This window comes from Carassius auratus, linkage group LG36F (assembly GCF_003368295.1).
Source record: "Carassius auratus strain Wakin linkage group LG36F, ASM336829v1, whole genome shotgun sequence".
NCBI classification, from domain to species: Eukaryota; Metazoa; Chordata; class Actinopteri; order Cypriniformes; family Cyprinidae; genus Carassius; species Carassius auratus.
The window spans coordinates 4,697-76,785 of record NC_039295.1 but is presented as its reverse complement, the minus strand read 5'-3'; the positions used below and the strand labels follow the sequence as shown (position 1 = coordinate 76,785).

Genomic DNA, 72,089 nt, shown 5'->3' with positions numbered 1-72,089 from the left:
GGTTTGGAACGACATAGTTTGATTTATTTTTGGCATAAAAAATAACTGTATAATTTTGAACCATACAATGTATTATTGTCTATTACTTCAAATGTACCTGTGATACTGACGACTGCTTTTGTGCTGCAGGGACACATATAGCATAGAGGCACATAAAAAGTGGGTAAATGTCTAATAACCTCAAAAACTCATTGACAGCTTCTGTAATTGGCCAGGTTTGATAAATAAGGTGAGAGTTTTGGGCAGATGAAGAAACGCTGCATTAAGGCTCTGTATAGTTCTAGTGCAGGATGATGATGATGATAATGATGAAGATGTACCTCTGATGATGGTCATAGCGCTGCTGACTGGGATCATATTCTCCTCCAACATCCACCACAACATCACACTGCTTCAGGAGCGAAGCGTCTCTGCTGCGGAGGATCTCTGCTTCCTGATGAAGAAGAGCACAGAGATGATGAAGAAAAAGAAGAGCACAGAGATGATGAAGAAGAGCACACAGATGATGAAGAAGAGGAAGAGCACACAGAGATGATGAAGATGAAGAAGAGCACAGAGATGATGAAGAAAAAGAAGAGCACAGAGATGATGATGAAGAAGAAGAGCACACAGATGATGATGAAGAAGAGCACACAGATGATGATGAAGAAGAAGAGCACACAGATGATGATGAAGAAGAGCACACAGATGATGAAGAAGAAGAGCACACAGATGATGAAGAAGAAGAGCACACAGATGATGATGAAGAAGAGCACACAGGTGATGATGAAGAAGAGCACACAGGTGATGGTGAAGAAGAGCACACAGATGATGAAGAAGAAGAGCACACAGATGATGAAGAATAAGAGCACACAGATGATGAAGAAGAAGAGCACACAGATGATGAAGAAGAAGAGCACACAGATGATGATGAAGAAGAGCACACAGATGATGATGAAGAAGAGCACACAGATGATGAAGAAGAAGAGCACACAGATGATGAAGAAGAAGAGCACACAGATGATGATGAAGAAGAGCACACAGATGATGATGAAGAAGAGCACACAGATGATGATGAAGAAGAGCACACAGATGATGAAGAAGAAGAGCACACAGATGATGGTGAAGAAGAGCACACAGATGATGATGAAGAAGAGCACACAGATGATGGTGAAGAAGAGCACACAGATGATGAAGAAGAAGAGCACACAGATGATGATGAAGAAGAGCACACAGATGATGATGAAGAAGAGCACACAGATGATGAAGAAGAAGAGCACACAGATGATGAAGAAGAAGAGCACACAGATGATGAAGAAGAAGAGCACACAGATGATGATGAAGAAGAGCACACAGATGATGAAGAAGAAGAGCACACAGATGATGGTGAAGAAGAGCACACAGATGATGATGAAGAAGAGCACACAGATGATGGTGAAGAAGAGCACACAGATGATGAAGAAGAAGAGCACACAGATGATGAAGAAGAAGAGCACACAGATGATGATGAAGAAGAGCACACAGATGATGATGAAGAAGAGCACACAGATGATGATGAAGAAGAGCACACAGATGATGATGAAGAAGAGCACACAGATGATGATGAAGAAGAGCACACAGATGATGATGAAGAAGAGCACACAGATGATGATGAAGAAGAGCACACAGATGATGAAGAAGAAGACAAACAGATGATGATGAAGAAGAGCACACAGATGATGATGAAGAAGAGCACACAGATGACGAAGAAGAAGACAAACAGATGATGATGAAGAAGAGCACACAGATGGCGATGAAGAAGAGCACACAGATGATGGTGAAGAAGAGCACACAGATGATGAAGAAGAAGAGCACACAGATGATGATGAAGAAGAGCACACAGGTGATGAAGAAGAAGAAGAGCACACAGATGGTGATGAAGAAGAAGAGCACACAGATGGTGATGAAGAAGAAGAGCACAGAGATGATGAAGAAAAGAAGAGCACAGAGATGATGATGAAGAAGAAGAGCACACAGATGATGATGAAGAAGAGCACACAGATGATGATGAAGAAGAAGAGCACACAGATGATGATGAAGAAGAGCACACAGATGACGAAGAAGAAGACAAACAGATGATGATGAAGAAGAGCACACAGATGGCGATGAAGAAGAGCACACAGATGATGAAGAAGAAGAGCACACAGATGATGATGAAGAAGAGCACACAGGTGATGAAGAAGAAGAAGAGCACACAGATGGTGATGAAGAAGAAGAGCACACAGATGGTGATGAAGAAGAAGAGCACAGAGATGATGAAGAAAAAGAAGAGCACAGAGATGATGATGAAGAAGAAGAGCACACAGATGATGATGAAGAAGAGCACACAGATGATGATGAAGAAGAAGAGCACACAGATGATGATGAAGAAGAGCACACAGATGATGATGAAGAAGAGCACACAGATGATGATGAAGAAGAGCACACAGATGATGAAGAAGAAGAGCACACAGATGATGATGAAGAAGAGCACACAGATGATGATGAAGAAGAGCACACAGGTGATGGTGAAGAAGAGCACACAGATGATCATTCTCCTGTAATTAACTCATCTATCGCAGCTCCTACAGTAAACAACACTTAAACCCTCAGATCAGGAGGAATAAGTAGAGCATACTACACGCTGACATAAGAGACACGGTGAACATGAGACTGTTTATGTTGATTCACTGTGTGATGAAGTGCTTCATCTGATGATGAAGTGAAATAACAGACTGTGAATGAATGATGAAGAGCACCTTGTATTCCGGCAGCTGTCGCAGCAGGAAACACGCCAGAACCTCATCGCAGTGAAAAGTGCCGTTATGAGTCCCGATCTTCATCTTCACCTTCCTCAGAACAGCGTTATTCAGAAACACGTGACTGACCGACCGGCGGAGCGCGCTCATGAATTCTTCTTCTCCTTCTTCCTCCGGAAGGGTGTTTCACGGCTGGCGAAGCAGCGTTAGCGCCTCCTGTCGGTCAGGAGTGTGAAGTGATCTCACGGTGTGTCTTATTTCATCAGTTGCTCTTAATAAAACACTGTTCACTGGGCATTCAGGAGACATTTTAATTCTGAGCTGTACAAATCCCAAGATTTGCTTACAAAGTAATTGCATCGTTATTAAAACATTAATTAAATAAAAAATTATAAATAATAAATGAATAAAAATGATAAGTGATAAAATAAATGTTTTAAAGAGCCAGTAAGATGAAAATTCTAAGCTTCCTATCACTGTTTATAAGTCCTGTACATTAGGTTGAAATCCATCCAAGGTTAAAAAACATTGTCATTTTATCAACATATCATTTTAAAATTACCTCAATTCTCAGAGATCCCCAAACGGTTCGCTCGAAGCTGTTCAAAAGATTCAGTTTCCTTAAACCCCACCTTTCTGTAGCATACTGTGTTCTGATTGGTCAACTGACATAGGTTTGATTGGTTGTTCCGCACACACCTCCACGGTAAACTATGCGTTAGCTTCTGTTTGGGGTGAATTATATCTTATTCCTCTCACCGCGAATCAAACAGTAAAATAAAAAACTTGAACAGTCTCGCTGCTTTTTCTTCTGTGTGTGTGTATTCAAGCCGTGCGCTTCAGTTTGAATCTGAATAGAGCGTTCAGTGCGGGGGTGTGGTCACATTAGATATAATGAAGGGAGACGTGAAAAACAGACATCGCGTTGTTTTCATATGGATTACTTTATCACAGAATATCTGTTAGCAGCACTTGTTTAGTTTTAAAGAAGACATGTCAAGCTTTCTATAGATATCTCTCTCATGTCTCTTCGTTGAGTATTCACGGAGTTACACTTCATTTTAATGACGTGTTTGTACATGACGATCAGCGCAGACAGGCTGCAGACAGCACACATACTGATAAGACGCTCGGGAGAAAACAAACACATAACTTCATAATCACACTTCGCGTTGTGATTCGGAGATGCTCGTTGGTCTAAATAAAGTTGGTAATGAACCCTGTTTTATGGCCAAACGCTTTGAAAATCCCGCTGTACTCACCGAGATTAGAAAAGCAGTCATCGGTGAAATGTTGTGAACACAAAAAGGGATTTGTTGTACTGCTCTGGTATTGTGGTAAAAATGAATTTTAGCCATTGGTTCTTCTGATCTTCATTCTTTGGCAGTGAAAATAAAACAAACTTGCCTTTACAATTAAAAACACACTGTCTCCTCGACATGATGCTCTCACACCAACCAGAGCGTCTGTGGGGGGGGGGGGGGGGGCAGGTCAGAGGTCAGTTTCTCTCAAGACGGTAGACGAAGATTGTTATGCAAAGTGTTCTAGTGACATACATAGAGATGGGCAAAAGATTTGAAATCTATAACAACTCGTTTCAGCGATTCAGAGTCGACTCCTTACTTTAGAAGCCAATAACTTTATAAATCGTGTTCTTTTTGGTTTAATTACTTTGCACATTGTTTACACTGATGGACAGCTACATCATACACTGTAATACAGGTAATTTTTGATTTCCCATCTGTGTGGCTCTTTAAATGATTACTCAACTGGGCCAGTGTGTGTTGTGATTGGATAACTGGGCCAGTGTGTGTTGTGATTGGTTAACTGGGCCAGTATGTGTTGTGATTGGTTAACTGGGCCAGTGTGTGCTGTGATTGGATAACTGGGCCAGTGTGTGTTGTGATTGGTTAACTGGGCCAGTATGTGTTGTGATTGGTTAAGTGGGCCAGTGTGTGTTGTGATTGGATAACTGGGCCAGTGTGTGTTGTGATTGGTTAACTGGGCCAGTATGTGTTGTGATTGGTTAAGTGGGCCAGTGTGTGTTGTGATTGGATAACTGGGCCAGTGTGTGTTGTGATTGGATAACTGGGCCAGTATGTGTTGTGATTGGTTAACTGGGCCAGTGTGTGCTGTGATTGGATAACTGGGCCAGTGTGTGCTGTGATTGGTCAGCTTGGCCATTATGTGCTGTGATTGGTTAAGTGGGCCAGTGTGTGTTGTGATTGGTCAGCTTGGCCAGTGTGTGCTGTGATTGGTTAACTGGGCCAGTGTGTGCTGTGATTGGTCAGCTTGGCCAGTGTGTGCTGTGATTGGTTAACTGGGCCAGTGTGTGCTGTGATTGGTTAACTGGGCCAGTGTGTGCTGTGATTGGTTAACTGGGCCAGTGTGTGCTGTGATTGGTCAGCTTGGCCAGTGTGTGCTGTGATTGGTTAACTGGGCCAGTGTGTGCTGTGATTGGTTAAGGGGGCCAGTGTGTGTTGTGATTGGTCAGCTTGGCCAGTGTGTGCTGTGATTGGTTAACTGGGCCAGTGTGTGCTGTGATTGGTTAAGGGGGCCAGTGTGTGTTGTGATTGGTCAGCTTGGCCAGTGTGTGCTGTGATTGGTTAACTGGGCCAGTGTGTGCTGTGATTGGTTAAGGGGGCCAGTGTGTGTTGTGATTGGTCAGCTTGGCCAGTGTGTGCTGTGATTGGTTAACTGGGCCAGTGTGTGCTGTGATTGGTTAAGGGGGCCAGTGTGTGTTGTGATTGGTCAGCTTGGCCAGTGTGTGCTGTGATTGATTCAATTCAATTCAATTCAAGTTTATTTGTATAGCGCTTTTTACAAAATAAATCGTTACAAAGCAACTTTACAGAAAATTATGTTTCTACAATATTTTGTAGTAGCTAGTAGTTTGTGCACATTTGACAGGATTTTAGAAAAAATAAAAATAATAATAATAATACAAGACGTAGTCAGCTAGACGATGAACTATCAATATTATTAATTAAGTTATTATATGATTCAGTCACACATTTAGCAATAATTGTTAGTTCGGTTTGTTGATTCAGGGTTAGCATCATCTGAGGTCCTCTGAGGGTCAGCATCATCTCTTCTCAGGTGTTCTGGATCCAGACTGGAGCTTGTTTAAATCCTTGTAAAGGCGAAACATAGAAACAAAATACAGACATCATTAGCATAGCTGCTGATCCAACAAAGTAAAATTAGTTTAACCCAAGCTAATGAATAAAAATGCACCTTTGATCAGATGCAACTACACTCACAATTAAAAAGATACATTATTCGAATGCTTGGCGAAAGAGATGTGTTTTTAATCTAGATTTAAACAGAGAGAGAGTGTGTCTGAACCCCGAACATTATCAGGAAGGCTATTCCAGAGTTGGGAGCCAAATGTGAAATAGCTCTACCTCCTTTAGTGGACTTTGCTATCCTAGGAACGATTGGTCAGCTTGGCCAGTGTGTGCTGTGATTGGTTAACTGGGCCAGTGTGTGCTGTGATTGGTTAACTGGGCCAGTGTGTGCTGTGATTGGTCAGCTTGGCCAGTGTGTGCTGTGATTGGTTAAGTGGGCCAGTGTGTGCTGTGATTGGTTAAGTGGGCCAGTGTGTGTTGTGATTGGTCAGCTTGGCCAGTGTGTGCTGTGATTGGTTAACTGGGCCAGTGTGTGCTGTGATTGGTTAACTGGGCCAGTGTGTGCAGTGATTGGTTAACTGGGCCAGTGTGTGCTGTGATTGGTTAACTGGGCCAGTGTGTGCAGTGATTGGTTAACTGGGCCAGTGTGTGCTGTGATTGGTTAAGTGGGCCAGTGTGTGCTGTGATTGGTTAAGTGGGCCAGTGTGTGTTGTGATTGGTTAAGTGGGCCAGTGTGTGCTGTGATTGGTTAAGTGGGCCAGTGTGTGCTGTGATTGGTCAGCTTGGCCAGTGTGTGCTGTGATTGGCTCCACTCGAAACCTGGTCAGGAAAGGTTATGCCCCTTACCATAGGTACCTGCAAGTTTCAGTGTAAATATTGTGTCAAAGTCAAATCAATTTGAGCATGATTCATTCAACCCGGATGATTGTAACCACTCTAGACTCGTCTGTCTTGGGAAAGCTAGCATGTCTGAAATAGAGATAACACTTGTTTCCTTCTCAAGTGATATCACAAATTCCAGAAAATATTAATTGTAGTCCAAACGAGTCATTCGTTGTAGTTTTTGAAAAGTGATTTCTGTTTTTGAATTGGACTTTGAGCTTTGTAACTTTGCATATATTTTTTATGCTCAAACACACTAATACTAGCACTTTTCCTTTTCTTGTCTATCACATTAAAAAAAATAAAAAATAAAAAAAAAAAACCTGTCTATGCGTTCCATACTAGACTAACTGAGACTTGTCATGGCACTTCTATACTGTTGTTGTTCTCTTGTTGGCCTGATTGTTTCTATTGTTCTCATTTGTAAGTCGCTTTGGATACAAGCATCTACTAAATGATTAAATGTAAATGTAAATAATGATCCAGAGTTTCTATGGTCACGTAGGTTTGTTTATGCATTAAACCCCTGGCCACGAGAAAAATATGTTGTTCTCTCAGCATAGTATCTAGAAGCTACAACATAATATCATGTTCCCACTAGTTATTATGTCGTTAGCCAGGACAAAACTAAGTGAACTGGACATGTCACCTCTTGGTCACCAAAGTATTTAGCTGCCTGGAGTCTATTTGTTTTTGTGACTTGTAGTGATCCATTTGATTCCCTTTTCTGTAACTTTCCGCAGTCTGTAAAAATATACCTCAGATTTCTTGACAAATTTATTTGTACGGTCAATCTTTCTCATTTTAGATGTGTTTTTGTATTCTTTCATAGCATTCATGCTGAAAACTCAATGCTGCCGCTCAGTGTTTTAGCCGCTCAGTGGGTAGAGCTCACAGTGATGTCGTGTGCAAATGATCTACTGCTGGAGCTTGAGCTCTTGAAGCTCTGCCCTCTTCAGAAAAGGGGACGGGAAGCACCAGCTCATTTGCATCTAAAGGGACAAACACGAAGCTATGAAAAATTATCTGTTTGGTATTTTGAGCTAAAACTTCACATACACACTCTGGGGACATCAGAGACCTATTTCACATTTGGTTTAAATGAACATAATAGGTCTCCTTTAACATTCTATGAATCTTTATTATAATTTTTAAGATGTCTTTGCTGAGGTTCTTTAGTATATTCCTTTATCTTTGTGGGGACATAAGGATGTGTGTGTGTGTGTGTGTGTGTGTGTGTGTGTGTGAGGGAGAAAAGACCTAAATTTTCTCAGTCCTGGTGTGATTCTAAAATTGCCTCCATGTTCCAAACAACAAAGAGACACATATTAACCACAAATGCTTAATGTTTGATTATTAAAAGTATGCATGTAAGAGATTAAATATCAGTTAGCACTCAATGAACGTCAGGACTGGTCAAAATGACACAAGCCTAACAGTTGCAGAGCTCCAAAGAAATAAAAAACACTGCGAGAATAAATCCTAGTTCAACTGAATCAACACAAAATAATGCAATTAAAATAGTGAAACTCAAAAGTTATCGGTTTCTTTTACAAAGGCTTAATTTTAGGCAAGCAGCTTACTTTACACAATCACAAAAATACATACATCAGCCTTGTTAGTAAAGTACTGTTTGTGTTAGGAGTGTTAGCAGCGAAGCTAGTTTTTGTATCTGTATCTGTATTCGGATAAAACCTTTGTATAGGGAGTACTTCGAAATGTAGTGCGGTTGTACTTTGGGGAACACAAGTCCCAGCTTGGGGACCTTTCGTTATCTGATAAATAAATATTTTTATATCTTCTCATTAGAACAGAAAGGGTTCCTACGCAGTTTAGACATATGGAAATTGATTTAAGTTATTTCCAGGAAATGCATGGAAAAAGGCAAGTACAACACTGCTGTTTTATTTGCACGTATTTCATGCATAGAGTTTACACTCATTTACTTCACACACTTGTTACTGCATTGCAATATAAGAGGTTTATGTAAAACAACATGATATCCTTTGTCTCACCGATTGCTGCACAGTTTAAAAAAGTATTTCACTTTGCAGTCCTGGAAAAGAATGGAAAAAAATGAGAACAGAGTAGGGATGTGCGATATGACAATTTCTTATTGTGGATTATAAAAATGTCTCCACGATCTGCTTTTGAAGAAATATCATAGTGTCTTGCTAAAGCACATTCTATCAGCTGCAGTTCTGGCACCTCCATTCTCAACAGACTGTACAACACAGGACACTGTACATACTCACAGTCACAAAAGTACATTATCTGCACGTACCCGAAGCCTGTGCGCTCAAAACGCTGTCAAACAGCAACTGATTACTGAACTAAGTTATCTTGTGTGCTAATACTGTCACAACACATGTTAAAAAGGCCCGCTGTAAACAAGCTTTTATTTTGAAGTTTTCTGGTGATCAGCCAGTGTTTTGAATGTGATGTCATCGCAGCAACCTAAAGACACTATGCTCCGCCCATTTCCAGCAGGTGGCAATGATTAGTGTTTGGTAGAAATAGCCTGCACCGAGTAGGTGAAAGCAAATGTACTCGAGGCTTTCTCAAGTGTTGGTGTTGTGTGCGTATGTTAGATGAACCAAGTAAGTTTATTTATGTACTTCAGCTTTGATAGCTGTGACCCTTCTGCATTTTAGTTGATACTCATTGTTTAAGGTACTTTAAATGCAATTACTGGTTGTCATCACACATTCTTATGTAGGTTGTTCATTTAAGTGTATATTGCTACCTTCTTTGTATGAATTTACCTACTTTATTGATTTGTTTATACTAATTTGTTGTTATATCTTTTGTTAAAGACCACACCCAAATGGAAACACCAATGTAATGTCTGCAACATTTGTGAATTGTTGGGAAGAAAATAAATGCATCAAAGACTTAACCTGCATCTTTATGTCTCTTACCGGACATCTGTGGTGAACTAGTCCCCCCACTGGCAACCCCAACTGGTCTAGTTATACCAGTTTTCTTTATGGTCCTTCGAGCCGGAGCTAGAGTTTTCCACAGTTATGGAGATGCAGCCATCAGATGATGTTCCTGTTGAGCGTCCCAGGAGACAATCATCTCTGCCTGCACACTTGCAGGATTATGACTTGACTGGCTACAGTCTACAAAGATCCTTATCACCACCTAGCTATTCCCATGAAACCCCCTGTGCTGTGTCACCTGAGGAGGATGTCAGGATGGACACCCCACATGTAGCAGCACATCACCGTGACTATCACAGTCCCCAACAGTGGTATGTAACAGATCGATGGGATCAGCAGGTTGAAACCTTGAGAGAAGAAAATGCTGATTTAAGGAGACAACAAAGTGGCCTGATTACTACAGTTCAGCGGCTGCAGGAGGAAAGAGATGATCTTAAGCAGGCCAACGCCAAGTTTACATCTCAGATGTCTCAGCTACAAGTGGAGGTGAAACAATTGTTAAGTTGGCAGAATCAGTCACAGCCTCCTCAGGCATTGTCTACCTTTCCTGTACCTTGTCAGTCCGAAGCCCGAGACCGCCCTAAACCAGTTCCAGCCCCTAAAAAGCCAAGAGTAGCTGAACCTGTAGCAAATTCAAACTATGCCCAAGCCTCTTACAATGCATCGCAAGATAGTAGTTCAGCAGAAAGTGTGGAGAGCTATGAGGGTTCAAGCAGTCAAGAAAGTTTGTCCTCTTCTGTTGAGGGCATGAGAAATCTGTCCCTGAGCTCATCCAGGAAGAAGAATGTTAATACCAGTCCAGCAATTGTTAGAGAAATTTGTCAGAGAAAGAGTGGAGGAACTCAAGCCGAGAATGTAAGAAGTTATGTTCGCTCTGGATCTCCACAATCTTCTTCCAGATGGCACAGCTTGTCTTCTAGGAGCAAGAGACGGCACCACCACTCTCTGAGTCCAACTACTGACCAGGAAAGAGTATATCGTGGCCCTACTCCTACAATTCCTGACCTGATTTACCCAAACCCCAGAGAGTTTGCACGGCTTAAGATTGCTTTAGAGAACATTCTACCAGCTGATGCTACAGAACGCTTTAAATTTCATATCCTGCTAGAACATCTCAAGGTTGAAGAGGCTCAGTTAATTGCTGAATCTTACAGTAGTTCACGTCATCCTTATACCAACACTATGGATGCTCTCAATAAACAGTATGGCCAGCCACATCAGTTAGCATTACAGCGCATAGTGGAATTGATGGATGGGCCCAGCATCAGCACTGGAGATATTAAAACTTTTCGAATGTATGCTCTGAGGGTGAGATCCTTGGTGGGAATGCTGAAACAACTAGGTAAGCCTGGCATGGTGGAATTAAGATGTGGCTTGCATGTGTCCAGACTTCTGAGTAAGTTGCCACATGATCTGCGTAGCAGTTTCAGAAGATTTATTTATCCATTAGATGTGAAGATTCCAACCCTCCTTAACTTAGCAGACTGGTTAGAATATGAAATCCAAGTGCAAGAAGATTCCACAAGGTATGTAAGCCGTTCGGGCAGAGGATACTCAACCAGTTTGCCCAGGGATAGGTCAAGGAGGTTGACATCATTCAACAAGGGCACAGAGGTTCTGCTTAGCACAGAGAAATACCCTTCATCACCACCACATTCCTCAGCTGTCACTGCTAAGATCACCAAGGGGAAAGCTTACTGCCCTTATTGTGATAACAACAAACACACTTTGAATAACTGTGTAAATTTCTCTCAACTTTCCAAGTCTCAGAGGCAGAATTGGATTAAGGGGCACAACCGATGCTGGCGCTGTGGACGGGGCCATAGATCATCAGAGTGTAACCTTAAAATGCGCTGCAAAACATGCAGTGGTCGTCACTTGCTTGTTCTTCATGATGTTAACATATGGAACAAGGAGAAAGTAGTGGAAGGAGAAGATCCATCTACTAGCCCTGTCTTGGGGGATGCTGCAAATGAGGTGTTATTCATTGACAAGCCCCCAGGAAGTCGTAAGGTACTGTTGAAGATATGTAAAGTGATTCTAAGAAATGGAGATCGATCTATGACCGCTTATGCCATTCTGGATGATGGCTCCGAAAGAACCATCTTGTTAAATACTGCAGCAACCCGGCTGAAACTGGAAGGTAAGCCAGAGGACTTGCCCCTGCGTACTGTCAGACAAGAATTAAAGGTCCTGCATGGGGCGGCTGTTTCCTTTAATCTTTCACCAGCCTGCCAACCAAACAAGATGTATCGGATCAATGGAGCATTCACTGCAGCGGAGTTGGGGCTTGGAGTGCACTGTTATCCTGTCAAGGCTTTACGGAAAAGGTACCGTCATCTTAAAGGACTTCCCCTCCAAGAGCTGCTCATCCAGTTTTGCTCATAGGATCTGACTGCCCTCATTTAATTACCCCAGTTGAGCCAGTTCGTTTAGGTCCACCAGGGGGTCCTGCTGCAATTAGAACTCTCCTTGGATCAGTTCAAGCATTACAGCATCTTCTTCGAGAGCAACAGTGTCTGTTCACAACAAGTTGGTCACCCTCTGCTATGTTGCATGAACAAGTTGAAAGACTCTGGCAACTGGATGTCCTTCCGTGGAGAGATGAGAGAATGAGTACTCGATCTGTACAAGACCAGCAGTCAATGAAACTACTGGAGCAAAGAACTTCTAGAGTTGATGTTGATGGGATTAAGCGATATGCTACCCCACTGCTAAGGGTCCAAAATATGCCCCCTCTTTGTGCACCTAAAGAAGCAGTAATGCCTCAGTTAAGAAGTCTGGAGCGGCGTCTCAGTAAGTCCCCTGAGCAAGCAGCTATCTACCAGGCTGAGATTAAAAGACTGGAGCAGGCAGGCTACATTGCTGAATTGCAGTCAGGAGCAGAAGACGCTCAAATAAGTTGGTATATCCCACATCACATGGTTGAACATAATGGGAAACATCGAGTGGTTTTCAACTGTTCATTCCAGTTTCAAGGGAACAATCTCAATGAATTGTTACTTCCAGGGCCAACACTGACTTCTTCATTACTGGCTGTGCTACTAAGATTCCGGGAGCACTCAATCGCGATCTGTAGCGATATTAAAGGAATGTTCCACCAGGTTAGACTCCTTCCAGAGGATCGGCCCCTTCTCCGTTTCTTATGGAGAGATCTGCAAAGAGAAGTGGAGCCTAGAATCTATGAATGGCAAGTTCTACCCTTTGGCACCACTAGTAGCCCATGTTGTGCTGTCTTTGCCTTGCAGAAGCACATCCTGGAGAATAGTCAGCCTGGTGACAAGGTACGTGATGCTGTACTAAAGGCGTTTTATGTTGACAACTATCTGCAAAGTCTGCCTTCTGTAGATGAAGCAAGGCTCATGGTAGACCAGCTGCAAAGTGTTTTAGCAGGGGGAGGATTCGAACTCAGGCAATGGGCCAGCAATACACCCTCAACCATTAGTCATCTACCAGTGGCATCCAGATCTGACAGTGCTGAGCAATGGATTGCAAAGGGTAATGCCATCAACCATGAATCAGTGCTTGGACTTCAGTGGAACTGTGAAACTGATACCTTGTCCTATAAGCTCCGTGCTGTAAAGTGCCAAGAGGTTACCATGCGCAACATCTATAAAGTGCTTGCTAGCCAATATGATCCTCTCGGTTAAATTATCCCATATACCACACGTGCAAAGGTAATAGTACAGCGATTATGGGGAAAAGAAGAGGGACTGGGATGATCCTAAACTACCTGAGAACTTAGTCAATGAGTGGAACAGATGGGCAGGAGAGCTCAGTGATCTACAAAAGATAGTCTTACCCAGATGCTATTGCAGTGCACCAAAGGATGATGTTTCAAGCCAGCGTGAGATCCATATCTTTTGTGACGCATCCGAGAGTGCCTATGGGTCTGTTGCCTATCTTCGAACAGTAGATCAAAGGGGAGAAGTGGAGATCACCTTCATAGTGGCCAGATCAAGAGTGGCTCCTAAGAAACGTCTGTCAATACCTCGTTTAGAGCTATGTGCAGCCCTGACAGGGGCCCAGTTAGCAAAGATCCTGCGGAATGAATTGACTTTGCCCATTCATCAAGTTTTTCTTTGGTCTGATTCCACCACAGTTTTGACCTGGATTAAATCCGAATCCTGCCGATTCAAGGTTTTCGTTGGTACACGAATAACAGAGATTCAGGACCTTACCAGCTGCTGGGAATGGCGCTATGTGCATTCAGAAAGTAACCCTGCTGATGACATCAGTCGAGGTAAAAGGCTGGCAGAACTTGGACCACAAAGCCGTTGGAATACGGGACCAACATACCTTCAACTCCCATCTGATCAGTGGCCGGTTCCACCGCCATCCTGTTCCATAGCTGGTGATGAATTGAGAAACTCTACATTCTGTGGCCTGACTAATACTGTACTTCGTTTGTCGATCCCTGATCCAAGCCAATTTCTGACCTTCCAAGATTTATTGACTGCAACAGTAGAATCTCTTGGGGAACATGGGATCAATGTATCAGCTGAGGACTTTCAACAGGCTGAAATGGCTATCCTTCAGCAAGCTCAAGGGGAAAGCTTTCCTTCTGAGATGGCACAGCTTATGGCAGGGAAACCACTACAGACCAACAGTCGACTGCTTTGCCTCGCCCCCGAACTTGACGCTGCAAGCAAACTCCTAAGGATAGGAGGTCGTCTTCGCCGCTGTGAAGAGATTGAGCCCGAGTCGATGCATCCTATTATCCTTGATCCCCGGCATCCAGTCACTACCCTTCTCATTAAGGAATATGACACGAAGCTATTCCACCCAGGTCCTGAGAGAATACTGGCGGAGATGCGTAGGAAATATTGGATTCTTCGGGGTAGGGAAGCAATTCGACATTATCAGCGCAAAGATTGTCCAGTGTGTCAGAAGTTTCGCAAAACCCCACAGATACCCAGGATGGCCGACCTACCTCCTGCCAGACTACGTCTATTTAAACCTGCCTTCTATTCGACTGGCATTGACTGTTTCGGGCCATATTCCGTAAAGATTGGACGTAAAAGTGAGAAGCGCTGGGGTATTCTATTCAAGTGCATGACTACACGTGCTGTGTATATTGATCTTCTCCCAAGAATTGACACCGACTCCTTCCTGATGGCCCTCAGAAGATTTATAGCCAGACGTGGGAAACCTTTTGAGGTTTTATGTGATCAAGGTACTAATTTTAAAGGAGGGGAAAGGGAGTTGCATCAGACATATGCTGAACTAGTTCCGGAGCTTCAGGAACAACTTGCCAGTCAGCAGATTATCTTTCGATTCAACCCGCCTCATGCCCCACATTTCGGTGGGTGTTGGGAAAGGGAAATTCGTTCCCTGAAACAGGCTCTACAGGTCACTCTGGGAACTCAACCAATACCAGAGGAAACCCTTCAAACTGTGCTCATCGAGATTGAAGGGATTCTAAATTCTAAACCCCTGGGTTATACATCATCCAATGCCTCTGATCCAGATCCTATTACTCCTAATTCGCTTCTTATGGGGCGGCCTGATTCGTCCCTTCCTCAAGTGATGTACCCCCAAAGTGAACTGTTGAGTCGACGTCGTTGGCGCCATAGCCAAATTATAGCAGATCACTTTTGGAAGCGGTTTATCAAGTTCTATTTGCCTGGTCTTCAGACTCGCAACAAATGGCAGCGAGAGTCACCCGATATCAAGGTGGGAACTACTGTTATGATTGTGGACCCTCAATTTCCCAGGGCCCTATGGCCCATTGGTCAGATCTCTCAAGTATTCCCTGGGTCTGACAATAGAATCAGGACTGTTGAAGTGAAAGTTAAGGACAAGTCTTATGTGCGACCTGTGGCAAAGGTTGTCCAGCTACCTGCGATACCAGATTGAAATTGACTTGCCTTTTTATAATGTACAGATTTCCACATTCTTGAGAAATCTGGGGGCGGCTGTTAAAAAGGCCCGCTGTAAACAAGCTTTTATTTTGAAGTTTTCTGGTGATCAGCCAGTGTTTTGAATGTGATGTCATCGCAGCAACCTAAAGACACTATGCTCCGCCCATTTCCAGCAGGTGGCAATGATTAGTGTTTGGTAGAAATAGCCTGCACCGAGTAGGTGAAAGCAAATGTACTCGAGGCTTTCTCAAGTGTTGGTGTTGTGTGCGTATGTTAGATGAACCAAGTAAGTTTATTTATGTACTTCAGCTTTGATAGCTGTGACCCTTCTGCATTTTAGTTGATACTCCTTGTTTAAGGTACTTTAAATGCAATTACTGGTTGTCATCACACATTCTTATGTAGGTTGTTCATTTAAGTGTATATTGCTACCTTCTTTGTATGAATTTACCTACTTTATTGATTTGTTTATACTAATTTGTTATATCTTTTGTTAAAGACCACACCCAAATGGAAACACCAATGTAATGTCTGCAACATTTGTGAATTGTTGGGAAGAAAATAAATGCATCAAAGACTTAACCTGCATCTTTATGTCTCTTACCGGACATCTATGGTGAACTAGTCCCCCCACTGGCAACCCCAACTGGTCTAGTTATACCAGTTTTCTTTAACACACAAGGTTTACATATGGACTCAGTTAGATATGTCTAAAATGAAAGTAAACAGTAGAGAGAAAAACAGATGTGTGCAGCTCTTAAAGGCACAGTACTAAACATGCTCCCAGCTGTCATCAAAGGGATAGTTCACTCTAAAATTATATTTCTGTCACTATTTACTCACATGTTGTCCCAAACCTATAGCTATTAATTTCTTTCTTTTGCTGAACACAAAAGAATATATTTTGAAGAATGAGGGTAACCAAACAGTAGTAGGTCCACATTGAATTTGATAGTAGGAAAAAATACTCTCGACGTCACTGGGGACTAGCAACTGTTTGTTTTTCCATATTATTCAAAATAGCATTTATGTTCAGCAGAAAAAAAAATAAATGTAAGATATTTTGTTACGTTCAAAGGCTTTGTATTTTGGCCACATTGCACACCCCAAGAACAGAGTATGGAAAAATATTTGTGTTTCGACTATTTGCTCTATTCAGTGTTCCAAAATAAAAGAAAAAAATTAATCATTTCTAAAAAAAAAAGATCATACAAGCAGAGAGGTTTTTTATTACGCATAGCTCTTTAAGTAAATCTTTTTTGAACTTACGCAAACCAGCAAAAGAAAAATAAGCAAACATGTATGTAGAAAATGTTTCTGTATCTAAGTTGATTATTAGCCTGCTCTTGAAAGAGAGCTGGTTTGGTTTTTGATAGATGCACAAGATGGCAATGCAACTGTTTCGATTGGCCCTCCCGGTGTACTTAATCCATTCATTAGTGTAGTGTATCATAGCCTATACGGTTTTAACCATTGCCTTTTAAATATACACCAATAATATAACATGTATGCTGTATTATTTTAGTTGATATTACTCTTGCCAAGCTCCGATTTCTGAGAGATGCACAGAGAGTCAACATCAATGCAGTGTTTGATTTGCGCTCTTTTCATTCATAAAGTTTATACATTCATTCACTTCACACACTCATTATCGTGTGACTTTAGAGGTTTGTGTAAAATATTGCACTCATCCCCTGGCTTGTCGTTTTTGAAGCCATTATACATGCCTTTCCTAATAAGGTATTCAGCTTTGGGCAAACCCCTAGTATGTTTATACATATCATCTTCTAATGCAACTTACATCATCCAACTGAGATTAACCTTATTATTGACCTAGAGTAAAACCTGTTACTGTCAAAAATACTTGAGTATCTGCAGTTTATAGTTTGGCTCCTCCAGTTTTTCAGAGAGCAGCTTGACTCCTGCATCTCCTGGGGGACTGTAGCTCAGATCCAACTCTTTCAGGTGTGAGGGGTTTGAACACAGAGCTGAAGACAAATAACCACAGCCTTCCTCTGTTACCATGCAGCCAGATAACCTGCAGATGGATACAACACACATACACACAAACATCAGATAATCTACAAAGCAGGAGATTAAATAAGAAATTAACACATTATAGTGCTTAAATAAGACAAACTACTCTAGCTGATCTGTTAATGTGCCACTAAATCTAAAAGGTACCCCTGGTGTCTCCCAGTAATTACAACAGTGCTGGTTATTAATTATCATTGTTTCAAATAGATGTTCTTGCAGCAGCAACAGTGTATTTATAGAAATCTTATGCATTTTAACATATAAGTTTGTTTAGACACTAACTGTGTTAATGAAAATGAAAATTTAAAATAATATTTCATATTTAAGATTTCATAATATGGGCTCCCAAGAAAGGTCAAAAGGATCTGTACATTATGAAGTTAAGAATCTGAATTACGGGCTTGAATATGTATGTTTTTTATGTTAATCATTTTGGAAACATTTTAAAATAAGGTTCATTAGTTAACAAATTCTGTGGCAAATTTAATTAAATGGGTGTTAAGGAAAGGCACACACATCTTAATAAAAGGTCTAACAGCTGAAAATGCATATCAGAGCAAAAACCAAGTCCTGAGGTTAAAAGAAAACTCCTTTTAGAGCTCGGAAACATGATTATGTCAAGGCACACATCTGGGGAAGAGCTCCGAAAAAATTATGTTGCATTGAAGGGTCACAGAAGCATGTATTGTCTATAAACCTTAATGGAGGAAGTTTGAAACAACCAGGACTCGTCCAAGAGCTGGCCTCCTGGCCAAACTGAGCAATTGATGGAGAAGGGGTTTGGTTAGAGTGGTGACCAAGAACTTGATGGTCAATCTATTTGAGCTCCATGATCATATGTGCAGATAGGAGAAACCTACAGAAGGACAAACTTCACTGCAACACTCCACCGATCTGGGATTTATGCCGGTGTGGCAACACTCAATCTTAAACACATAAAAACACACTTGGAATCTGGAAAAAAAGCTCCTAAAGGACCCTCAGACTGTGAGAAACAAGATTCTCTGGTCTAATGAACCTCAATTCTAAGCATCATGTTTGAAGGAAAGCAGCTCTGCTCATCACCTGCAGAGTAACATCCTAAATGTAAAGTGTGCTGGTCGCAGTCTAATGCTGTGGGGCTGTTTTCAGCAGCAGGGACTAGGGGACTCCTAATAGTAGAAAAAAAGCTCAATGCACCAAAATATAGTGATAGCCTTAATGAAAACCCAGCTCAGACTGGGCAGAAGGTTCACCTTCCAACAGGAAAATGATCCTAAGCACACAGCAAGAGTGGCTTAGACAACTCTGTGGATGTCCTTGAGTGGCCCAGCCACAGAATGGATTTAAACACAATCAAATATTTCTGGAGAAACCTGAAAATATGCATCTTCCCCCGTCCATCCTAACTAGGGTTGGGTACCGATCTGTTTTTTTAAAAGAACTGGAACCGTTAGCAATTTCAAATTTTCTATTCCGAAACGCTTCTGTTGCGACACATGACCAAGTGCTATGAGCGTAGACAGTAAAAGAAATGGACAAAGCGACCCCATTGGAGCTCAATTGAGACAAGTGAAGCCCATTTTTAGCTATTTTTAGCACTTCCGTTTCTGACGCGCAGACTCAAACGAAGCTTGATGACGTCAGGAACCTGTCTGACAGATGTAAATCTTCTAGTAGCTGTGCGTGCAAACTGCCATCGTTAATCTTGCAGAGACGGTGAGCTTGAGCGGGGAGTTCTTTGGCATGAGTGAGTAGGAGTAAGTATTCTGATTAATTATTTTGTATAGTATTTTAAAATGTAACGCCAGTACGCCGTATTAAGTTAATTGCCTGCGAGCTTCTCCTCCTGTCTGTACAGTAATTTCTCTACTGTGCGACAGAGAGTCGAGTGGTTATGACACAATCGTAATAATAGCGCAATACTCTATCAATTGAGCTACAGATGTTTCTTCAAAAAGACCACAAAATGAGCAAATTGCATCAACATCGAAATATTTACAGATAGATGAATTAAACCTGTCGCTCATATATTTTTAAGTTGTTACGTCATAGGTCACATGATAACGTCAACATGGCGGACGACGTCCGGGTCGCATTCGTACTAAACGAGATTAGGCTGTAGAGTTCGTACTGTTTTAGCTCTCGAAAAGTAAGTACTTGTTGAAATGAAGTACCTACTCATTGAGTGCGCAGCCAGTGTCTTACTCGTACTTGAGCAGTATTTCTGAGCGTCTACGTGACAAGGGTTAAATCAAAAAATCCCATTGGCCGAGGAGAAAGCGAGTCGCTTTTTAATTGGCCCATTGCCCCCGCCGCTTTGACTCCTTCCTTTCTGTTCATCAAGTTTGGTTGAGTTGTTAAAGAGTTCATGTCAGACTTAAAGAAGCGTGAAAAACTCGCGCCTTCACACATAATGAGCGGTGAGTTCACTTTATACATCTGAGTGTGTTCATGAGCTTTAATCACGATTAACGACAACTGTACTTGATGAGTTTTACAGCGAGTGTGATATTATCAAACACTGACATCGATTCGCCCTAAACAGCAGATTATGTTGTTCGTACACCGCTAAAGTGATCATAAACAACAATCATCGTCTCGAAATCGCAAACAGGAGCCATCTAAATTTGATGTAACGTTAGAAGTTATTTGTTTTTGTTTCTGGAGTTAGTGACCGTGATCTTGAGCTTGTTTGCTAAGTTGTGAAAGTTGAGTGGATCTTTACAGCGACCTACATTGAGTTATTAACTTACATAACACGAGCGACGATAAACCGCGCTGAACTAACGTCACAGAATGGACGTCAGCGACGATGATGATGATGAAGATGATGGCGACGGAGAACATGAAGAAGCGGATAAGTGTTAAAGTGTTTTAGTGAAGGAATATGGCCACTGAACGCGTGTCAGCTCCTCTGCTAACCCTGCTCTGCTAACCTTAAAGCAGTGAACAGCACACAAATAAACACATGCTTGTGCTGTTTCTGACTTTGTTAACCGTGTGTCAGATCCACAGACGAGTGAAATAAGTTTGTGTTAACTGTGTCAGTAGATCCACAGCAGAGTGAGATGGCGGCGCTGGTGGACAACGACACGAGCTTCATTCAGAAGAGAAACCCCAGCAGCACAGCTCCAGTGAGTGCTCCACTGTTTAACCCTTCCCTTCCCTGTCCTGTGTGTGTGTGTGTGTGTCTTCCTGCTCTGATGGGAGGGTTATGGGTGGATCAGGAAGGAGTGTCTGCTCTTAAAACTCTTTCTGGAAATAAAACGCAGCCGAGTCCTCTGCTCTGTGATTGGAAAACAGACTGAAACAGACTGTATGAATGTTTGTGGAGTCAGGTGTTTGTAGGGTTAATAATTGTTGATTTCGTGTGCCGGAAAGTCCTTTGTCCAAATGCTGATGAAGAGTTTGTACTTGCTGTAAAGTGTGTTTCTGTCATTATTCAGTTCTCTGTCTAGATTAGAAACACAAGTGTGATGGGTTCTTTATTGATGTTCTTAATCAGTTTAGTTTCAAAGTAGGTGACCAGAAATTTCAGAAAGTGCAGTTGTCCAACATAATTGAAATCTCTCTATTTATTATCAATACTTGATCACACGTGTTTTTATGTTTTTACTAATTCTTGTTGGATCCATAATCTCGTGTTAAAATAACTATTATGATGCTTGCAGGTTTAATGCAGTCCAATACAAATATGAAAAATAGTAAATGTTATTATATATATAAGTATAATACAAGTATTATGGTAATTGCACAGTACAGTTAAAGGGTTGGTTCACCCAGAAATGAAGAGTGTGATTAATTCCTCGCTCTGGTGTCGATCTTCAGACACACAGGTTCAGTTTTACTAGCGCTGCGATCAGGATTCAGAGTATCACAGAAGCAGTGTCAGTATAAGATCAACGATACTCATCTTGTTATTATTTATAGTGATACACCAGTCAAGATTATTAGACGTTTATTCAGGGCCTGAATTTCATTTTTGAAACTAGGGGCAGTTTCCCTCTTAGGTGACTCTTGTCAGAGAGATTCTTTAGTTTGAGGGGAGCATGTTTTACTTTTTTTGACACATATTTTTCCCCAAAATGTTTTTAGTGACACCTTTGCATCACACACTGGACCTTTTTCACACTTTCTCAGCAGCAGAAGCCGTCAGTGTTGGGTTAACTTGAGCAGTGAAGGAGAACATCACAAATAGGTTTTGTAGCAGAAGAAAAACTCCACGATAATATTTTACTGACTTTCATAAAAAGGACACAAACTGAGAGAGACCGATAACAGCAGACAGACATCACCGTCGATCCCAGATACGCTAACACCATTGCATCAATATAACCAGTTGTTTTGTACTTTGATGCAAAGGTCATATAATACAAAGAATAATGATATAATTGTACATACATGTTTAAAAACAGATAAATATGAAAAGCTTTGGAGGATTTACGATGCTGATGTTGAACACAGTCTTGTGAAAAGTGTTCGTCGCTTACACACACCACAAGCCTGATTTGGTGATCTGTGTGTGAGGTTCACACTTACTCTGTTGGCAGTGTGTGTGTGTGTGTGTGTGTGTGTGTGTGTGTGTGTGTGTGTGAGCATGAGCTCATTCTCCAGGAGAGCGTGCGAGCGCTGAATGGTTAAACACTGCAAACCATTAAAAAGAAATGCAATTTATAAACTTCAGTGATGATGCAACACTGCCTCGATTGTGCAAGTAATAATTCCTGTCAGTGTGCAGCTCGCTTATAGACCGACACGATGTGATTTGAGTCGTGCATTTATAGAGAAATAGAGAGTGCGTGTGCTGATTGTGAAATTCTCACAGAAAGGTTTCTAATGACTAAGTTAATAAAGAAATATGAATTGTACCTCACCTTCAGCATTATAATTGTTTTACCCATCATCAGCTTGAGATTGGTTCTTCATAGACACGGCTGATCAAACATCCCAAACTGATAATCGGCTGATCGTGATCACTAGCCCAATCGAAGCACCCCTAACCTTTACTGTTATTGATATCCACCGATAAGAATATTTGGCCGATGTTAAATTCGATCATGCATTTCTTCAGAGACACTTCAGATGCACTCAGGTTTTTAGTTGCTTGAAATATGTTTGGAATCACTTCGAAAAGGAAAATACAGTGAAGTGCAAGGGCAAGTCTGTAATAAAGGCTAGATTAAATGTATTAAGAGCATTACTGAAAAAAACAATGCATGGCATGTTTTAGCACATTGTTACAGTTCACTTGTGCATTTGCAGCTTTTTGTGCAATTGTACATTGTAATAGTGTATATTATGTATAGAGACATGATTTATCACATATAGAATCTTAGTTAATAGAGGATTTAATAGCAGGGCTGTGGGATAGATGGTAATGAAATCTCGATTAGACAGAAGATGCGAGTGACATGGCACGGAATTTGCTAAATTTTGAGTGAATTAATCAAAAATAGGTCATTACACTTACATCAAATCGTGATACTGACTAATATCTGTAAATATTAAAGCCTGAACAGTCCATTTAAATATGAATCCTTCATGTTCTGCGTGTCTCTGTTAATGAATGGAGCAGAAGCGCATCTTCCTTTATCACACACACTGAAGCGCGTGTCGCTCGCAGTGATTTCAGCTTCTGCTATTCATCTAAATAAAGATGAACACATGAACAACATCTCCAGAACTGCTCTGACAGTCACTTCATGAGCATTTGACTGTTTGATTTCAGTAAAACTAGCATCATATCACATCATAAGACTGTCGTATCACATACACAACTGTAAAGGTACGGTAACCTGTCAAAATAAAAGTCAGGTTTAATTTAATGACAAGTATTTGCCATTTGTACTATTACTATTGTTCAGCAGAATGTATATACCGCAATTCCTCAAATAAAAACCGGCAGTCAAATAAACGCCGGGCCTCTGATAGTGGCAAATAAAGGCCGGGGGAACATTTGTGCAGCAGAGCCAGATAACGAACGTACACGCTCACCGCCGGAGCGTTTCTCGAGTCAGGAACCGGTTGCATCGGTTTTCAGATCCACAGTTCACTGAACCGAGAACAGTTTCTGTCGGATGCGTCCGATTGGAGAACCGAGGAGCTGATGATACTGCGCATGTGTGATTCAGCGTGAAGCAGACTAAGGCCGGTGACACATTGAATGCGTGGCACAAGCGTCTCCGCTGCGTGGCGTGTCCGTTTTTAATTCAGCTCCCATGTTAACAGGTTAGAGCTTGCAGACTTACTGTGTGAGACGAGCGTCTCAGGCACGGCTCGAGCAGCGCGGAAAATGTGTGCATGCTAGAATTAGAACCAACACGTTTTTTTTTTTTTTACTCAACACGCGCGCGTGTCTGGAGTGTTTCCAGGCAAAATATAATAGGAAAATGTCTGTCATTTTTTTTTTTTACACAAATACATATTAATTCATGACATTTTGATGTTTGAAAGTCTAAAGGTTGACGTAAACTCAGATATAAATGTAATTTAAAAAATAAATAATTATCGATTTTCAAATATTGCACCTGTCAAACATAGTATATTTTGCCGTCAATAGTTTTGATGGTGTCCTTTATCAGTAGGTATAGGTGTGTAAAAGAAAGTTGATATTGTTGTCGTGAAGACAAGAGCCTGGTCTGTCGGCGGTCTCCCTCTATGTTACCTATAGCAGCAGCAGCGCACCAGCGCCCCATTAAGCACGGTTCTGGTGTGTAAAGACACAGAAAACACGAGGCAGCCGCCACGCAACTGACACGCGGCAGAGACACCATGCAGCCAGTGTGTCACCGGCCTAACACAGAGCGTGTCTGAAATGAACTGATTCTTTTGGTGATTGATTCTGAACTGATTCTGTGCTAATGTTATGATTTCAAAGTCAGTCAAAGTCACCTTTATTTATATAGCGCTTTAAACAAAATACATTGCGTCAAAGCAACAGAACAACATTCATTAGTAAAACAGTGTGTCAATAATGCAAAATGATAGTTAAAGGCAGTTCATCATTGAATTCGGTGATGTTATCTCTGTTCAGTTTAAATAGTGTCTGTGCATTTATTTGCAAGTCAATGATATCGCTGTAGATGAAGTGACCCCAACTAAGCAAGCCAGAGGCGACAGCGGCAAGGAACCGAAACTCCATCGGTGACAGAATGGAGAAAAAAACCTTGGGAGAAACCAGGCTCAGTTGGGGTCAGTTCTCCTCTGACCAGACGAAACCAGTAGTTCAATTCCAGGCTGCAGCAAAGTCAGATTGTGCAGAAGAATCATCTGTTTCCTGTGGTCTTGTCCTGGTGGTCCTCTGAGACAAGGTCTTTACAGGGGATCTGTATCTGGGCTCTAGTTGTCCTGGTCTCCGCTGTCTTTCAGGGCAGTAGAGGTCCTTTCTAGGAGCTGATCCACCATCTGGTCTGGATACGTACTGGATCCGGGTGACTGCAGTGACCCTCTGATCTGGACACAGACTGGATCTGGTGGCCACGGTGACCTCCGAACAAGAGAGAAACAGACTAATATTAGCGTAGATGCCATTCTTCTAATGATGTAGCAAGTACATCTGGTGTTATGGGAAGTGTTCCCGGTTCCGGTTTACCTAATTAATGCAGCCTAAAAATCCTTTAACGGATTTGGATATTAAAAGCATATTAGTATGTTATGTGTATGCCAGGTTAAAGAGATGGGTCTTTAATCTAGATTTAAACTGCAAGAGTGTGTCTGCCTCCCGAACAATGTTAGGTAGGTTATTCCAGAGTTTAGGCGCCAAATAGGAAAAGGATCTGCCGCCCGCAGTTGATTTTGATATTCTAGGTTTTATCAAATTGCCTGAGTTTTGAGAACGTAGCGGACGTAGAGGAGTATAATGTAAAAGGAGCTCATTCAGAATCAGAAAGAGCTTTATTGCCAAGTATGCTTACGCATACAAGGAATTAGTTTTAGTGACATAAGCTTCCAGTACACAGAGACAACAACACACAGAAAAAAAAAAGAAAACATTTTTTTTTTACTAATTGAGAGATATTTACAAATTGGCAAATAAATAAGTGTATAAACAATTGTGCTATAAATGATAATGGAATAGGATTGAGTGAGATGCAGGAATGTTCTAGGATGGAGGGTTAACAAATAAATATAAGGATATTGCACGTTTATAAGCATAAGTAGAGAACATTTAACTGTTCATGAAGTAGATTGCCTGGGGGAAGAAACTGTTCTTGTGCCTTGCTGTTCTGGTGTTTGCGGCTCTGAGGCGCCGGCCAGATGGCAAAAGTTCAAAGATGGGGTGACTTGGATGTGAGGGATCCAGAGTGATTTTCTGAGCTCTTTTCCTCACTCTGGATGTATACAGTTCTTGAGCACCAATAATCCTTTCAGCAGTCCGAACAGATGTCGGAACCAGTTTGTTGCTGAACCAAACCAGACAGTTATTGAAGTACAGAGGACAGACTCCATGACGGCTGAGTAGAACTGTTTTAGCAGCTCCTGTGGCAGGTTAAACTTCCTCAGCTGGCGAAGGAAATACAACCTTTGCTGGGCCTTTTTAACAATGGAGTCAATGTGAATGTCCCACTTCAGGTCCTGAGAGATAGTGGTGCCCAGGAACCTGAATGACTCCACTGCAGTCACAGTGCTGTTCATGATGGAGGGTGGGGGGAGTGCAGGGGGGTTTCTCCTGAAGTCCACGATCATCTGCACTGTTTTGAGCGTGTTCAGCTCCAGGTTGTTGAGACTGCACCAGACAGCCAGCTGCTCAACCTCTTGTCTGTAAGCAGACTCATCACCGTCCTGGATGAGGCCCATGACTGTAGTGTCGTCTGCAAACTTTAGGAGCTTGACAGAGGGGTCTTTAGAGGTGCAGTCGTTGGTTTACAGGGAGAAGAGCAGAGGGGAGAGAACACATCCCTGAGGGGCGCCAGTGTTGGTGGAGCAGCTGTTTGATGTGAATTTCCCCAGTCTCACTAACTGTTGCCTATCTGTCAGAAAGCTGGTGATCCACTGACAGATAGAGCTAGGAACAGAGAGCTGGGTCAGTTTGGTCTGAAGGGCTGTTGGGATGATGGTGTTGAAAGCCGAACTAAAGTCCACAAATAGGATCCTCACATAAGTTCCTGTTTTGTGCAGATGTTGCAGGATGAAGTGCAATCCCATGTTGATTGCATCATCAACGGACCTGTTTGCTTGGTAAGCAAACTGGAGGGGGTCCAGTAAGGGTCCAGTGATGTCCTTCAGATAAGCCAGAACCAGTTTTTCAAACGACTTCATGACGACAGACGTTAGAGCCCACAGGTCTGTAGTCGTTAAGTTCTGCTATCTTGGGTTTCTTTGGGATGGGGATGATGGTGGAGCGTTTGAAGCAGGAAGGCACTTCACACAACTCCAGGGATCTGTTGAAGATCTGTGAAAAGATGGGGGCCAGCTGGTCAGCAGAGATTTTCAGACAGGCTGGTGTAACACCATCTGGGCCTGGTGCTTTTCTTCTTTTGTTCTTCTTGAAGACCTGGCGCACATCATCTTCACAGATTTGAAGAGCAGGAGGTGTGGAGGGTGGGATTGCAGGAGGTGTTAATGGTTGTGCAGGGAGATGGTCAGAATGGGTGTTGGGGGTTTCAAATCTGCAATAAAACTCATTCAGGTCGTTAGCAAGTCGTTGATTAGCCTCAGTGCAAGGGGATGGTGTCTTGTAGTTCGTGGTGGCTCTTAGAACTCTCCACACTGAAGTTGAGTCGTTGGAAGTAAACTGGTCTTCCAACTTTTTAGCGTAGGTCTTTTTAGCCACTCTAATCTCTTTGTTCAGTGTGTTCCTGGCCTGATTGTACAAGACCCTGTCCCCAGATTCAAATACTGAGGTGCAAAACCATTCAGGGCTTTATAAGTAATAAGCAATATTTTAAAATCTATAGGATGTTTGATAGGGAGCCAGTGCAGTGTTGGCAGGACCGGGCTAATATGGTCATACTTCCTGGTTCTAGTAAGAACTCCTGCTGCTGCATTTTGGACTAGCTGTAGTTTGTTTACCAAGCGTGCAGAACAACCACCCAATAAAGCATTACAATAATCTAACCTTGAGGTCATAAATGCATGGATTAACATTTCTGCATTTGACATTGAGAGCATAGGCCGTAATTTAGATATATTTTTGAGATGGATAAATGCAGTTTTACAAATGCTAGAAACGTGGCTTTCTAAGGAAAGATTGCGATCAAATAGCACACCTAGGTTCCTAACTGATGACGAAGAATTGACAGAGCAACCATCAAGTCTTAGACAGTGTTCTAGGTTATTACAAGCAGAGTTTTTAGGTCCTATAATTAACACCTCTGTTTTTTCAGAAATTAGCAGTAAGAAATTACTCGTCATCCAGTTTTTTATATCAACTATGCATTCCATTAGTTTTTCAAATTGGTGTGTTTCACCGGGCCGTGAAGAAGTATAGAGCTAAATATCATCAGCATAACAGTGAAAGCTAACACCATGTTTCCTGATGATATCTCCCAAGGGTAACATGTAAAGCGTGAAGAGTAGCGGCCCTAGTACTGAGCTTTGAGGTACTCCATACTGCACTTGTGATCGATATGATACTGCTACGAACTGATGGCGGTCATATAAGTATGATTTTAAACCATGCTAATGCACTTCCACTGATGCCAACAAAGTGTTCAAGTCTATGTTGTGGTCAATTGTGTCAAACGCAGCACTAAGATCCAATAAAACTAATAGAGAGATACACCCACGATCAGATGATAAGAGCAGATCATTTGTAACTCTAAGGAGAGCAGTCTCAGTACTATGATACGGTCTAAATCCTGACTGGAAATCCTCACATATACCATTTTTCTCTAAGAAGGAATATAATTGTGAGGATACCACCTTTTCTAGTATCTTGGACAGAAAAGGGAGATTCGAGATTGGTCTATAATTAACTAGTTCTTTGGGGTCAAGTTGTGGTTTTTTGATGAGAGGCTTAAAGAGCCAGTAAGATGAAAATTCTAAGCTTCCTATCACTGTTTATAAGTCCTGTACATTAGGTTTAAATCCAAGGTTAAAAAACATTGTCATTTTATCAACATATCATTTTAAAATTACCTCAATTCTCAGAGATCCCCAAAAGTATGATTATGATTATGATTATGATTATAACCAAACATTTAAAAGGTTACACTGGTCAGTTTAAATAGACCGTAGTATACCAGTCCACTCTGTTATGCCAAGGACGTTTTTGCTCATGTGAAGAGGATGATCTTGAAGAGGATGATCTCCAAATAATCTAGTCAAACCCGTGCTCGCTCATACTCATATGGATCGGATCATTTTTCGGATAAGCAAAAAAAAAAAGTATGGAAATGGAACATGGAAATTATCGAATATTGACATCCCCAAATACAAATGAGTTGGATGGAAAACTGGTTATAGTCTGCATCAAACCATGCTACTGAACAAATGTTATTCACAGTTCTGGGCAGCTCCAGGACAGCTGTCTCTCCGAGCGCGGTGCTGTCTGTGAGCAGAGGAGTAACGGAGCACTCGATCACGCTGCAGTGTTTGTTAGAGCTGCCAACTTCACACCATTTACAGAGGGAGATTCTCTGGCTACCTTTATCTCCCAGGACTGTTGTTGAATCCTCCAAAAGTTTTGGCTTGGGATCCTTCACATGCGCAGCAGCACTTTCCACTGCAACAATTACACGGGGCTGCCCGCCGACGTGCCTGACTTTAAATCGGCGCTACTAAACACGGATATCGGCCGATGTCGATATATTAAAAAATGACAAATATCAGCCCGATATATCAGTCGACCTCTAGTCCACTACTACTACTACTACTACTACTAAAATGAAACAAACATAATTTTTTTTTAAGGAGTAATCACACAACATTTCCATGTTTTATTTTGAATAATAAACCAAAAAAAAAGTATGTTTTAATTTTCAATAATTAAAAGATAAATTAAATTTATGTTTTATGCCTTTATTTAATAACCAGAACAATGTAAATACACAACAGAATTTCCAAGGGGGGAAAAACCTTTCATAAAGCTATTTTAAGAAAATAATTTAACAAATTAAGTTTTTTTTTTTTTTTATGCATTTAAATAGGTACACATGCTAAAACACAGGTTGGCAAAAAAAGCATCTCAAAATGAATCAGATTAGCCCCTTTCACACTACACGTCAGACCCGGCATATTGCCGGAACATTGCCGGGTCGCCTTCTGTGTGAAAGCAAACCCGTCCCGGGATTGATTCCGGCTTTGTACCCGGGTCGGGGACCTAGTAACATTGCCGGGTTCAACCCGGGACGGGCGCTGTGTGAACATAAGCCAGATTTAATGGCGTGTCAAAGTGATGATGCACGTTATTGCGCGACTCTTTTATCGGTTGTTTTGAAGGAAGATCAACATTCGCGACAAAAAATATGTGCAAACTGTAATGAAGCAGAGATCAGTTAGTTCCTCACTTTCCGCGCTGACGCCGAGACCGTTTGCTTGCTTCAGTGAAAGTATAACGTGCCTAGCATTGTCGACTCATACATTACACGTCACACGCTGATGTCACGTGTCGTTACGGGATCTTTACGGTTGTGTGTGAAAGCACGCACATATCCCGGGTAATCACTGGCAGTGTGAAAGTGCCAAATCTAGCGACCCGGGAATAATTGCCGGAACACTTTACCCGTGTATTTGCCGGAATGGCAGTGTGAAAGGGGCTATTGATGCTTTAAAATATGAAATATAAACATTTTCTTCCAGGGGAGTATGTCCCCGGACCCCCCTAGAGGAGTTATATCCTTCTCACCTTTTTCACCCCTCACCCGTTTTCATGCCGGTCTACTAGATGCAGACGATTTCATTATTAAGGGAAAAAATAAAATATGTAAAAATATAGGCCTATGCAAATTAACAATCAATGACAAAAATGTTTCAAACTAGGTTAGTGGTTAGTTTGGCAAGAGTTATTCTAGGAAAATCAGTGCACAATAATTTTAGAAATCCAAAGATTTATTGAAAAAAATACAAACTATTTTGCGGGGAACAAATATGGTAAAATGTTACACATTGCTATTTGTATTATTATTAAACCCATTCATTAAAAACATAAATTCATGTATTTATATGTTAGTATATACTATAAAATATAAAATAAATTTATTTTAAATGTATAGCATATATTTTTTTTAAAAAGCCAACATATGATGGATACGATAGGACAAAACAAATACAGTGCAGCACAAAGCGTTTACAATGTGCACATCCGCCGATTTGCTTTAACGTTTCATTCTGCACATCGGATGTGCACATTGTAAATGCTTCGTGCATTCATTTATATGCGCAGTGTGTTATATATGTTTAACAGTTTTACATTTCAGTTACTGTTAGAAGGGAGCTCCATGCATGAACTGTTCCCATTGACATGCTCCCTACACCATGAGCCAAACATTAATTCAGGGATTTGCGCTACGCAGAGTCTTCACACACAGACAACTGTAACATCATATACCTCCGTAAATAAAACAATTTAAATTGAAGTCTCTGAAACTTCAATGCACTTTGAATGGCACATATTACGTGATGTTCACTTCGCAGGGCACTTATGTTCGAATAGATCAAAAGTCTCAAGCGATAAGAGAAGTGTACAAAATGTGCAGAGCAGGGGGCACGAGGACTGGAATTGAGAACCGCTGCATTGAGCTGGCTTCAGGAGTAACAAAATAATTCACACAATCAAAAAAAAAAAAAATCTTTTCAAAAACCCGAACCCATTCACAACCCAACATTATTCAAATGTACAACGCACACAGCTCTTTTGCCTTTTGTCAGAAATGAGTCATTTATACATGACTAACGTAATAAGCCACTTGGAAGTTTGAACAAAGAAATAAAATAAGTCCTCTGTAGTAACATCGTAATATCTCAGCGCTCTATAAATAGCCCTAGGTATAGGCTCGTTTAGCATATAAATAGGCCAACGCACCAATAAAAACAAGTCTTTCTTAAAATATTTAAGATAAATTCTAAATTAAGATTTAGATTTGGCAATAACAGAATTAAGATGAAGGCTCTGCCGGATTTGCTTCGCCATAGCAGCTGACATAATAAAATATTAATGCCAACATTAGCTTATATAGCCTACTCTGTCTACATTATGCATTTAAGACTCAATTAATATTTAGTTATTTGAAAAACATTTACTCAACAAGATTAGGTAAGGCCTACCTGTTTTTGTGGAGGAGAATGATTGAATCCACTGCAGATGTCTTCAGCGTGTTCCTGCGCTCACTGATGGTGCGTCCAGCAATATAACCCTCTGGCTCATTATTCAAGGATTCTCATTATAAACACGGTCAAAACTTCTCCAAACCTTAGACTTTGCTTTAGTTGCTGGTGCTACCAAAACGTAATCGTCAGAGACAGGCCTCCGTTACACCTACTCAGCATACATTTTTCACCTCTTTCTCGTGCTGTTCGAAACACATTACATGACCGCTTATTTACGGCACAAGCCAGAGTCCGTGTAAAATGATATAAATGAAGCCCGAATCGAAATGAAGTCCGATCGGGTCCGGGCAAAGATCTTAAGCTCCATTTTCTATACTCGATTCTCGATTCAAGTCAATGAATATAGATTTAATACAAATAATATATGTATAAAAAAGAACAGTGAACATAAGTTTACAATTGGGTAATTAACAAAAATAAATTAAGAGCCACAAACCTGTATATTAAACTCTTTTATTTTAGGTGGGTACATTTAAAACAGAACCCATCTCTAATTTTCGAATGCTTACAATTATTTTAAATAAATACAAGTTTGATGCAAGATGAAAAATGCTTTGTTCTTGTCCACAACACTATCGTCTTAGTCTTGCTTACGAAATCTAAAATGCTTCCATACCTCTGACTTTTTATGTGAAGGTGGCATCAACGTTGACAAACCACCTGAAACCCTTTAAGCCAGTGGTTCTCAACCTGTTTTCCCAGCGCGCCGCGTTATGGTCCAAGTACAAGCCTCGCGGGCCGCACGCATATGATTTACACATTACGTCACCAATACAAACCAACCTGATTTATAATATTATAGCCTAAATATTATGATATCTAATCGATTAGATTCATTGAAATAAATAATTTGACTACACCTCATTCTGTCGGGAGCTGAACAATTTTGTGTAACAGCACAATGAGGTTGCGATTGTAAAACCTGTGTTATACTTTCCGGATGAGCAATCCAGACGTGTACACGGTCAGTGCGGACGTGGACTTCTTCCATTTATACTTCCGAAAGCGCACGCTGATGGTCCGCTCTGCAACAAACATGTGAACGAACAATTTCCCAGAATCATTGCACATCGCCGTCTTTATATTCTGTATTGACGGATTGCACAGGTTCGATTGGCAATGAGCTTCTTCACTCTGCCTGAACATGTGCAATTGTGCTTTTGAAGACTACTGACCACACACACCTGTCCACGCGTCGTCTGCTCCGAGATCTGCACACACTCTCCGATGACGATGTTTACGTCACGCCTACCACCGTAAGATGCAGTCTGTAAGATGCGCACAGGAGCATGTCTTGATGCGCGACGTTGCAGAAAATGTGCGTTCACAAATGTAGCCTATGTTGATCCAAATATGGAAAGCACTTTCGAATTTAATAATATGAGGTTCTCTCCAGACATGTTTTGTCACATTTCTTCAATTAAGGATGATTGCTGCATATTATATTGTGTTTCCATTTGCTTGAACTTCTTCAAGTGAGTTGCAAAAGTTTTGTGTGTGTGTGTGTTCAGCATATGGTGGGCTGCATTTGAATTCGTGACGGGCCGCGGGTTGAGAACCACTGCTTTACACTGAATGAATGAATGACAGGTTCGTTGGTAACATCGCACAAGGCACATAAGAGGGTGACATCTAGTGGAGAAGATTTGTAATTAGATTAACGCTAATCTTACGTTCAATGTCTGTGGAAATAAATATGGAAAAAATCGATTCATGGCCTTTGAGAATCGATTTTGAATCGACCACATTTTAAAAAACGATTAATCGAAAAATATTTTGATTATCTGGTAAGAATTGGTAAAAAAAACTGAAACAGAAATGAAACCTGTAGAAGGAAAAAGAGATTAATCAAAGCTATACTTGTATCCCTTGCCGGTGTCCCTAACCCTCCCGGTGTGGAGTCGCACGGTAGAGTCGCACGGTAGAGTCGCACGGTAGAGTCGCACGGTAGAGTCGCACGGTAGAGTCGCACGGTAGAGTCGCACGGTAGAGTCGCACGGTAGAGTCGCACGGTAGAGTCGCACGGTAGAGTCGCACGGTAGAGTCGCACGGTAGAGTCGCACGGTAGAGTCGCACGGTAGAGTCGCACGGTAGAGTCGCACGGTAGAGTCGCACGGTAGAGTCGCACGGTAGAGTCGCACGGTAGAGTCGCACGGTAGAGTCGCACGGTAGAGTCGCACGGTAGAGTCGCACGGTAGAGTCAATGGTCTTTACACTCTTCAGTCTTCACATGAGGAGGCTTGAACTAGAGGGCTGCCGTGGTATACTAACCTTTTCTATACCCTTCAGACAAAACATAGAATTTACCTCTGTAGAATTTAGTAAAACAGCTGTTTATGAAATGCTGCGTACTTTAGGGCCAGTGCTAACTCTAAGCAGTTTACCTCTGCAATATGAAGGGCCTCCGTTTCATGTTTTCATGTTTTTCATGTTTACATTGGGCACTCCCACCAGGTAAAACATACTGATTGTTTGCATTTTGTTTTTAAGCCCATAAATTATAATGTACTTGTTCTAATTTATATTGTAATGTAGTCATATATATATCATCTTAACATTGATTGTAGGGTTATCATTGCACAAATGAATGCACTCTCTACTTTTTACAAATAAAATGAAGAGAGATCTAAACTAATGCGCTGTCTTCTGTATCTTACACATATGCTCAGTCACTCACACGCTTTGTGTGCAATCAGACATTCAGGATCAAACCTTTTACCGCATATTTTTATAAAGTATAAATAGCTTAATCGCTCGAGCTAAATTATCTTTCTCCTCAAGTAGCTGGTAACATCATTGTTTCTAAAGAGATTAAAGCCACAGCTTCACTGTTAATATAGAAATGCACCTTGCATGCACAACCTCGCTCTCTCTCGGATCATCGTCATATCTATTTTGAACACAGAATTTCTTTTTAGTTATGCTAAATTACCCTTTAATAATTATGATTGGGTCTGTCATATATAACGTAATAATGAGAACACTATTGTATTAAAAATGTTAATTATTTGGGTTTATTTGCCACTGCAACTGAAGGCTAGCTAAATCATTTAAATGTTAGTACATGGTAGAGATGCAATGATAGCATTGTTTGCTTTTGAAATGCAACAAATTAGCTGACTTTTTGTTTTTAAATAGCAACAACAGTAATTTCTGGAATGGCTCTAAAGCATATTTCTCTCTCCAGGACTCGCAGCAGCCGTCCCCTTTAGCACTGCTGGCTGCCACCTGCAGTCGGATAGATGAAAACGACACGGCAGAACAGCAGTCGCGCCAGAGCCAGGACTCCCAGATCGAGCTCCAGCAGCCCCATCTGAGCCACAGCAGTAACGGCTGGCATGTGATCCCTGCAGGTGCTCCGGTGTCCAGCAGCTCTCACAGCACCGGAGCCCTGCTGCAGCCGCAGTATGTGATGGCCTCCTCTCAGAACCTGCAGGCGCCGGTGCTCAGCACCCTCTCTGGGGTCATGCCGGGCGTCCAGTACCAGATGATCCCGCAGTTCCAGACTGTGGACGGACAGCAGCTCCAGTTCACTCAGACGGCTCCGGAGGTGTCCACAGCGGGGCAGTTTCAGCTGGTGACCTCTCCCAGCGGGAATCAACAGCTCATCGCTGCCCCCAGCAGAGCTCCTGGAAACATCCTGACTGTCCCTGGCCTCTTCCAGCAAGCCATCCCACTGCAGAACCTCAGCCTGAGCGGAGCCGTGCTGCCCAATCAGGCGCAGTTCCTGACCAACATGCCACTCAATGCCAACATCACGCTCCTGCCGGTGGGCTCTGTAAGTGACGCTAACGCTGGAGGAGCTCCTCAGCAGCTGCTCCAGAGCACCACAGCAGCAGAGTACTGCACCACCTCCACCAGCACACAGACCACTGCGCCGGGAGGCGTCCTGACGCTGGCCCAGAGCAACACATCAGAGCCCGGGAAGACCTTCCAGAACACGTCTGGAGATGGACCGAAAGTGAGTCAGGCTCAGATCGTCATTCAGCCGCAGCAGGTGCTGCAGAGTGTCTCGGCCGGCGGCCAGGTGTTCGCCACACAGAGCCTGTCTCAGGACGGACTGCAGAACGTTCAGATCCAGACCATCGCCAACGGCAGCCCCATCCTGATCCGCACCGTCGGGCCGAATGGACAGGTCAGCTGGCAGACGCTTCAGCTGCAGAGCCCCGCTAACACCCAGATCACGCTAGCACAGCCCGGCACGCTCTCAGGCCTGCAGACCATCAACCTGAACACACTGGGAAACACAGGGCTGCAGATGCACCAGCTGCAGGGGGTTCCCATCACCATCACCAACACAGCGGGTGAGTCTGCTACCCTTCTTCTGTTCGGTCCCTTCTATAAACCTGTCATCAGTAGGCCTGTCACGGTAACAAATTTTGCTGGACGATAAATTCTCCAAGAAATCATTGCGATAAATGATAATATTGTTGTTCTAAGACCAGTTTCAATTAATATGAAGTTAATGGCATAATAACGCAGGTACATTTTCAAAGATCAATAAACTTTTATTTTAAAGCAGATTCCCAGCAAGAAATACCAACATGTTGACTTTTTTTCAGTTTGCCAAAGAGAACACAATGTTTAACACCATTTACATCTGGTAAAGAGCAGGTATACATTTATTTCGTACCAACTAACAATATGAAAATATGAACACTTTCATGAATTAAAACATTTGTGTTAGAACAGCTTTTCACAAAAATTAGTTCCTGCTAGTGTTTCATGAATGAGGGCCAATGTGTAGATTACATGAATAATGAGACTGATTTCATCCATACCCTGGATTCACCCTCGGGCAGTGAAACTAAGTCAAGTCACCTTTATTTATATAGCGCTTTAAACAAAATACATTGCGTCAAAGCAACTGAACAACATTCATTAAGAAAACAGTGTGTCAATAATGCAGAATGATAGTTAAAGGCAGTTCATCATTGAATTCAGTGATGTCATCTCTGTTCAGTTTAAATAGTGTCTGTGCATTTATTTGCAATCAAGTCAATGATATCACTGTAGATGAAGTGACCCCAACTAAACAAGCCAGAGGCGACAGCGGCAAGGAACCGAAACTCCATCGGTGACAGAATGGAGAAAAAAACCTTGGGAGAAACCAGGCTCAGTTGGGGGGTCAGTTCTCCTCTGACCAGACGAAACCAGTAGTTCAATTCCAGGCTGCAGCAAAGTCAGATTGTGCAGAAGAATCATCTGTTTCCTGTGGTCTTGTCCTGGTGGTCCTCTGAGACAAGGTCTTTACAGGGGATCTGTATCTGGGCTCTAGTTGTCCTGGTCTCCGCTGTCTTTCAGGGAAGTAGAGGTCCTTTCTAGGTGCTGATCCACCATCTGGTCTGGATACGTACTGGATCCGGGTGACTGCAGTGACCCTCTGATCTGGACACAGACTGGATCTGGTGGCCACGGTGACCTCGGAACAAGAGAGAAACAGACAAATATTAGCGTAGATGCCATTCTTCTAATGATGTAGCAAGTACATCGGGTGTTATGTGAAGTGTTTCCGGTTCCGGTTTACCTAATTAATGCAGCCTAAAAATCCTTTAACGGATTTGGATATTAAAAGCATATTAGTATGTTATGTGTATGCCAGGTTAAAGAGATGGGTCTTTAATCTAGATTTAAACTGCAAGAGTGTGTCTGCCTCCCGAACAATGTTAGGTAGGTTATTCCAGAGTTTAGGAACAAATAGGAAAAGGATCTGCCGCCCGCAGTTGATTTTGATACTCTAGGTATTATCAAATTGCCTGAGTTTACTTGACTAAGTAAAGGATTAAATAAATTACCACATTGAAATCATTTATCTGTGATCTCACTGACTAATGTTAATTGCCTGTCGTATGTAAAATGGAAGTGTCTTTTAGGTTCCTCAGATTCCTTTTAATTCAATCAAGTTGAAAAACTGGTGAATTGATGCCTAAACCCTTGCGTTCACTAACCTCTGGCCACGTCTCAACATTCAGTTAACAAGCAAACTTCATGACTTTATGATGTTGCGTGTCTTTATAATTGACCATTTCTAGTGAAGCACAGAACACAGTTATGGAAACGTAAGACGTTATTTCTAGTTAGCACATTGATGGAAGGAGCTGCAGTTTTATAATCTAGCCCTTGTTTTGCGAGCTGCTTGTGTCTGTTTGTGTGCAGGCGATGGGAGCGGGACCACGGGGGACGCTCTGGAGGACAGTGGTGCGCTGGAGGAGAATATGGAGAGCAGCCCGACGCCCAGCAGCAGACGCACACGCAGAGAAGCCTGCACCTGCCCCTTCTGCAAAGACGGAGAGGGACGGTACGCTCCTCATCATGTCACGCAGACACAGGCTTACACCACACTACACTACACCACCCACACCACACTACACCACACTACACTACACCACACTACACCACACTACACCACCCACACTACACCACCCACACCACACCACACCACCCACACTACACCACCCACACCACACCACCCACACTACACCACCCACACTACACCACACTACACTACACCACCCACACTACACCACCCACACTACACCACACTACACCACCCACACTACACCACACTACACTACACCACCCACACTACACCACCCACACCACACCACCCACACTACACCACACTACACCCACACTACACTACACTACACTACACTACACCACACCACACCACACCCACACCACACTACACCACACTACACCACACCACACCACACCACACCACACCCACACTACACTACACTACACCCACACTACACCACACTACACCACACTACACCACACCACACCACACCACACCACACTACACCACACTACACTACACCACACCACACCACACCACACTACACTACACCACACTACACTACACTACACCACACTACACTACACTACACCCACACCACACCACACCACACCACACCACACCACACCACACTACACCACACTACACCACCCACACTACACCACACTACACTACACCACCCACACTACACCACACCACACCCACACTACACTACACTACACCCACACTACACCACACTACACCACACCACACCACACCACACCACACTACACCACACTACACCACCCACACCACCCACACTACACCACACTACACTACACCACCCACACTACACTACACTACACCACACTACACCACCCACACCACCCACACTACACTACACCACACTACACCACCCACACCACACCACACCACACCACCCACACTACACCACACCACCCACACTACACCACACTACACCACACTACACCACACTACACTACACTACACCACACCACACTACACCACCCACACTACACCACCCACACTACACCACCCACACTACACCACACTACACCCACACTACACCACCCACACCACACTACACCACACTACACCACACCACACTACACCACACCACACCCACACTACACTACACTACACCCACACTACACCACACCACACTACACCACACTACACCACCCACACTACACCACACTACACTACACCACCCACACTACACCACACCACACCACACCACACCACACTACACTACACCACACTACACCACCCACACTACACCACCCACACTACACTACACTACACCACACTACACCACCCACACTACACCACACTACACCACACCACACCACACCACACTACACCACACCACCCACACTACACCACACCACACCACACTACACCACACTACACTACACTACACTACACCACACTACACTACACTACACTACACCACACTACACCACACTACACTACACTACACTACACCACACTACACCACACCACACCACACTTTCACCAGAAAGTGCTTGCTGTCGAGGATCACAGACAGTGTATATAGTATAGAATGGTGTCAGCGCTTTTTAGTTTAAATGCATATATCCCAGCTTTATGGTTATGCTAGTGTACTTCTAAACATTGACAAAATTAGTTTTCTGTAGAGATTTGGTTTTGAAGTCTGCAGTCTTTCTTGACCAAATAAATAGGCCTGAATGAAGTAAAATAACACTATAGTGTTTACTGTATAAATGTAAAGGTTTAATTCACCAGAAAATCTAAATTAGCCCACAAATTACTAACCCTTAAGTCACCCTAGGTGTATATGACTTTCTTCTTTCGGATGAATTCAGTCGCAGTTACACCGATCGAAATAAGCTGAACTCAAAGACCTAAGACTTTTTCTATGTACACAAAAGGCCTATTTCCCTCAAATATTGTTCACAAATCTGTCTAAATCTGTGTTGGTGAGCAATTCTCCTTTGCCGAGATAATCCATCCACCTCACAGGTGTGACATATCGAGATGTTGATTAGACAGCATGATTATTACACAGGTGTGCCTTAGACTGGCCTCAATAAAAGACCACTCTAATATGTGCAGTTTTACTGTATTGGGGGTCCGGGGGGGTCCGAAAACCAGTCAGTATCTGGTGTGACCACCATTTGCCTCCCACAGTGCAACACATCTCCTTCACATATGCTGTGTCTGAAATCGCTAACTCATTCACTAATCCCTATATAGTGTATGGCAGCTGAGTTCACTATATCAGGAAGGAGTGAACAAATAAATAATTGAATGGATTCAGACAGTGACGTATAGCCTACACTGCGTGTGAGACTTGGAGCTGTTGCAAAAACATTGCCATATGTACTTTTATATTATGTGTACCTAATTTTTGAAAGTAATATTAATAGCAATAATACTCAAAATTACTTTATATTGCAGTTATACATACCTCTGTGTCAGCTTTGTGGCTACATTGATGGTATATAATTACACTCGAAATCAGAATGAATTGTGGGTAAAAAGTAGTGGACAAATGTAGGGAATTAAGTAATTCACTCAGAATACGGACAGCAATGCAAAATGGCTGACACCCCATATAGTGCTCTATATAGTGGATAGGGAGCGGTTTCGGACACAGCAATAGAGTTGATCAGGTTGTTGATTGTGGGATGTTGGTCCACTCCTCTTCAATGGCTGTGTGAAGTTGCTGGATATTGGCAGGAAGTGGAACACGCTGTCGTATACACTGATCCAGAGCATCCCAAACATGCTCAATGGGTGACATGTCCGCAGTATGCTGACCATACAAGAACTGGGATGTTTTCCAGCTTCCAGGAATTGTGTACAGATCCTTGTAGCATGGGGCTGTGCATTATCATGCTGCAACATGAGGTGATGTCTGTATATAACATACACCTGCCCATACCATAACCCCACTGCCACCATGGGCCACTCGGTCCACAACGCTGACATCAACAAACCATTCACATGACGCCATACACGCTGTCTGACATCTGCCCTGTACAGTGAGAAACATGATTCATACGTCAAGAGAACACCTCTCCAAAGTGCCAGACGCCATTGAATGTGAGCATTTGTCCACTCATGTCTATTATGATGATGAACTGCAGTCAGGACGAGACCCGGATGAGGACGACGAGCAGCAGATGAGCTTCCCTGAGACGGTTTCTGACAGTTTGTGCAGAGATGATTTGGGTCTGGAAACCGATTGTTGCAGCAGCTGTCCTCAGCTGGTCTCAGATGATCTTGGAGGAGAAGATGCTGGATGTGGAGGTTCTGGGCTGGTGTGGTTACACGTGGTCTGTGGTCGTGAGGCCGAATAGATGTACTGCCAAACTCTCTGAAACGCCTTTGGTGATGGCTTATGATAGAGAAATTAACGTTCAGTTCATGGACAACAGCTCTGATGGACATTAGTCCCTAGTTCCTGGGTAAAGTTCCTGCGGTGGAAACGTGGCTCTAGTCAATAAATCTGGTTCCGTGATTACAGCCAAATCACCGTCACCTGCTTTCAAATGGAGCAGCATTAATAGAGCCACAGATCACTGACAAGCTATGCAATATCGCATTCATTATCAAAGTCCCTAGGCCACATCATTCAATGAAGAAAATGACAAGCAGCTTTTGCACTGAAGTATAAGGAGATGTAACAACGCAAGTATCGATAACCGTATCGTTTCTCCTGATGTTTATCAGTACTCCGGTATCAACCCAGTTAAGTACCGGTCCAAAAGAGGTCCTGACCCTTTAATCCTTGTTTTAAAGCTGTGTTTTGTAGCAGCAGGTATTTATAGGCTGCTGTCACTTTAAGACCTATTCATGGATCCAGTATAACGATACACTTCTGATTTCTGGAAGTTGACTTCACTGAAGCTATCACTGACTTTAACTGTGATTTGTGTTTTTCGATGCTTGAATGGTGTTCTATAAACAAAACATTATTATTAACTACAATACTTGATGGGATGGATATTTAGACAATTTTTACTAGACCAGTTCACTATGGCCAGCTGTAAAAGCCTTGCCTACATATTTCAGTCTTTGTTAAATTGTCATCTTGCCTGCTCTTCCTGCAGCAGTGACCCCAGTAAGAAGAAGCAGCACATCTGTCATATTCCCGGATGTGGGAAGGTGTATGGGAAGACGTCTCATCTGCGGGCACACTTGCGCTGGCACACTGGAGAGAGGCCCTTCGTGTGCTCCTGGTCCTTCTGCGGGAAACGCTTCACCCGCTCCGATGAGCTGCAGCGGCACAAGAGGACACACACAGGTGAGTTTCACACACTCACAGAGATCGCAGAGGTCACAGGCACTTAAAGAGTTAAAGTGAGGGCACTTACTTACTGTATATCTCTGTGTGTGTGTGTGTGTGTGTGTGAGAGATTTAGTTCATGTTGCAGGGTTATTTGTTTTGCAAGTATAGCCATGCAGATTGCAGAAACCTATAAAGTTGTTGACAAAAAACATGTATGAACAACAAAATAAAGAGCTCTATGTATTTGGTGATTTTAAGAGAAATTTGAATAAACTCAGTAAGTCTTAAGTTGATTCTGCCCTCACACTGCTTGTGATTAACTTCTGATTAGCCACGGTCGAATGCTCATCTTGAGGATTCAACTCAACACGGTTATATATTTCAAATAGATCTGTGACAAAATCAAGGCTGCATTTATTAATCAAAAGTAATTAAAAACAGTAATATTGTCACATTACAGTTCAACATGTGATCATTTCTGCAGTGTTCAGTGTCACACGATCCTTCAGAAATCATTCTAATATACTGACCAGAAGGGGTCACTCATTAAACCAATAATCATAGATGGAATAGTATTTAGGATATATTGGATATATTGGATATATTGATTATGTGGCTTAGTCATAGTTGTGCTTTACTGTAAAGCATCAATGAACGGAACTATTTTCTAAAACTGGAAAAATAAATTTTATAGAACTAAAGTAAAACAGTTTATTTCATTTAAACATTCAATTGCATATATCTATTGGTCACACTTTGTTAATGTTCCATTCTTGTTATTAACAAAACATTAACTAAGATTTTTGCCTCAAACTCCTAGGTAGTTAAGTTTAGGTATTGTGTAGGGATGTAGAATATGTACTAATAAACAGCCAATATGTTAATAATAGGCATGCTATTTAAAGGGGTGGTTGATTGCGATATTCACTTTTTTAACATTATTTAGTATGTTATGTTGAAGTTTGAGCATAAACAATATAGAGATGTTCTGATACGCTTTTTCTCTTCCCGATACCGATACCTGGGCTCAGGTTATCGGCCGATACCGAGTACTGATCCGATACCTGGGTGTGTATCTGTATATACAGCTGTATATACTACTAGCCCTGTGTAAATTGCTAGAATTATTTTATGGTGTGCTTCAGACTGATCCCTTAATAAAACATGAACAAATGCATGGTGAACTACTGTATTTATTACAGTATTTTTATTATCTGACATGAATTTGACAGTATTTTCTTAAGCGAAAAAGAACTTCAAATGCAGCCAAAAATTTAACACCACAAACTAAAAAAGGTATTTTAGTTTTACAATATAACTGTATAAAAAAACTGCAATAAATAAAACTTGTAATATAAAAAAATTATATTAATCATATAATCTCTTTACAACAAAACAAGTAAAAAAACAAGCAACTGTCTAGCATTATTATTAATAGAGACGTATTATTACTATATAGAGACATAGCTAAATCGACTGTAGGCTACAACAGTAGCTTAACATATTGTCAATGTACTCACGTTAAACTGAACATTTATTTTGATGGATTGCCATGAAGATCTTTGAGTGTCTGTGTTTATGATATGACAGTTTTCTCAAATGAAACCGTAAATTCTCATGAAGTGATGGTTTATGTGTTCGTGTCCTCATATAGTGACACACGGAAGAGACTACAAAACAGCGAGCTCCCGCGCATCTGCGCCCGTCACCCACAGAGATGTAAAATTTGCAGGAGTAATATTTAAATAGTATTTTGCAGTTTAATATTCACAGACACTATATTCGGCTACAGTCCGGAGCCCTGCGCTTTGACTAACGCGGAAGTGACTGAACGCAGCTGCGGGTACAGAATACACTCAAACTTTCTACCGGTAATACAGAGACGCTGGTATAATCACATTTTTACAACTTCAGCACCGACTTGGTAGTGAAGTGCCAGTACTTTGTGGCATCCCTAGTCACTGTTTTACTGTCTGGTTGGTCCAGTCTGAAATACTGCTATACAGCGGACATACTGCTAACGCGTTTTCATTTCTTCTTCGCTGCTCTAAACGCAACACGGCACTACTTCCTGCATTCTGAGCAGAACAACAACCGTGCAGCGGTTAGGCAAAGCTAGCGGTCATAACTAGGTCTTGTTTAAGAAAATGGTATCTGATCGGTATATGGGTTCATGTACTCGGCGTTGCAAGAATTTGTTGTGGTATTTGTGATATTTCTGATACTTGTATCGGAATCGAAACAACTCTAAAACAATATCTGCAAAGTTGTAAAGCTGAAAGTTCAATGCAAATGGAGATATTGTCTTTAAAAGATTCTGTCAGTTTAATGCCTAAAAAAGCTTATAGGTAACACAAGTTACTTCCTGTGTTTGTGATGTAACAAACCCAGATAAACCCTGCTATCAGGAAAAGGCACCAAGGCAGAGAAGAGGAAGACAGAGGATACCTAGATTAAATTGTGATTCTGTAATAATTGTAATGCATTCACAAGTTTAAAATCAATGTTTTAATGCAGCGGTTCTTAACGGCGTTGTTTTTGGCAGCCCTTTTAGTTTTAGTCTTAAGGCGGTTGCACACCGGACGAGAAGCGTCGCGTCGCGCCACATGTAGGACAACTCGAGGTATCGCACACCGGACGCACACATTCTATATGCGTGAGCTCAATTTCACAGCAAGATGGGACAGTTTTTACTTCATCTATTATTATTATTTTAAATATGTGAATTTAATTAATAAAAGCTGAGTTTTGAACGTTAATTAATGAAAAGAATCTGTGTTATAATAAGTCTTTTATTGTTTTGTTGTATCTGTTGTCTAGGCAACTGTGCAGCTGAAAACGTAACCAAACTTTGTAACTTTACTTTGTAACCAAACTTTGTAATGTTTTATTTGAATGAAACAAGTGTACTGTATTTTAATTTCAGTTTCAGTTTATAACATCTGGGTATTTTAATATAAAACCATGCAGATGGCGCTCTGTGGCGCGGCAGAAATTTGAACAGCATTCTGAGTCGTAGCTGGGCGCCGCGGACAGACGCCGAATGGCGCCGCCGGTGTGTGTACACCCATAGAGAATAATGTGTTCGAATTTTAAAGACGTGGCGCGGCGCGGCGCTGCGCTTCTCGTCCGGTGTGCGACCCCCTTTAGTCTTTTGGATGAAAATGCTTTTTAGTTTTAGTCACATTTTAGTCACTTATAAACTTGATAGTTTTAGTCAAGTTTTAGTCGACGAAAAACACAAAAAGGTTTTAGTCAATTTTAGTAAAAAACAAAGTAGTCTTTTAACAAATTAATTTAGATTAAAAAGTATTGGAAATGGACTTAGGTTTGACAGGTTGTAAAGAATGTTGCAATTCATATAACAACAGTTAACCTTAAAAGCTTTGCATAATAAACGACTTTCTCATTGATGGAGATGCAGTGCTGCCATGCTGTACTTCATGGGCGCATTGGGCAGAAACCTTTTATCCACATATTTCAAGTTATTTTTTTTCCATGAATTGATGCTCTTCTAAAATTTCAGCACATTGCCTATTTTCACCAATAATCACAGTAATAAAAAAAAGAGTTATCGAAGCCCTCACCCCGCAGCAAATATCACAATTTTATATTTATATGTGAATGTCAAGAGCTAAGAAGTGTATGTATTTATATAGCCTACACTACACACAAATAATATACAATTAAATTGTTCATTTTAAATGTATTGTGTAGTCTACGTATAAAAATATAGGCTTTTAATAATCTTTCAGTGCGCAAACCCATGATAATATGAAACGCTTCAAAACAGAGCGCACAAAGCGCGTATGCACATCGCGGGTGCAGAATGATGTGCTCAAAGCAACATGGAGTCACAGTGTGCTGCGCTGCTCAAGTGTGCATTTAAAAGTACGTGTAACCCCGCCCCAGGTGCAGCCCTGCCTCGATCTGCAGGCTGCAGCCGGGTGCCTCTCCAAAACAGGCAGGAATTATATGCATTGTGAACGTCAGACTTATAATCGTTTCGTTCCGTCTCGTCAACGAAAACTCGAACATTGGTTCTTAATACTGTCACTCACGTCCCCTGCTCTGCATCTCACTCTCTCTCTCTCTCTCTCTCTCTCTCTCTCTCTCTCTCTCGCTGTCTCTCTTTCTGTGTCTCTGTCTCCCTCGCTGTCTCTCTCTCTGTGTCTCTGTCTCCCTCGCTGTCTCTCTCTCTCTGTCTCTGTCTCCCTCGCTGTCTCTGTCTCCCTCGCTGTCTCTCTCTCAATTTCAATTTCAATTTCAATTTAGGTGCGCTTTATTGGCATGACAAAAACTGTACATTTGTATTGCCAAAGCAGTTGCAGCTGGGCTGCTTACAAATAGTGCACATATGTATTTACAGGAAGAAAAAGAATAATAGTAATAATAAAATATATAAAAAGTGTTAACCATGTAGTGCAAAGTGAATTAGTGTATGTGAATGTATAAGTTAGAAATAAAATAAAATAGAATATGGTATTAGATTTACAGAGGCAAAATATACATCTAAGTAATACAACACAGTAATATGGCGTAACACAATCTATATGTGCTGGAGACATCAGGTCAGGGCAGGTTGAGTGTTTTCTCTAACATCATGACAGGCAGACACATACTGAGCAGCAAACACACAGCAGTTCTTGTGTTCTCCTAACAGATACGGCAGTTTCTCCTGGTTCGGAAGAGTTTTAAATGTCTGATGGATCTGCTGTATTTTATCATAGAACCGTGTCCGTATGTCCGTGTATTTGGGGCATTCTGTTAGGAAGTGCAGTTCTGTTTCCATCTGATTCAGATCACAGTGTGAACACAGTCTCTGCTCCGCTGGCAGCCATGTTTTTCTGTGTCTGCCCGTCTCTATCTTCAGCTTGTGTCCGCTGAGTCTGTATCTGGTCAGTGTGCTTCTCAGTTTCTGATCTGACACTGTGTACAGATACTCTGCCATACTGTACTCTCTCTTTAGAGTCAGATAGCATCGCATTTTACTCTGTTGATCTGTTTGGGTTTGCCAGTGAGTGATGTAATTGTGTTTGATTTGTGCAGTAATCTGATTGATTCTGATGTGATTCAGAGCATCAGTAGATGTTAGTGAAGCATCAGTACTGAAGCTCTGGATCAGCTGAGGGAGGGGACTGCTTTCTTTGCTCATCTCTTGGTATTGAAGGGCTTTATAATGATATGATTGGGGGTCACTGAGTTTCAGATGTTTCCAGAATTTAATTGCCCTTTTTTGTATCTTTACGATTAGAGGATATTTGCCTAATTCTGCCCTGCATGCGTTATTTGTTGTGTGCCGGTGCACGTGTAATATATTTTTACACAGTTCTGCATGCAGGGTCTCAATTGGATGTTTTTCCCATTTGGTGAAATCTTGATTTGGATTGGTCAGTGGACCCCACACCTCACTGCCATAGAGTGCAATGGGCTCAACTACTGATTCTAATATTTTCAGCCAAATTCTAATAGGGATTTCTATAGGACATTGCCGTTTTATGGCATAGAAGGCCCTGCGTGCTTTATCTCTCAGTTCATTCACAGCATGATTAAAGTTTCCTGTGGATGTGATTTTCAGACCCAGGTAGTTGTAGTGTGATGTGTGTGTTATCGGGTTAGTGCCTAGTGTAAATGTGTGTTGTGTTCCCTGGGATCTGGATCTTTTCTGGAAGATCATGATTTTGGTTTTCTTCAGGTTGACTGTCAGGGCCCAGGTCTGGCAGTATTGTTCTAGCAGGTCCAGGTTCTGCTGTAGACCTTGTTGAGTGGGAGACAGCAGAACCAGATCGTCTGCATACAGCAGGCATTTGATCTGTGAGTTGTGTAGTGTGAGGCCAGGGGCTGCGGATCGCTCCAGACTGCTTGCCAGTTCATTGATGTAAATGTTAAATAATGTTGGGCTTAAGCAGCAGCCCTGTCTCACACCACGCTCTTGGGAAAGATACCTCGTACGTTGGGTGCCGATTTTTACGCCACATTTACTTTCAGTGTACATTGATTTGATAAGGTCATAGGTTTTACCTCCTATGCCGCTTTCAATAAGTTTGTAAAACAGTCCTTGGTGCCAAATTGAGTCAAAAGCTTTTTTAAAGTCAATAAAGCATGCATATATTTTACCTTTTTCTTGGTTGACATGTTTTTCAATTAGAGTATGTAATGTATAGATGTGGTCAGATGTGCGGTAATTTGGTAAAAATCCAATTTGACTTCTACTCAGTACCTTGTGTGTGGTGATGAAGTCTAATAGTCGAGCGTTTATTATGCTACAGAATAACTTTCCCAGGTTGCTGCTCACACAGATGCCTCTGTAGTTGTTAGGATCAAATTTATCTCCGTTTTTAAAGATTGGTGTGATCAAGCCTTGATTCCAGATGTCAGGGAAGTGACCTACACTTAGAATCACATTGAATAGTTTTAGAATGGCCAATTGAAATTGACTGCTTGTGTGTTTTATCATTTCATTTAATATCCCATCAGGTCCAGATGCTTTTCTGGGTTGGAGGTTTTTGATTTTTTCTTTAAGTTCTTTATCAGTTATTGGGAAATCTAATGGGTTTTGGTTATCTTTGATTGCTAATTCTAGTTTTTCCAATTGGTTGATTGTTTGGTTTTGTTTACAGTTTTTGTCTGTTTGTACTTTATTAAACAGTGTTTGGAAATGACTTTCCCATATTTCTCCATTTTGGATTGCCAATTCTTCATGATCAGTTTTTTTCAGATTGTTCCAGTTATTCCAAAATTGGTTTGTGTTGACTGACTTCTCAATTATTGTGAGTTGTTTTTGGGTGTATTGTGTTTTTTTGGTTCTGAGTGTATGTTTGTATTGTTTTAGTGTTGCACAGTAAAGAAGGCGGATCTCTGTATTATTTGGATCTCTGTGTTTCTGATTTGAAAGTGTTCTCATTTGTTTGCGAATAGTTTGGCAGTCCTGATCAAACCAATTTTTGTCATTTTTGGGTATTAGATTTTTTCCAGATTTTGTTTTCAATTTGGATTGTTTTGCTGATTTTTCAAATATGTAATTTAAATCTTTGACCGCAAGATTGACACCTTCATTGGTGTGAGCATAGATGTTATTTAGAAAGTTATCTATCAGTGCTTGTATTTTTTGGCTGCTGAGTGCTTTCTGATATTTTTCAGCGCTGTTTTCGGCCCATCTGTATGGTTTTCTGATATTGTACAGTTTACTGGGCTTTGTGTTAATGTTATTTTCAGTCTTTTTGAGATACACAGTGATTTGACTGTGATCGGACAGAGGGGTTAGTTCTCTAACAGTGAATGATCTGAGAGATGAAGGATCTATATCTGTTATCATATAGTCAACTGTGCTATTCCCAAGAGGTGAGCAAAATGTGACTCTTCCTAAAGTGTCTCCTCGTAACCTACCGTTGATGATATACAGACCCAGGCTTCGACAGAGCTGCAGGAGGTCTTTCCCATTCTTATTCACTATATGATCATGGTTATTTCTGTGGATATGGGAGAATGTGTTATTAATAACAGTCAGTTTGTTGTTGATGTATTTGCTCCCTTGTGTGTCAGTGAAGTCCGGCTGTAGTCCTGTTCTTGCGTTCAGGTCTCCACAGATGAGCACATTTCCCTGGGCCTGGAAGTGGCTTGTCTCTTCCTCTAATATGGAGAACGTGTCTTCTCTGTAGTAGGGGGACTCTGATGGTGGGATGTATATGGCACACAGGTATATATCTTTTCTGGATGGGAGCAGTTCCTTGTGGATTTTAAGCCAGGTGTAGTATTTGCACTGCTTCACTGTGTTGATGTGTTTGTGGAGTTTTGATTTGTACCAGATTATTTGTCCTCCTGAGTCTCTTCCCTGTCGGATTGTGTTGAGTTTTTGTGATGGTAGGATGATTTCTCTGTAGTTGGGTGGGCAGTGGGTGACGGTGTCTGCCCTGCTCCATGTCTCCTGTAGAACTCTGTCTCTGTCTCCCTCGCTGTCTCTCTCTCTCTGTCTCTGTCTCCCTCGCTGTCTGTCTCTCTCTCTCTCTCTGTCTCTGTCTCCCTCGCTGTCTTTCTCGCTCTCTCTCTCGCTGTGTCTCTCGCTCTCTCTCTCTCGCTGTCTCTCGCTCTCTCTCTTGCTTTCGCTCTCTCTCCCTCTCTTTTGCTCGCTCGCTCTCTCGCTGTCTCTGTTTTTCTCTCGCTCTCTCTCTCTCTCTCTCTCTCTCTCTCTCTGTCTCTCTCGCTGTCTCTCTCTCTCTCTCGCTTTCGCTCTCACTGCTGTGTGTGTGTGTGTGTGTGTGTGTGTGTGTTCACTTCTGTGTGTGTTCACTGCTGTGTGTGTTCACTTAGGAAGGGTTAAATGCAGAGCATGAATTCTGAGTGTGGTTCACCATACTTGGCTGTATGTCACGTCACTTTCAACCGGAGCACATGCACTGGGGTGAGCGGCACTAGAGTCGGTTTAGCCAATCACAACACAACGGGCTAGCTAACCAATCAGAGCCCATCGTCTGTATTTGAGGGAGGGGCTTTCTAAAAGTAGGAAATTATCAGCTCGTTTCTCAGAGAAGGGACAGAGGTTGTGGAATAAAGGTAAATTGTGATTTTTGAATTGTGATCTCAATTCAAACACCCACACAATCTGATTTCTAAATGACATGATCCTACCGTGGCTATTAAACCTTCCAAAAGTCTTTCCCGAGCAGTCAGATCTGCGTTCGCTGCCACTGACACAGAGAGCAGACATTTACCAAGAAACCGTCTTCACACTACACAATCTTATTTCTGTTTTAGTCATTCATATTAACACAGAAATACTGGGGTGAATGTTTGTAGTCTATGGTAGTGATCGAAATAGAGCAAGTCATCTTGTGAAAGTAACTGGAGCTTCAAATAATGTTAGTTGATTGCATTGTTTCTCCACTAGGTGACAAGTCACTGTTAAAAATTTTTATTTGTCATTCAATCATTCAAAAGATTTGTTCAAAAATGCTGATCTTTAAAGTAATGACACAAGTGAAGTATTTGTCATTGAACCAGTAATTCAAACCACTTTTTCATAATTTTAATTGACTCTTTTCCCGCTAGCATAAAAAAAATTAGTTGCCAGCAATTTTGATGATTTTCACTAGAATTTGATGGTCTTCTGTATATTTTGGTGTATGAATATTTGAATATGCCATGCGCCAAAATGCATATCTGAGCATCTACTTTTAAACAAAAAAATACATTTTAGTCTACCTTAAAACATTCCTTTTTTTCTTTTTTTTAATGAACACTTGCATCTAGGTAGGTTTCACAAACAATGAATATTTTTTATCAAAGAGATGATGAAATCTGGATAATATTCAGTATGATTATCAAAGCAATAAATCCAGTAAATTGCTTCCATCAATTGCTGATGATCACATTATTTCTCATATGCATCTGTTTACATGAGATTGTGTGTTTGTTCGGGAGGTTTTGTACTCGTTCAGAAGATGTGTAATCACCCCCCCGAGAGTATAACAGTGAAAACATGAAAAGCTGTTAAAACATGTCTTTTGGCAGAGAAGCGTTGACTTTTAAAAACCAGATAACTCCTCAATGGTGGGGAAAGTTAAAAATGGGTTAGGGTTAGATTGGGTTCAAAGTTTTTGATGAACATTCAGCTAACCTTAGTTTGTCTCTTAATAGAAATATCAATACAACAGTTAAATGTCTTATTCATGTCTTATTCACAATGTCTTATTCACAGCCATTAAAGGGTTAGTTCACTCAAAAATGAAAAGTATGTCATTAATAACTCACCCTCATGTCGTTCCAAACCCGTAAAACCTCAGTTTATCTTCAGAACACAGTTTAAGATATTTTAGGTTTAGTCCGAGAGCTCTCAGTCCCTCCATTGAAGCTGTGTGTACGGTCTACTGTCTATGTCCAGAAAGGTAAGAAAAACATCATCAAAGTAGTCCATGTGACATCAGAGGGTCAGTTAGAATATTCTGAAGCATCGAAAATACATTTTGGTCAAAAAATAGCAAAAACTATGACTTTATTCAGCATTGTCTTCTCTTCCGTGTCTGTTGTGAGAGAGTTCAAAACAAAGCAGTTTGTGATATCTGGTTCATGAACGAATCATTCGATGTAACCGGATCTTCTTCAACCAGTTCACCAAATCGAACTGAATCGTTTTAAACGGTTCGCGTCTCTGGGTTAGGGTTCTGGGTTAATCCACAAATGACTTAAGCTGTTAGGGTTAGGGTTAGTTAGGGTTACTTTTTTTAATATGGCTGACACTCCCTCTGAGTTCAAACAAACCAATATCCTGGAGTAATTCATTTACTCAAACAGTGACTGACTGAACTGCTGTGAAGAGAGAACTGAAGATGAACACCGAGCCGAGACAGATAACGAACGAAATATTGACTCGTTCACGAGTGAAGAACCGGTTGCATCGGTGTTCGGATCACCAGTATTTCTTCCACACAGTTCGATTCAATAAACCGGTTGCATATTGGGGACGCGAACAGTTTAAAATGATTCAGTTCGATTTGGTGAACTGGTTCAAGAAGATCCGGTTACATCGAATGATTCGTTCACAAACCGGATATCACAAACTGCTTTGTTTTGAACTCTCTCTCACACAGACACGGAAGAGAAGACAATGCTGAATAAAGTCATAGTTTTTGCTATTTTTTGACCAAAATGTATTTTCGATGCTTCAAAATATTCTAACGGACCCTCTGATGTCACATGGACTACTTTGATGATGTTTTTCTTACCTTTCTGGACATGGACAGTAGACCGTACACACAGCTTCAATGGAGGGACTGAGAGCTCTCGGACTAAATCTAAAATATCTAAAACTGTGTTCAGAAGATAAACAGAGCTCTTACGGGTTTGGAACGACATGAGGGTGAGTTATTAATAATATAATTTTGATTTTTTTGGGTGAACTAACCCTTTAAATTATAATTATTTGGTTTATGAAAATCTCATTTCTGTTTATTAAATGTCATTTTGGTAACAAGATGTTCAGTCCTGTTTTAAAACATTCTGATCGGTTCCTTCATCCACTGGCCAGCAGTTGAACTTGTTTTGTTGCTGTTGTTGTTTTTAAACTGTGTGTGTGTGTGTGTGTGTGTGTGTGTGTGAGGACACACATTTGTATAATTACAACTTCAAAACGCTTATAAATCACTCGGAGTTATTTTTTTAGAGAAAGTAAGAATGTACAGAGTTTCCTGTGAGGGTTACAGAGGGTTACACGAACGGTTTGTACGGTATAAAAACCATTGTCTTCACAAAAAACAAATGTGTGTGTGTGTGTTTTGATGAAGATAGGCCTGGTGTGTGGATTCGTTAGATAACTTGATCTCATTCCTGGGTGTGAGGAGGAGTTCAGGAGAAGCCGGTTTTGCCTGTTTTGTCTGCCCCATCAGAGCAGCTTTTTCTCACAATTGCAGTCTTATTTCTTACAGTTTTTCACAATTGACCAAGGTTCTTCAACTGGGGGTCCACAGCGGTAGTACAGGGGGTCCACCAATTCATATTTGATGACAAATAATGTTTTTTTCAAATAAAAACTTGGGTAACATCTGTAATCATAAAACAGATTTAACAAATGATCCTTTGTGGTTTTGAGTTTTAGCTCTAAAAACATGAAATGTTCCTGTTTGCAGTGGTGAGAAATGTAGCCAATCACAGGGATGCTTGTTGATGTCATGAGCACAATGGCCAATCAGAGGTGTTTAAGTTAGAATCCACGCACCTCTCAAAACGCCAGAGAGTGCTGCCTGCTTTTGTGAATACAATACAATATAATGCAAGTAAAAGAGAGATTGTGCATGCAGACAACGTTATAGATTGTAAAGGATCATTGCGAGATTACAAAGACCACATTTTAGTGATCGTACACAGTCTTTCACACTGTCAATGCTATATGGCTATAAACCATTGAATAAAAGTGCTGTTTTTCATGGTGCTGAGAGAACTGATGACCAGTTACACACAGCAACCTTTTGTAATTATGTACATATTAATGCATGAAAAGTATACTGTCTTAATATAAATAAACACATTATAATGTATTCTTAACCATAGTATGGTTCGTTTCCATTAATGCTGAAGACACGTTTGGAATCCGGGTCGTAGCTCTGAGAAACGCTGAAGACCCCCGCTGTAGACGGTTTGATTCTAGCAGGAGTTTGTGTGAGAGAGCAGAGCTAAAGGATCCACAGCTCCAGTCATTATGAGTTTATTAAGAGTGGGATGCTGGCTGTTGATTGACTGATGCAAGAGTTGGTTTCTCAATTGTGTTCCCTGAAAGCTGTTCCTGAGGAGCACAGTCCTGCAGAGTTCAGCTTACACACCTGGAGCAGCTCAGACGCACTAGACTCTGAAGGACAGCCCTGCTTTAATTCCTTCATTTGAACTAGAACAGATTAAGAGGTTTGCAGTGGCTTTACGGTGAACACATGCACTCAAACTGTTGTATTTGCTTTGTTTGCTCACAGGTGAGAAGAAGTTCTCATGCCCCGAGTGTCCTAAACGCTTCATGCGCAGTGACCACCTGTCCAAGCACATCAAGACGCACCTGAATAAGAAGGGCCCTGGTGTAGTGAGCAGCACAGATGACGCGGCGGCCGATCAGCAGACTCTGGCTCCTGTGGACCAGCGGTTAACACCCAGCGGCATCAGCGTGCTGCAGGTCACAGATCTGCACTCCATCAATCTCAGCAGCAATGGCTATTAATGCACTGGTGTCTGAGAGATGTGACTGAGCGATGCATTGAGAAGGCTCCGGGACGGACAGAGCCTCGTCCTCTCTTCTGCATCCCTTCCATGTATATTCTCAGCTCTCTTTCCCCTCTTTCACCGATTCCCTGAACTGAAATTGTGATGCGGTCACTCAGCAGTCACTTGATGTCAAGAAATGTGGATACCTTGGGCTAAAACAGAACGACACCAAAAGAAAGATGGAAAAAACTGTGTGAAAGTGATATATCGTAGTCTTCTTTTTAATAGTTTACTCACAAGCCATCATGCTTTCATGTATTAATCACGGTAAATAAGATGAAACAAAAAGATGTGATGCTTTTTGTACACAAGTTATATTTTTTCTAAGTATGGAAAACTGCAAATTCTGAAATGACCTTTGTTTTGTGAACGTATGAATTATTGCAGTCTTAAATGTCAACATTTTTATATTAAGTAGATCTTCCGTAACACATTTTGTATTGCTTCAGTTCTTTGTCTTGATATGCAGAACACATTTAAGTTACAGGAAATACATGCAGTTGCTTAATGCTAATTGTCATGGTTTTCTTGGTCGCTGTGGTCTTAATGTTTGGTTTCTAGGGGAAATGTTAACCAGTTCAAATACAGATGCCTTAAAGCCTTTATTTAGAGAGGGCTCTTTTATGAACTTGAGTTCAAACCAAAGCTCTACACTTTCCTTTACATGTTAACTCAGGTGAATGTTACTCTTTTGGTGTAAAGCATTCATAATTATTAAATTAAGATGAACTTCACAAAGAGTCCTAGTTGTTATTTATGCCTTCACTGTTTAAGGTGAAATCTCTTATGTCTGTGCACATAAGACTGTATTTCATTTTGCAAACCATGAGCAGCTCCCCACTACATTCTGTAAATAATGGATATAGATGGAATATACTGGAAATACTTTGTGTATGTGCCATTGCCTGAATGCATCCACGCTTTTCAAGGCCATGACAGTTGAAATTTTAGTAAATCATTGTATAAAGTAAAAAAATAGTAATATTTTGAATATTTTTAAAGATGAGCAAAAGACCCAGGATCTGGTAAAGAATGAAAAGCCATATGTTCAAAAGGACCAAGTAGCTATCAAAAAGAGAATTTCAGATCAAATAATCTGTGGCAGCAAGTGTGGGACAGAGCAACGAAGGGAAGACATTTATATGGAATTCAGGGAAATGTGGTTAAATAAGATTCACAATATTTGGAGGAAATAATAAGATTATGTATATTTTAAACTGGACTTAGCAACTATTATAAAAAAATATTATTTATAATGGGTTTTGCAGTCATTGTAATATAGAAGAGAGTTGAACATATCATAAATGAAAGAGGAGTGTTGTTTATAAAATTGCAGGAAAGAGGAATCCTAGACATATATAGTATAAAAGCAACAAGATTGTATATGAAAATATAATGAAGTATTTGTTGTTTATTTATTTATTTAGTTATTATTAGTATTATTTTCCCACTGATTAAGAGTAGTCATTCCTCGTTGTTCCACTCTCAGTTCAGTTGGTGGCAGTAATGCACCTTACAGCTTGTCTGCCAACCGCCAATAAAAAAGAAGAACACCTTCACCAGGTAGAAACACACCATTCCGAGGCTTTAAATCCATTAATGAGGTGTCTCACATTTTGAAGTTTATTTAGTGATATCAAAATGAGCTGCGACTTAGGTTTATGCTCTTTGCATGGGATTTAAAACTCAAATCATTATATTTGGCAATAAAACTAATCAAAATGACTGAAATGTTGGTGATTTTAGCCTATATAATGGTGTAGATTGTTTTGTATAATATTAATCATTGAAAAAAAAAAACATTGTGTGTATTAATATAAAAGCATTATTTTTGAAAATAATATGCGCTTTTATGTATTTAGGCTTAAATATTGTTAAAGTGTGGTAAATTAAACAAAAGAAAAAGCTTCTTCAAAAGCAGTGCTGAATACTGCATCCAGATTAAAACATTAAAAATAATTTGTAAGTGCAGAAAATGTTTTTCTTTTATTAGTATTGTGATGATGTATTTCTGGGTGTTTGGTCACGCATGGGAACGTCATACATTTCTTTTCCAGTTACTTAGCTTCTCAGCAGCTATAGTCAATAGTAGGCTAATAAAGATTTATATAAATTACGTGCATAAAATACATGTAAATGATGACAAATTTAAATATTTATTTTAAACTGTACAGTTACTGCATTCACTACTGTAGCAAACAATAAAATTTGAATAAACAGTTATGGCAGAAATTTTTTGAAAATGAATTAAAAACATACTCAGACAATGAACACCATTAACAGCTATTATTATATGATGTAATCACACTTACAGCAATATTTGTTAGTTCTGTATGTTGTTTCAGGGTTAGCATCATCTGGGGTCCTCTGAGGGTCAGCATCATCTCTTCTCAGGTGTCCCCTAGTGGTAGCAGCCTTTCTGTGGGGGAAAGAATGGGCTTCTAAAAGTATCTTAGTACACAGCGACAATAAAGCAGCTGTCCAGTGTACAGTATTGTTCAAAATAATAGCAGTACAATGTGACTAACCAGAATAATCAAGGTTTTTAGTATATTTTTTATTGCTACGTGGCAAACAAGTTACCAGTAGGTTCAGTAGATTCTCAGAAAACAAACAAGACCCAGCATTCATGATATGCACGCTCTTAAGGCTGTGCAATTGGGCAATTAGTTGAAAGGGGTGTGTTAAAAAAAATAGCAGTGTCTACCTTTGACTGTACAAACTCAAAACTATTTTGTACAAACATTTTTTTTTTCTGGGATTTAGCAATCCTGTGAATCACTAAACTAATATTTAGTTGTATGACCACAGTTTTTTAAAACTGCTTGACATCTGTGTGGCATGGAGTCAACCAACTTGTGGCACCTCTCAGCTGTTATTCCACTCCATGATTCTTTAACAACATTCCACAATTCATTCACATTTCTTGGTTTTGCTTCAGAAACAGCATTTTTGATATCACCCCACAAGTTCTCAATTGGATTAAGGTCTGGAGATTGGGCTGGCCACTCCATAACATTAATTTTGTTGGTTTGGAACCAAGACTTTGCCCGTTTACTAGTGTGTTTTGGGTCATTGTCTTGTTGAAACAACCATTTCAAGGGCATGTCCTCTTCAGCATAGGGCAACATGACCTCTTCAAGTATTTTAACATATGCAAACTGATCCATGATCCCTGGTATGCGATAAATAGGCCCAACACCATAGTAGGAGAATCATGCCCAAATCATGATGCTTGCACCTCCTTGCTTCACTGTCTTCACTGTGTACTGTGGATTGAATTCAGAGTTTGGGGGTCGTCTCACAAACTGCCTGTGGCCCTTGGACCCAAAAAGAACAATTTTACTCTCATCAGTCCACAAAATGTTCCTCCATTTCTCTTTAGGCCAGTTGATGTGTTCTTTGGCAAATTGTAACCTCTTCTGCACATGCCTTTTTTTTAACAGAGGGACTTTGCGGGGGATTCTTGAAAATAGATTAGCTTCACACAGACGTCTTCTAACTGTCACAGTACTTACAGGTAACTCCAGACTGTCTTTGATCATCCTGGAGGTGATCATTGGCTGAGCCTTTGCCATTCTGGTTATTCTTCTATCCATTTTGATGGTTGTCTTCCGTTTTCTTCCACGTCTCTCTGGTTTTGCTCTCCATTTTAAGGCATTGGAGATCATTTTAGCTGAACAGCCTATCATTTTTTGCACCTCTTTATAGGTTTTCCCCTCTCTAATCAACTTTTTAATCAAAGTACGCTGTTCTTCTGAACAATGTCTTGAACGACCCATTTTCCTCAGCTTTCAAATGCATGTTCAACAAGTGTTGGCTTCATCCTTAAATACGGGCCACCTGATTCACACCTGTTTCTTCACAAAATTGATGACCTCAGTGATTGAATGCCACACTGCTATTTTTTTGAACACACCCCTTTCAACTAATTCAACTAATTGCCCAATTGCACAGCCTTAAGAGCGTGCATATCATGAATGCTGGGTCTCATTTGTTTTCTGAGAATCTACTGAACCTACTGGTAACTTGTTTTTCACATGTATCAATAAAAAAATATACGAAAAACCTTGATTATTCTGGTTAGTCACATTGTACTGCTATTATTTTGAACAATACTGTATTAACAAAGGCCGCTCGCATTCCCCCGATCTAATGCCTCTCCTTAGACGCTTAACATGGATAGCAGCATGTGACCAATTCATAACAATTGCCAAGCACATTCCAGGTTCAGAAAACCAAATTGCTGACTCCCTGTCTCGTTTTCTGTTTCAGAAATTCAGGACGCTGGCTCCGGAGGCGGACCAATTCCCTACTCCAGTTCCTCATTATTCAGAATTAATATTTCCGTAACCCACCCATTTAAACCCCTCTTCGACGCATCTCTCTACACTATCCTTCAAGCAGTTTCCCCCAGAACCCTCCATACATACGTGACGGCGTGGAGATGCTTTAAAGCATTCCACCTATCATACAATATACCGTTCCCCGATTTTTCCCTACTTTCAATCACATCATTTATATCCTTTCTCAACAGAGTTAAAGGTTTTCAAGTCGGGTCCATTAAAGGTTACCTGAGCGGCGTCCAGTTTTTCCACAAACTGATGTTCGGTGCTCCCTCGCCCGAAATTAACAATTCCCAAACCTCCCTTCTGATAAGGGGAATCCAGTGATCTCAGCCCACCCGTCCCGACTCTAGTCAACCCATAACGCTAGACATTCTCACCAAATGTATTCACACTCTCCGCACAGGTTACCAGCCTCTCAGTACAGCCCGTACGCTCGATGCCATGTTTATACTAGCTTTTTTCTTAGATTCTCTGAACTCACCGTCTCTTCAAAATTCGATCCAAAAATCAATCCCACCAACTCAGACCTAACCGTACTAGACAGCGAAACAATCTCATTCTTAATTAAACAAAGCAAGACGGACCAAGCTAAAAAAGGTAATTTCATCTACATTTTTAATCTCTCTTCCCCAATCCAACCCTACCAGTCCGTCTTCGAGTACCTCCACCTCAGAAAATCCCGGACTCATTTTCCCCATGAACCTCTCTTTTTAGACGACTCCAAAAAAAATGGTCACTCGCTTCTGGTTCCAAAAACAGCTAAAATCCGTCTTGCAATTATTAGGTTTTCCAGCAGAGAACTACTCCAGTCACTCCTTTCGCATTGGGGCAGCAACATCAGCAGCCCAAAAAGGCCTCTCCAAACAGCAGATCCAAACTCTAGGAAGATGGTCTTCAGAAGCTTACCAAAGCTATATCAGAACTAATCAGTTTCACATTAAAGAAGCCATCAAAAACCCTTATAGGTCACCACAAAAAAACCACAAATACTGGCCATTCAACTTTACCTTTGCATCTTACGTTCGGAGAGGCTTTCCTGTCTGATGCCGCGAGTAATTACCTCCCATCAGACGTCGGTGAGAGCCTCCCGCCTAGACCACATTACTTTTCCTTTCTACGGTCGGCGAGGCTTACCCATTCGACACTGTGAGTATTGAGCTCCCGTCAGATGGTTGCTAGAGTCTCCCGGCTAGACAACTTTTTTCATCCTTTGGTCAAAAAGGCTTACCCATCTGACGCTGTCAGTATTAAGCTCACATGGGATGCTGGCGCGAACCTCCAGGCCACACACCCTTACCTTTTCCTCCTACGGTCAGTGAGGCTTACCTAACTTTTGTTCCTGTTTGACGGGTGGCGGTGCTCGCCATACGACGACAAGAGTCTCCACCTCCCGCCAAACTCTGTCCAAATCTTTTTCCCCCACCTGGTGAGGCTTACCCGTTCGATGTTCTGAGTCCTGATCTCCCATCGGATGCTGGGAGAGCCCACGCAGTCAGGTTTTCCTTTTCCTGCTCCCTGGCCAGTGAGGCTTACCCGTCTGATGCCGTTGAGTATTGTGCTCATGTCAGATGTTGGCGAGAGTGCTCCCGGTCGGGTTTTCTTTACTTGCTGCCCACAAACAGGTCTTATCCATCCGATGCCGTGAGTATTGATCTCCCGTCGGGTGTCGCAAGAGTCCTCTTTGTCGGCGGCCCAAAGCCTGTTTATCTGCTCAACCGAGAGGACTTACACGTCCGTCGTCCTGAGTCTCGATCTCCAGTCAGAGGCTTCATGGGTCCTCTCGGTCAGTTATCTGCCCTGGTTGCCCACTGACTAGCAGGGGCTCATCAGCCAGTAGGGCCCGTACGCCAACACCGTGACCTATTCCGGTCGAGACAACTCGGGCCCTCCTGGTCGGGCAATCCAATCACGTCGCTCCTCCGCTATCGGCCGGTAGGGCTCATCCGTTCCAATGCAGTGAGGTGCTCCGGTTGTGCAACGGCTTGAGCCCCTCCGACTGGGCGCCCTCAATCACATAGTCCGATACAAGCAGCCGGTAGTTTCTCCAATAGGTAAAGTTGCACTCACTGGAGTACATAGGCTCTTCCGACCTGCCATACAGCTAACTTTTTAAATATCAGCGCCCGCCAGATGTCAAAGCTATTGTGGGGGGTCCTTAGCCTGGCGGCTGTCCTTTCCGCTATTGCTTTTTGGGGGGTAATCTAGGTTTGGGCCATTCCCGAGCTCGGAGCCCTTCCCCGGACAGCACGGCAAATATGCATTATAATACTTTAGCTAATTATATGTAAGTGTGAACTCGTGAAATGTAGTTTCATAACGAGGTTCAGGAGGAGCAAATCAGATACTTAGCCTAATTAGCTCAGGTGGAGCCACTTAAGATAATCAACCTTAGGACATAAATACAGCTGATTTAGCCTACCTGTCTCTATTGACGGTTTATAAGCATCCCCCCTCCACCCCATCTCCTCCACTAGAGTTCATTTTACACTCTCTTATACGGGGGGGTACTCTAGGTTCGGGCCATTCCTGTGCTCGGAGCCCTTCCCCGGACAGCACGCCAAATATGCATTATAATACTTCAGCTAATTATATGTAAGTGTGAACTTGTGAACATACATGTTGTTGGTTTAGATGAATTAACAAGTTTATACAATTCTTCCTCTCCTATAGTAGAGAATGAGTGGAACTGTTCCTCAGGGAGTCTATAGTGCACTGTCTGATGCCATACGGTAGCTGAAAGCTACATCTTCTGCTTCTCCAAATATGTCTTACAAGACTATATAGTTTTGCCATGATTTTTTCACTAATAAAAAGCTGTATTATGTTTAAAAAAAGCTTTCTTGACAGCTAAATCAAAATGTGGATTCCTGGTCCAATGATATTTCTGGGGATTTAAGTGTATTTTTCATATATAAAACCCTGCTGTCTGATCCCTGTTGCCTAAATGTTCCGTTGGTAAAATTAGTTTGCTTTTGTTAGCGAACTAATGTAAACATTACTCACCTAATCTTTAATATATTATTATTGAAGATTATATGATAACCCTACTTTACCTAACCCTAACCCTAACTAACCCTAACCCTAACCTAACCCTAACCCTTCCCCTAACCCTAACTCTTGTAGGGTTAGGGTTAGGAAAAAGGATAGTTAGGGTTAGGTTAGGGTTAGGTATATAGGGTAAAATGCGAAATTGCACCCCCCTATAGGGTGGGGTGCACTTCGTTTCTATAGGTCCTAGAGGGCTGAAATTCGGTATATATACTATTTAGAGGGCGCCCGATCGTTTGCACTTAGTTTGGTAGCTCTAGCGCCACCAGGTGCTGAGATATGGTATTGCACCCCCAGTTGTTTTGCAGTTAGAGGTCTGAAATTTGGTGTCTATACTAATTAGAGGACGCCCAATCGATTGCACTTGGTTTCATCGCTCTAGCTCCTCCAGGGGCCGAGATATGGTACTGCACCCTTACTTGAGTTTCGCAGTGCTAGGGTTGAGTTTCGCTTTGCTAGGGTTAGGGTTGAGTTTCGCTTTGCTAGGGTTAGGGTTAGAGTTAGAGTTAGGGTTAGGGTTAGGTATATAGGGTAGGGTTAGGTTTGGAAAAGTACAACAGCTCCCCCCAACCTAGCCCTCGTCTAGGCCGGTTTGGGATAGGGAGACTGAGGGAAAGGTGCACGGGCCCACGCTTGTCAGACTATACCATATCGCATGAGATCATCTCCGGTCTAGGAGCTGTGCTTGTCTAAGCATTGGGCCTAAAAAAGTGAAAGTTATGTTTTTGGTTAAATTTAGGCTCTGAATTTTTTCACCCTTAAGTTTCACAGTGCTCGAGTTGAACCGGCTGGGTTCATAATTGCTGAGGTTATGGCGGTTAGCTTGAGAGTGCAGTTTGTTCCAGCACTCAATCTAGATCTAAGTAGATATGAGAACACAAAGTTCTTGACTGAACTTGTTCCAGATCGGCGAACCAGACCACAACTCGAAGGTCGCAGACCGGTAATCCCGACCCAGCATCGTGCTCTGCCAAAAAGTATTGTTTCAGCCAGACTGCCATGTTATCAAAGACGGTTAATGTCATAGTTAAATTATAATCATTGGGTCTGTGATTGTTAAGTTTAGGGTGTGTTTTAGTTCAGCCTTAAATTTAGCTGTGTTAGAATTACACCGACTAGGTTTGTAAACCGCTGGGTCTGTGACGGTTAAGTTTAGGGTGTGGTTTGGTTCAGCCTTAAATTTAGCTGTGTTAGAATTAAACCGGCTAGGTTTTTAAACCGCTGGGTCTGTGACGGTTAAGTTTAGGGTGTGGTTTGGTTCAGCCTTAAATTTAGCAGTACTCACCAGACCACAGCTCGAAATTCAGAGTCCGACGATCCCGACCCAGCATCGCGTTCCGCCATGAAGTCCTGTTTCAGCCAGACTGCCTTGTCCCAAAGACGGTAAGTGTCATCGTTAGACTATAAACACTGGGTCTATGATGGTTAAGTTTAGGGTGTGTTTTAGTTCAGCCTTAAATTGAGCTGTGTTAGAATTAAACCGGCTAGGTTTTTAAACCGCTGGGTCTGTGACGGTTAAGTTTAGGGTGTGGTTTGGTTCAGCCTTAAATTTAGCAGTACTCACCAGACCACAGCTCGAAATTCAGAGTCCGACGATCCCGACCCAGCATCGCGTTCCGTCATGAAGTCCAGTTTCAGCCAGACTGCCATGTTATCAAAGACGGTTAATGTCATAGTTAAATTATAATCGTTGGGTCTGTGATGGTTAAGTTTAGGGGTGTGGTTTGGTCCAGCCTTAAAAATAGCAGTCGTCGAGTTGAACCGGCTAGGTTTTTAAATGCTGCGGTTATGGTGGTTAGGTTTAGAGCGCGGTTTGGTCCATCTATAGATTTAACAGTACCCGAGTTGAACCGGTTGGGTTTTTGAAGGCTGCGAGTAGATGTGAGAACACGCCAAGAAGTTTTGTTTCAGGCAAATGCCATGTTTCAAGGACGATATTTGTTATAGTAGGACATTTTGGTCATTATTCTTTCCTGCTCCCCCAAAACAGTTAGAGTGAGGGAAATGTTCAAGACAACCTCTTCAGTAGTGTACCTCAGGATCATCGGGTGTTTCGGCCGTTAAACACTATACACCCTCACGCTGAGGCCGGCTCGCTTGGACGATCAGCCCCAAGCGCGTGTCTTGTATCCAATTGCTATTTGGGCCTGACCAGATCCACAATTGCATGGTTGGGGTCTGGATTGAGTTAAAAGGGGTTTTCCACTTAAACCAGTGATTAGGAGAGATGTTAATTTGATTCTGTTGATTTGAAATTATTTGGAGTGCATGTTAGAGCGACTGAAAAAAACATATGTACTCTGCTGTATAATAAACCAAAGTAGGTCTGAAATATCGAAAACTTGGCCTAGAATACTCCTAAAAGGTCGAAGGTTGAGACTGGCGGATGCGGGGCATCAAGCTTCTACCAGACCTCCCTCCTAAAAGTTATGGCAAACCAATCAGACATCACCCTCACACAAGGGTAACCGCTGGATGCGATAACTTCTGAGAGAGAAAGATGTTGCAATAGCCTTCTATTTGTGTGTTTTTGCATACACTGTTACAGGGTGGTGAGTTCAAAATTATCAAAATATTTTTTGAGATTAGACCCATCTTGTGCTCCTCCAAATATGTCGGACAGGACCGTACAGCTTTCTTAGGTTTTTATCACTGATAAATAGCTCTTTTTAGCATTTAAAGTCAGCTTCTTTGACAGCTAATTAAATATGCGGATTCCTGCTCCAATAACGTTTCAAGGCCTATTTTTCTGGGGATTTAAATAGCATTTTAATTAATTTAAAGCCTGGATTCTGATCTCTGTCACTTAATTGTTCTGTAGGTAATATTAATTCACTTACGTTAGCGTGCTAATGCTAATATTACTCTATTAATCATTAACACATTACTAATTAAGGTTTAATAGTTACCTCTTGAAGTGAATCAGAAGGCATTAAAACGGTTGGCTCCACGTACTTCCTATATTTTGAAAGTAAGTTTTATCAAGCTCAATAAGTATCAAAATTGCTGCTCCAAACACATTTCTAGGCTTCCTCCCAGGGGGTTTTAGATACACTCTTCCTATTTGAAAATTAGTTATCCAATACCTCTTTCTTTATCTTTCTGTTAGTAATATCAGTATTTTAAAGTTAGTCGGAAGAAAAATAGGAAAAGATCTTTCAGCTTACCACTAAAGGTATGAGTATGTTAAAATTAACATGTCCATAATATCATACATATAAATATAAATCTAAAAATAAAAAATAAAAAACAAATATTAAGACTATAAAAATATATAAAGATATAAAAACCCCCGGAAAGAAAACCATTAAAGGTCCAAGAGTTTCAATTTAAAGCAAACCAGGAGGTGACTAGGCCTGTCTGGGCCATGCACCTCCCACCAAGCCTGTCTGGGCTTGGGTTTGCCCCCCTGTCCCGCCTCTTCCTCCTCCCCTGGCGGAGAAAAGGAGAACCGGGAAGGAGTGATCCAATTAAAAGATTCAATGTGGTTTTTTAAAAAAAACGCTGGGTCAGTGATGGCTAGATACAGTGTGTGGTTTAGTTAAGCCTTAAAATTAGCAGTGTTTTGAGTTCAACCGGCTAGGTTTTTAAACCGCTGGGTCTGTGACGATTAAGTTAGGGTGTGGTTTGGTTCAGCCTTAAATTTAGCGGTAATCACCAGACCACAGCTCGGAATTCAGAGTCCGACGATCGCGACCCAGCATCGCGTTCCGCCATGAAGTCCTGTTTCAGCCAGACTGCCTTGTCCCCAAGGACGGTAAGTGTCATCGTTAGACTATAATCACTGGGTCTATGATGGTTAAGTTTAGGGTGTGTTTTAGTTCAGCCTTAAATTTAGCTGTGTTAGAATTAAACCGGCTAGGTTTTTAAACCGCTGGGTCTGTGACGGTTAAGTTTAGGGTGTGTTTTAGTTCAGCCTTAAATTTAGCTGTGTTAGAATTAAACCGGCTAGGTTTTTAAACCGCTGGGTCTGTGACGGTTAAGTTTAGGGTGTGTTTTAGTTCAGCCTTAAATTTAGCTGTGTTAGAATTAAACCGGCTAGGTTTTTAAACCGCTGGGTCTGTGACGGTTAAGTTTAGGGTGTGGTTTGGTTCAGCCTTAAATGAAGCGGTACTCACCAGACCACAGCTCGAAATTCAGAGTCCGACGATCCGGACCCCGCATCGCGTTCCGCCATGAAGTCCTGTTTCAGCCAGACTGCCTTGTCCCAAAGACGGTAAGTGTCATCGTTAGACTATAATCACTGGGTCTATGATGGTTAAGTTTAGGGTGTGTTTTAGTTCAGCCTTAAATTTAGCTGTATTAGAATTAAACCGGCTAGGTTTTTAAACCGCTGGGTCTGTGACTGTTAAGTTTAGGGTGTGCTTTAGTTCAGCCTTAAATTTAGCTGTGTTAGAATTAAACCGGCTAGGTTTTTAAACCGCTGGGTCTGTGACGGTTAAGTTTAGGGTGTGGTTTGGTTCAGCCTTAAATTTAGCAGTACTCACCAGACCACAGCTCGAAATTCAGAGTCCGACGATCCCGACCCAGCATCGCGTTCCGCCATGAAGTCCTGTTTCAGCCAGACTGCCTTGTCCCAAAGACGGTAAGTGTCATCGTTAGACTGCAATCACTGGGTCTGTGATGGTTAAGTTTAAGGTGTGTTATAATTCAGCCTTAAAATTAGCAGTACTTGAGTTGAGCCAGCAAGTTTTCCGATAGCTGCATCTGTGATGGCTAAGGTTAGGGTGTGGGTTAATTCAGCCTTAAATTTAACAGTGCTCGAGTTGAGCCAGCAAGTTTTCCGATGGTTGCGTCTGTGATGGTTAAGGTTTAGCTCGGCCTTAAATTTCACAGTACTCGAGTCGAATCGGCAAGGTTTTCAATCGTTGAGGTTATGGCGGTTAGGTTTACAGCGCAGGTTTGGTTCAGCATTATAATTAAATCTGATTAGATGTGAGAACACGAAGTTCTTTACGGAACTTGTTCCAGATCGGCGAACCAGACCGCAGCTCGAAAGCTGCAGTCCGATAATCCCGACCCAGCATCGTGCTCTGCCAAGAAAGTTTTGTTTCAGCCAAACAGTCATGTTTCAAAGACCATACTTGTTACAGGAAGGCATTGTTTGCTGTTATTCTTTCCTGCTCCCTCAACGTATTTAGAGTGAGGGAAATATTCAAGACAGTCTCTTCAGTAGAAAACCGAAGGATCATCGTGTTTTTCGGCCTTAAAACACTAAATGTGCAAATTTGCTGCTTCAAACACGTTTCTAGTCTTACTTTCATGGGGTTTTATGTATACTTTTCTTAGTTTAAAATTACTTAAAATATAAAACACATATATATATATATATATATATTGTGAAATAAATATCAAAATCTTTAAAGTTTACTATTAAAAGGTATCATATGTTAAAACGAGTATTTTGATAATATCCTAAAAAATTAAATAAGCTAACAGATGACTATTTAAAGATATTGGTACATTGAAGTTAGCATGCTAATAATATAGATCAAAAATAGAAAAAAACTGTAAATATTAAATAGAATGAACTATTTAACAGATTTATATTTAAAGGTACCAGTATGTTAAAATTAGCATGTTAATAATCATGTACCTAAAAATATAATATGTAAAGATAATAATAATAATAATAATAATCATAATAATAATAAATAAATAAATAAAATACAAAAACCCCTCAAAAGATTACTACTAAAGGTTTAAGAGTTTCAATTTAAAGCAAACCAGGAGGTGACTAGGCCTGTCTGGGCCACGCACCTCCCACCAAGCCTGTCTGGGCCTGGGTTTGCCCCCCTGTCCCATCTCCTCCTCTCCCAATGGCGGAGAAAAGGAGGCACGGGAAGGAGTCATTCAATCAAAGATATTCAATTAGAACAATGACAGAGGCCCATAATAGGATCTTTTACGTAAGATGGTATGTCTAGTCCGATGGCTCTGGCTTGGGTTAGGTTTGGAAAAGTACAACAGCTCCCCCCAACCTAGCCCTCGTCTAGGCCGGTTTGGGATAGGGAGACTGAGGGAAAGGTGCACGGGCCCACGCTTGTCAGACTATACCATATCGCATGAGATCATCTCCGGTCTAGGAGCTGTGCTTGTCTAAGCATTGGGCCTAAAAAAGTGAAAGTTATGTTTTTGGTTAAATTTAGGCTCTGAATTTTTTCACCCTTAAGTTTCACAGTGCTCGAGTTGAACCGGCTGGGTTCATAATTGCTGAGGTTATGGCGGTTAGCTTGAGAGTGCAGTTTGTTCCAGCACTCAATCTAGATCTAAGTAGATATGAGAACACAAAGTTCTTGACTGAACTTGTTCCAGATCGGCGAACCAGACCACAACTCGAAGGTCGCAGACCGGTAATCCCGACCCAGCATCGTGCTCTGCCAAAAAGTATTGTTTCAGCCAGACTGCCATGTTATCAAAGACGGTTAATGTCATAGTTAAATTATAATCATTGGGTCTGTGATTGTTAAGTTTAGGGTGTGTTTTAGTTCAGCCTTAAATTTAGCTGTGTTAGAATTACACCGACTAGGTTTGTAAACCGCTGGGTCTGTGACGGTTAAGTTTAGGGTGTGGTTTGGTTCAGCCTTAAATTTAGCTGTGTTAGAATTAAACCGGCTAGGTTTTTAAACCGCTGGGTCTGTGACGGTTAAGTTTAGGGTGTGGTTTGGTTCAGCCTTAAATTTAGCAGTACTCACCAGACCACAGCTCGAAATTCAGAGTCCGACGATCCCGACCCAGCATCGCGTTCCGCCATGAAGTCCTGTTTCAGCCAGACTGCCTTGTCCCAAAGACGGTAAGTGTCATCGTTAGACTATAAACACTGGGTCTATGATGGTTAAGTTTAGGGTGTGTTTTAGTTCAGCCTTAAATTGAGCTGTGTTAGAATTAAACCGGCTAGGTTTTTAAACCGCTGGGTCTGTGACGGTTAAGTTTAGGGTGTGGTTTGGTTCAGCCTTAAATTTAGCAGTACTCACCAGACCACAGCTCGAAATTCAGAGTCCGACGATCCCGACCCAGCATCGCGTTCCGTCATGAAGTCCAGTTTCAGCCAGACTGCCATGTTATCAAAGACGGTTAATGTCATAGTTAAATTATAATCGTTGGGTCTGTGATGGTTAAGTTTAGGGGTGTGGTTTGGTCCAGCCTTAAAAATAGCAGTCGTCGAGTTGAACCGGCTAGGTTTTTAAATGCTGCGGTTATGGTGGTTAGGTTTAGAGCGCGGTTTGGTCCATCTATAGATTTAACAGTACCCGAGTTGAACCGGTTGGGTTTTTGAAGGCTGCGAGTAGATGTGAGAACACGCCAAGAAGTTTTGTTTCAGGCAAATGCCATGTTTCAAGGACGATATTTGTTATAGTAGGACATTTTGGTCATTATTCTTTCCTGCTCCCCCAAAACAGTTAGAGTGAGGGAAATGTTCAAGACAACCTCTTCAGTAGTGTACCTCAGGATCATCGGGTGTTTCGGCCGTTAAACACTATACACCCTCACGCTGAGGCCGGCTCGCTTGGACGATCAGCCCCAAGCGCGTGTCTTGTATCCAATTGCTATTTGGGCCTGACCAGATCCACAATTGCATGGTTGGGGTCTGGATTGAGTTAAAAGGGGTTTTCCACTTAAACCAGTGATTAGGAGAGATGTTAATTTGATTCTGTTGATTTGAAATTATTTGGAGTGCATGTTAGAGCGACTGAAAAAAACATATGTACTCTGCTGTATAATAAACCAAAGTAGGTCTGAAATATCGAAAACTTGGCCTAGAATACTCCTAAAAGGTCGAAGGTTGAGACTGGCGGATGCGGGGCATCAAGCTTCTACCAGACCTCCCTCCTAAAAGTTATGGCAAACCAATCAGACATCACCCTCACACAAGGGTAACCGCTGGATGCGATAACTTCTGAGAGAGAAAGATGTTGCAATAGCCTTCTATTTGTGTGTTTTTGCATACACTGTTACAGGGTGGTGAGTTCAAAATTATCAAAATATTTTTTGAGATTAGACCCATCTTGTGCTCCTCCAAATATGTCGGACAGGACCGTACAGCTTTCTTAGGTTTTTATCACTGATAAATAGCTCTTTTTAGCATTTAAAGTCAGCTTCTTTGACAGCTAATTAAATATGCGGATTCCTGCTCCAATAACGTTTCAAGGCCTATTTTTCTGGGGATTTAAATAGCATTTTAATTAATTTAAAGCCTGGATTCTGATCTCTGTCACTTAATTGTTCTGTAGGTAATATTAATTCACTTACGTTAGCGTGCTAATGCTAATATTACTCTATTAATCATTAACACATTACTAATTAAGGTTTAATAGTTACCTCTTGAAGTGAATCAGAAGGCATTAAAACGGTTGGCTCCACGTACTTCCTATATTTTGAAAGTAAGTTTTATCAAGCTCAATAAGTATCAAAATTGCTGCTCCAAACACATTTCTAGGCTTCCTCCCAGGGGGTTTTAGATACACTCTTCCTATTTGAAAATTAGTTATCCAATACCTCTTTCTTTATCTTTCTGTTAGTAATATCAGTATTTTAAAGTTAGTCGGAAGAAAAATAGGAAAAGATCTTTCAGCTTACCACTAAAGGTATGAGTATGTTAAAATTAACATGTCCATAATATCATACATATAAATATAAATCTAAAAATAAAAAATAAAAAACAAATATTAAGACTATAAAAATATATAAAGATATAAAAACCCCCGGAAAGAAAACCATTAAAGGTCCAAGAGTTTCAATTTAAAGCAAACCAGGAGGTGACTAGGCCTGTCTGGGCCATGCACCTCCCACCAAGCCTGTCTGGGCTTGGGTTTGCCCCCCTGTCCCGCCTCTTCCTCCTCCCCTGGCGGAGAAAAGGAGAACCGGGAAGGAGTGATCCAATTAAAAGATTCAATGTGGTTTTTTAAAAAAACGCTGGGTCAGTGATGGCTAGATACAGTGTGTGGTTTAGTTAAGCCTTAAAATTAGCAGTGTTTTGAGTTCAACCGGCTAGGTTTTTAAACCGCTGGGTCTGTGACGATTAAGTTAGGGTGTGGTTTGGTTCAGCCTTAAATTTAGCAGTACTCACCAGACCACAGCTCGGAATTCAGAGTCCGACGATCGCGACCCAGCATCGCGTTCCGCCATGAAGTCCTGTTTCAGCCAGACTGCCTTGTCCCCAAGGACGGTAAGTGTCATCGTTAGACTATAATCACTGGGTCTATGATGGTTAAGTTTAGGGTGTGTTTTAGTTCAGCCTTAAATTTAGCTGTGTTAGAATTAAACCGGCTAGGTTTTTAAACCGCTGGGTCTGTGACGGTTAAGTTTAGGGTGTGTTTTAGTTCAGCCTTAAATTGAGCTGTGTTAGAATTAAACCGGCTAGGTTTTTAAACCGCTGGGTCTGTGACGGTTAAGTTTAGGGTGTGGTTTGGTTCAGCCTTAAATTTAGCTGTGTTAGAATTAAACCGGCTAGGTTTTTAAACCGCTGGGTCTGTGACGGTTAAGTTTAGGGTGTGGTTTGGTTCAGCCTT

At 41.5% G+C, this 72,089-nt stretch overlaps 2 protein-coding genes across 3 annotated transcripts in view; one reads left to right on the top strand and one right to left on the bottom strand.

Moving 5' to 3' along the window:
* myg1 (myg1 exonuclease) overlaps window positions 1-2,925 on the bottom strand; it is a 9,953-nt gene extending 7,028 nt beyond the window's left edge. The window contains exons 1-2 of the mRNA XM_026240726.1: window positions 2,757-2,925; window positions 321-433 (exon numbers count right to left, since the gene is read on the bottom strand). Coding sequence (XP_026096511.1) covers window positions 321-433; window positions 2,757-2,906 — 263 coding nt within the window. The 5' untranslated portion in view covers window positions 2,907-2,925. The remainder of the gene's footprint in view (window positions 1-320; window positions 434-2,756) is intronic.
* A 16,874-nt stretch (window positions 2,926-19,799) lies between these two features.
* On the top strand, window positions 19,800-55,917 carry sp1 (sp1 transcription factor). Of its 2 annotated transcripts, none has more exons than XM_026240724.1 (6): window positions 19,800-20,017; window positions 20,646-20,731; window positions 35,053-36,169; window positions 38,022-38,163; window positions 42,270-42,463; window positions 54,901-55,917. In XM_026240724.1, the coding sequence occupies exons 1-6, from the start codon at window positions 19,966-19,968 to the stop codon at window positions 55,137-55,139; spliced, it is 1,830 nt and encodes a 609-aa protein (XP_026096509.1). In that variant the 5' UTR covers window positions 19,800-19,965; the 3' UTR covers window positions 55,140-55,917. The 2 variants fall into 2 exon arrangements, with proteins under 2 accessions (XP_026096509.1, XP_026096510.1); XM_026240725.1 differs by having other exon boundaries at window positions 19,801-20,017; window positions 20,649-20,731.
* Window positions 55,918-72,089: the final 16,172 nt, after the last annotated feature.

Coding starts and splice junctions, on each gene's coding strand:
- sp1 (XM_026240724.1), top strand. CDS start 19,966: ATGTCAGACTTAAAGAAGCGTGAAAAACTCGCGCCTTCACACATAATG. Junction 20,018..20,645: donor GCCTTCACACATAATGAGCG/GTGAGTTCACTT, acceptor TAACTGTGTCAG/TAGATCCACAGCAGAGTGAG. Junction 42,464..54,900: donor GCACAAGAGGACACACACAG/GTGAGTTTCACA, acceptor GTTTGCTCACAG/GTGAGAAGAAGTTCTCATGC.